At 41.4% G+C, this 69,973-nt stretch overlaps 1 long non-coding RNA gene across 5 annotated transcripts; it reads left to right on the top strand.

Moving 5' to 3' along the window:
* The first annotated feature begins 15,607 nt into the window (after window positions 1–15,607).
* LOC148776365 (uncharacterized) lies at window positions 15,608–41,592 on the top strand. Of its 5 annotated transcripts, XR_016038459.1 has the most exons (6): window positions 15,608–15,856; window positions 18,655–18,787; window positions 29,975–30,155; window positions 34,906–35,010; window positions 36,873–36,957; window positions 38,401–41,592. It is a non-coding gene; the product is annotated as an uncharacterized LOC148776365 (long non-coding RNA). The 5 variants fall into 5 exon arrangements; XR_016038461.1 differs by lacking the exon at window positions 29,975–30,155; XR_016038460.1 differs by lacking the exons at window positions 29,975–30,155; window positions 34,906–35,010; window positions 36,873–36,957; window positions 38,401–41,592 and adding exons at window positions 16,775–16,852; window positions 17,632–17,776; window positions 21,419–27,617.
* Window positions 41,593–69,973: the final 28,381 nt, after the last annotated feature.

Genomic DNA, 69,973 nt, shown 5'->3' with positions numbered 1-69,973 from the left:
TAGATAATCAAAGTAAGATAGACATATATTTTTTGATGATAAGTGCTAAATAAGTCAGAGAAGGAGACCAGAATGTGGGGATGGAGGCTGCTATCCTAAATAGGAGAGACTTATTGATATTTTTCTAATTAATTCCTTAATTTGGCCATGCTGGGTCTTAGTTGCAGCACATGGGACCTTCAATCTTCATTGCCGCATGAGGGATCTTTAGTTGTGGTACGTGAACTCTTAATTGCAACGTGTGGGGTCTAGTTCCCTGACCAGGGGTCAGAACCAGGCCCCCTACATTGGGAATGTGGAGTCTTAGCCACTGGACCACCAGGCAAGTCCCCCGATGATATTTTAGTATAGACTCTAATGAAATGAGGAAGGGAGTTCATGTTCCAGATAGAGGGAGTGGCAAGTTCAAAGGCCCTCAGGGATTGGTCTCAGCTAGGAGCTCAAACAGCTCACCCGTCGTCACAGGAAACTAGGCAGAGTGTCCTGCTGAGATGCAGTTTGATGGATAGATGCAGTGGTAGGCTGCGGGAGACAGTCTCCTGTTTTCTTAGTGAAATAGAAAGCTGTGCAGAGTGAGGATCCGGATGGCAGTGTTAAGAGGAGAAGGGAAGGACTTCACTGGTGGTCCAGTGGTTAAGAATCTGCCTTGCAATGCAGGGGACACAGGATCGATCCCTGGTCCAGGAAGATCCCACATGCTGAGGAGCAACTAATATCGTGCACCACAGCTCCTGAAGCCCTCAGCTCTAGGGTCTGCAACAAGAGAAGCCACCAAAAGAGAAGCCCCTGCACCGCAACTCGAGACAAGTAAACCTGTGGCAACGGAGACCCAGCACAGCCAAAGATAAATGAACACAAAGAGGAGAAGGGGACCGTGGGATCTTGAGCAGGTGGCACGAAGGGTCTATTCAAGACTAGTGACTGCGAATTCACAGTAAGAATGGTGCTCAGTCCTCAGCCACATTCAACCACGTCGGTGGAGGCTCGGAGGAGGCCAGAGGTGGACTTATTCAGGGTTGTGGTTTAACCAAGAAGGAATCACAGGGCAACAGAAGGACAAGAGAACGGAGGATAAAGTGTTTGGGAATATGGTAACAGTGACGGTGCAATTTCCGCCAGATAAGGCAAGAAGGACAGAAGGAGGCAAGGGGCCGTGACCTTTCTTGAGTCTTTAAAACTAGCCCATCAGAATCATTTTGTAAAATGTACTGTAAAACTAGCTTTCTAGAGATTATCCTTCAAACTATAAATCTGTCAAGAGGTCATTAATTATTTGAATGAATTAAAGAACTTAATTATTAGTACTCTTACAAACCTGAACATTTTTCTATCCCTAGAAGTTATCATATAACCAAGAATATAACAATGGTTTAAGATTCTCTTATTAAACTTCAATATTAATCATAAAAGGAACTTGACCTTTGTAATACTCAAATAATTCTTGATCATTTATGATGTTAAATACAGGTCTGGAGCGAGTAATTAAAATTGACAGAAGGTGGGGATTTCCCTAGCAGTCCAGTGGTTAAGACTCCATGCTTCCAATGTGAGGGGCATGGCTTTGATCTCTGCTTGGGGAACTAGGATCCCATATGTTGTGAGACACAGACAAAGAAAAATGAAATAATAAAAATGTTTAATTCACATAAAGTGGGAAAATTTTGGATAACAGTTAAGATAACTGCTCCATTGGAAGCCCAAGTCTTTTCGATTTTTGATATACCAGAATAGCAAATCTGATTAATCACCATTTTATATTCTTTCTTCCCTTGCAAGGGATCTGAGAAATCCTAGGCCTCTCTGAAAACAAGGCCATAATTTGTAAAGTACTGATTCATTGTCCAGATATAGTTAAGCTGTCTTTTTTTCATTTCTAACTCAATAAAGCATCAAACCTGTATTTCCTTTCCTCCTCCGCCTATATTTCCTTCCGTTCTTCATAAAATCTCAGAGTTGAAAAGAATGTAAACATACACCAGTGCTTGGCCCCTATGTGGATTTTTGACAAGGAATCATACAGTTTATTCTTTGGTCGTGCCAGTGATAGAGACGTCCAATTCATTGTCCAATTGATTTCAGCTCTGTTTGCTGTAAAGTTCTATCTCAAACTGAGCCCAAATATGCTGCCATAAAAACTTTCACCCATTTGTCTCAGGCTTGTACCCAAAGTCACACTACATAGATTTTACTCCTCTCCTGCAGTATAATCCTTCAAAAAATGTTTTAAAAAACTGCCACACTTTTTACTCAACATAAACAGTGAGGAAACAAGTTTTCCTCACTTCTTTTAGTCATTCTTCATATGATCGTCTCACCAGCCAAACCCTTGTCCTCAGATCAGCTCCAGAGGGTGGTTTTCTTCCTTGACAGTGGCTCCTAACACAGTACTACAAATAAGGATGGCCCGCCTCAGAGAAGACCAGACCTATGAAGGCCTCTATTATACTTCCATTCGGACTTAAAATCCCATTTGCTATTTATAGCATCTGTATCACATTGCTCTTAAACTGTACTCCTGTGCGGTTGGTTTCCTGGGCCAAGTTCCAGCCATTATATTTGTCTATATTTGTCTATATTAAAATTTGTGTTTGTTCTCCTGGATGAAGCCCATAATTTCAACCTACTACCTTTTTGACTGTCATGCTGTCAAATCTATTAGCCTTCTACGTTTACCTCATCTAAGGATGTAATCAGTGCATTCTCAATGTCATTGTATCAGTAATGATAGAAAAAGTCTGGTTACTAAGCAGTCTGCTCTTCAGCTTTAAAGCCCTCTCTCAGTCCTTGTTTCAGCCTTTTCTGATTACTTCACTGAATACAGATCCACCCACTTCACATCATCTTGTCTACAAAAGCATCGTGGGATGCTTGACTTTCCTTCTAAATGCTGTAGTACTCTTTTCAGAAATCATCTTTAAGTACAACTCCATGGTGGGAACCATGGCTTTAAGCCTACAGCTGAAGACCTCCCTTTTATGACTGAAATACTGCACAGTACCACAAAGTGCTTTGAAGACCTCTGCCTCAAGATAATGGACTGAGCACAAGCAATTGCCTCGTGTTCCTTCAGAGTCTCCACTGATATTTTGCTATGAAATTGTAAAAAGTCATATAAACACTGTAAGAGGGAAAATGGTAAGGGGATTTATCAGCAGATAAGAAATTGCAAACAAATCTGGAAGGCCAAAGGAGACAGAAGCGTCTTAGTGTAATGGGTGAGCTGGAGCTCAAACTGCACTTCAGTTTTGGGCTGTGAGCTAAGTTGTTTCAGTTGATTCCAACTTTGTGACCCCATGGACTGTACTTATTCTTTGTGACCCCATGGACCGTAGCCCCAGGCTCCTCTGTCCATGGGATTCTCCAGGCAAGAATACTGGAGCGGGTTGCCATGCCCTCTTCCAGGGGATCTTCCCAACCCAGGAATCGAAACTGCAGCTCCTGCATTTAAGGGGGATTCTTTACCACCGAGCCACCAAGGAAGCCCCTCCGGTGGGGTAGCTGTGTAGTTAGGAGACCAGTCAGAATCTGTGAATCAGAGAATAGGAAAGCAGGGCTGAAATATGGAAGAGCTGTGCTAATCTACTCCCAGTTTTCCTGCCTCACCCGCCGGAGGCTGCATCACGAAAAGAGAAAAAAATATCCTGATACCTCAGGAAATTAAACTGTTTGAAGGCTATGTTTTCTACTATGAGTACTGGGTTGGACTCCCCAAAGAAGAAGTCCAGCAGCCACACTAAATGTCTCTCCAACACATAACAGCTTCCCATTTAGGGAAAGAGGCTTAACAGGAGGCAGTAGAAGGAGAAACTCACACCGTGAGACGGAAGAATCCATCACCTCTTTTATCCTTAAATATAAGGGAACTAGGGCTTCCCTGAGTGACTCAGTGGTCAAGAATCTACCTGCCAATGCAGGAGACGCAGGTTTGATCCCTGGGTCAGGAAGATCCCCTGGAGGAGGAAATGGCAACCTGCTCCAGTGTTCTTGCCTAGAAAATCCCATGGACAGAGGAGCCTGGTGGGCTACAGTCCACGGGGTCGCAAAGAGTCAGACACGACTGACTGATATTGTAAACTACAACAACAGCAATAAAGGGACTAACAAGGATCAACAGATTTATCAGAAAAAAAAACACATGAATGAGCTGATCAAGATACACAAGAAAAAATTAATCCCAGAGGAAATAGATGCTTCAAGAAACAAAAAAGGGCTCGAAATGAAATTATTAGTCTCAGAAAATACTACAGAGACAGAGATAAAACAGAAGCCTTTGAAAAAGAAACACTATAAGAAAGGGCTACTATTAACTAATAATAGGAATGTGACAATAAAAATATTTCAACAGAACTAGAAGATAAAGTTGAAAATTATCTCACGTACCTCTCAAGGATTAACGTGCATAAGAATCACCCGGGGATCTTATTAGCAAAGAGTCTAATTCGGTAGTTTTGAAGGGAGACCTGGAGCTCTACATTTCTAACAAGCTCCCAGGTGAGGCCAACGCTGCTGAGCCATGAACACACTTTGAGTAGAAAGGCCATAAATACACACGTTTAAAAAAATGAGAGAGAGTCCAAAATTATGAAACAAGAAAAAGAAGAGAGGAACTTCCCTGGTGATCCAGTGGTTAAGAATCCACTTTGCAAGGGACGCAGGTTCGATCCCTGGTCAGGCAACTATGATCCTACATGCTGTGGAGCAACGGAGCCTGCGAGCCACAACTACTAAAGCCTGTGTGCTCTGGAGCCCGAGCGCCACAACTGGAGAGCCAGTGTGCTGCAACGAAAGATCCCGTGTGTGCAGCTAAGCCCGAATGCAGCCGAGTGAATGAATAGTACAATTTTTTAAAAAAAGAGGACAGAAAGACAGTCTAGGAGAGCCAACATATGCAACTAATTAAACTGGCAGGAAGAGAAAATGGATAATATGTGTCAAAGAAGTAATAGAAGAAACCTTCTAGAACTGGAAAGGGATTCAAGTCCTCGGATTCAAAGGGCTCATTACTGAGTAGCATGAATTTTATAAAGGCTCACTTCTAGAAACATTCACACACAATTTCAGAATGCTAGAAAATAAGTAAATACAAAGATCCTAAAAGCTTCCAGAGAGTAAAAAGTAAGATGACTACAAAGGAGTTTGAAAGAGACATATTAGATGGATTGGATGCTAGCAGGCAATGCCTTCGAAATTCCGAGTGTAAACACTCAGGACGTGAATTTTTAGATCCAGTTACTCTTGATCATTCAAGTTAGGGTAGGACAGAGACATAACTAAGGTGTGACAGACATTGAAGTCTGGCTGATACATTTCCATTCCCACCTGCCTTTCCAGTGTGTGTGTGTGTGTGTGCGTGCACACATGCATACTAAGTCGTGTCTGACTCTGTTACCCCATGGTCTGTAGCCCGGCAGCCTCCTCTGTCAATGAAATTTTCCCTAATAGTGGAGTGAGTTGTCATTTCCTGCTCCTGGGGATCTTCTCAACCCAGGGATCGAACCTTCGTCTCTTGCATCTCCTACACTGGCAGGTGGATTCCTTACCACTGCACCAAATAGAGGCTGGTAAATCCCAGTGCCTGCTTATAAGCTTTGTATAGCTGGGGAGTGGCCATCAGACACCTGTCTGTCAGTGAGGTGTAGCAAAGATCTGCTGAAGATACTTCTGTGGAACTTGGTCCAGGTTTCCAGTATTCTCCAAAAGAAGTTTTGATTGCTGGTTGGTTATATAAATATTTATGTGAAGTTATTAATCATTTTAAAGAATCTGTATCTTCATTTACTTTTACTATGCTTTGTCATTAAATTTCTGAGAAGATTCAAATATCAGCTACATTTATCAATTTATCAATCTTCCCCTGTAATTTTACCAGTTATTGCTACGTATCTCTTGCTGCTACTGCTGCTCCTAAGTCACTTCAGTCGTGTCCGACTCTGTGTGACCCCATTGACGGCAGCCCACCAGGCTCCCCCGTCCCTGGGATTCTCCAGGCAAGAACAGTGGAGTGGGTTGCCATTTCCTTCTCCAATGTGTGAAAGTGAAAAGGGAAAGTGAAGTCGCTCAGTCATGTCTGACTCGTAGTGACCCCATGGACTGCAGCCTACCAGGCTCCTCCGTCCATGGGATTTTCCAGGCAAGAGTACTGGAGTAGCTTGCCATTGCCTTCTCCGACGTATCTCTTAAGACATTAGAAATTGTTTCTTGGTTATACTGTTAGTCTTACTGCTCCATTTGCCTTTAGAGCTGAGTGAGTTTGCCATCATTTTTAGAACTGGGAGGTTGGCCTATACCATGAGAGGCTCTTCATGGCTTAAGATAGAACATTTTATAAATATTCCCAAGATACTTAAAATTTGCTGATGTAAGTACTTACTCTTTTAAATATATCTATAATACTTTTTTCAGGTCTCTGACCAATCAGTTCAGTTTAGTTCAGCTGCTAAGTTATGTCTGACTCTTTGCGACCCCATGGACTGCAGCAAATCAGGCTTCCCCCATCACCAACTCCAGAGCTTACTCAAACTCATGTCCATCGAGTCGGTGATGCCATCCAACTGTCTCATCCTCTGTCGTCCCCTAGTCCTCCCGCCTTCTCTGACCATTATTGACCTTTTTTTTTTTTCAAAAGCAGTCCTTAATCAATACTTCTATAATGGTCAACATCAATCATGAAACAAAAATCTTTTGAATCCCTTTTATTTTTGGCAAGCAATTTCAGTATAAGTTGTTTAGTCTTCTCCCCCTTCCCTTTCTTTCTTTTCTTCTTGTTCTGATATAATCCCAAATTAATTCAGATACACTTAATAATAAAATGATTAACAAAAGTAATTAAAAGTTACTTTTAATATTAGCTAATCTCATTTTGTGAGCAATCTTTAATATGCGTTTTGTTTTATAGTGAATTTACGGTTTCTATTTTTGCATATTTTAGCTTGTCTTAGTTCTTACCACTTATTATTGTGCCCTGAAGTCTGCTTTGTCTGGGCATGAAGCAAAAAGCAACTTTAAATCTTACTAAAATATGAGGGAAGATATGACTACAGGCTAAGATCAAAGGGATTAGGCATAGATTTGGGTGTTTCATATATATTCCACGTTGACCCCAATTAATGAAGAACAAAAATAAGAGCTTCTCCCCACCAACCCTTGGGTATTTTTATACCCGTACCACTGAAAATGGGAGTTCATGGCACAGGACTAATTTTATTTGTGATTAAGTGATTTCAACTGTATAGGCTATAATTTCTGATTCAACATAGCTGAGAATCTTGGGGCAAGAAAATTTCCTAAATCCCAACTTAGAGTCCTTGTCATGGTTTTTTTTACTATCCTAGTGCTGAGAAACCATTGATATGCCCCTTCTCCATTTAATTAAAAAAATTCCTAAACTGTAAAATAGACACAGGAAACCCCAATACAATGTTGGCATTTCTCATGCTGACTTCAGTGGTTTAACAACATAAAGATTTCAAAAACAATTCTCATGGATTGGGGTCCTGTTTTCAGAGCACCTTAAGCATGAGCATCATTGGCCTACATGGTCAAGTAACAGAGGTCACAGTTCTCCCCAAAATCCCGCTAGGCCACAGTGGCAAAAATCTAATGCCTATAAAGGTCAGGAGGTAAAACAAAATGACTGAGGTGCTGTGGGTGAGCTAATGAAGAAGGCTGGGTTTGTGGTGATTACAAAAAAATACCCCTTGTAAGAGAGATAGGGTTTTTCCACCTCTGGGCAGTTGTGGCCAAAAACTGTTTGCAAATATTGTCATATCTTCTGATTTTGTAATAGAAGCCCCAAATACAAATTTTACATGAATACTTCCTGTGTTAATTTTTGCAACTATTAATACTTAGAAACATTTTAGTATCTACAAACTCTATTTATTTATAGTATATATGCTTTGAAGGCCAACAGAAGGCACCAATGAACTAAATCCAGGCCAGTGGGTACCAATTTGCGACCTCTGCTACATACGTATACATGATTTTAATAACTTCTGACATACAAGTGTTAATACACCATCTTTGTTTTCTTTCTGACTTCAGTCTGTATGACAAATTCTAGGTCCATCTGTACAAATGACCCAATTTTGTTCCTTTTGGTGTTGGAGAAGACTCTTGAGAGTCCCTTATACTGCAAGGAGACCCAACCAGTCCATTCTAAGGGAGATCAATCCTGGATGTTCATTGGAGGGACTGATGCTAAAGCTGAAACTGCAATACTTTGGCCACCTCATGCGACGAGTTGACTCACTGGAAAAGACTCTGATGCTGGGAAAGGTTGGGGGCGGGAGGAGAAGGGGACGACAGAGAATGAGATGGCTGGATGGCATCACCGACTCTGTGGACATGAGTTTGAGTGTACTCCGGGAGTTGGTGATGGACAGGGAGGCCTGGCGTGCTGTGATTCATGGAGTCGCGGAGAGTCAGACACGACTGAGCGACTGAACTGAACTGAACTGAACTGATGGTTGAGAAATATTCCATTGCACGTATGTACCACATCTTGGGTCTCCCAGGTGGCACAGTGGTAAAGAATGTGCCTGTCAACGCAGGAGATGCAGGAGACACGGGTTCGATCCCTGGGTCAGGAAGATCCCTTGGAGGAAGAAATGGCAACCCACTCCAATATTCTTGCCCTGGATAATCCCCTGGATAGAGGAGCCTGGCGGGCTATAGTTATGGGGTGGCAAAGAGTCGGACACAACTGAGTGAGCACACGTGCACATCACATATTAATGCATATATGTGGAAATCTAGGAAACTGGTGCTGATGAACCTAGTTCCAGGGCTTGAATAGATACGCGGACATAAAGTGCGGACCTGTGGACACAGAGAAGGAAGGATAGGGTGGGATAAATTGGGAGATTAGGTTTGACATAAACTACCGCGTGTAAAACTGATACCTAGTGGGAACCTGTTCAGTAGCTGAGGGGGCTCAGTCCTGTGCTCTGTGATGACCGAAGTGGGTGGGATGCAGGGGTGAGGTGAGAGGGAGGTCCGGGGGGAGGGGATATGGGTACACACATAGCTGATTTCACTGTACAGAAGAAACTAATGCAACATCGTAAAGCAATTACACGCCAATGAAAACAAATACCTTCTGAGTCTGACCAGGCAAGATAATTCAGGTTAAATTTCCCATCACTTGGTGGGGATGGGGTTTTCAGGATGAGATTTAAGTTGATTGAAAGCAAATGGAGAAATTTGCTATTTCTTACCGGTTGGCGTGTATGATACAGTAACTCATTACACAAAGAATACTTTGGTATCTGATGGTGCCTCTTCTTACTGAGTTCAAAAGTTCTGCGTGACATACCTGATGTTTACCAAGCTCCATCCCAGAGACCAAGTCTCCAGTCAGAATGTAATTCACCAGGCTGATAAACTTCAATCTTTTTCAAGTAGTCATGATTATAAATACTGATTGATTCCTCTTTGCTCTAATAAGTGTATTAGCATTAAACCAGTTTCCTTATCTATTCTCTGTATTTCAAGATCTGGCTACCCATCAATAGGATTTAATTTTTTTTTTTCCTCAGGGTCTTTGAAGTGTATTTTGAATGGAGCAAAATTGTTTTTCATCTCACTTCCAGAGTAGTTTTCTAACAACCCCGTAAAACATTTTAATTGCAAATGCAGCCACTCCAAATAGCTAGGCAAATTAGCATAAATACAGAAGTGAAAGCCGTTAGGATGGTCCTAAATTAAGTCAGGCGACAAGAAGAAACTTTAGTGAACAAAAAAAGATTAAACATAGAGAATTCACAGAATTGGTGCTGTAGTTCTGGCCGTTGGGGTCTACAGCTGTGCATTCTTCCGACTAAGCCCAGGGCATTTCACATCATTTGGTTGTTCGATGTATACTTGCTACAGGAATGAATGGCTAGGTCTCCTGGCTTACACCAGGCACCTATCCTAAATGCCCCTGTTGCTTTAATATCGCTAAAAAGCTGATTTCATCACGTCACTCCTCTGCTCAAATACCCTTGCAGTATCTATTGACTCAAAGTAAAAATTTTCTGGGCCTGAATAAAATCCTGTTTTAATTATCGCTGCTTCTAAAATAAATGAGTCCTCTTGCCCCAGCCAACTACGTTATTGAGCACACTTCTTAAAATACACGTGCATGTGCACACATAAACAACCTGTCCCACCTCTCAAACCTAATTAAAGCTTCTCCATCCTGTTAGCTTCTGTGGGGTGCTTATTTTCTTCATGAAATACTCCTTGGGCATAGCAGCTTGCTTTGCTTTTGCTTTTATCTTAATAATCATCAATATCTGGCTCTTATAAATGCAGATGCCTTGATTCTTCCCCAGACCTAATCAATAAGCTCTCCAGAGAAGGAGTCTTGAAATTTTCTCCGGAAGATACTTTTGACTGGAAAGTTTAGGAAACTGACATATCACGCTTTCCTTTGTTGTGGAATCATTGATAGCCTTTTATTCTTACCTGTCTGTCTCCCCAGGAAGATGTACGTGTGTCCTTGGTTCCTCAGTCCTGTCCCACTTTTTGCGACCCCATGGGCTACAGCCCGCCAGGCTCCCCTGTCCATGGGATTCTCCAGGCAAGAATACTGGAGTGGGTTGCCATGCCCTCCTCCAGGGGATCTTCCCAATCCAGGGATCAAACCCAGGCCTCCCACTTTGTAGCCCGATTCTTAACCATCTGAGCCACCAGGGAAGCCCAAGAATACCCACTGGAGTGGGTAGCCTATCCCTTCTCTAGGGGAACTTCCTGACCCAGGAATCGAACCTGAGTCTCCAGCATTGCAGGCGAATTCTTTATCAGCTGAACTACCCGGGAAGCCCGCTCTTAATGCACAGGGATTATGTTTATGTTCATTCTTTTTACTCTTCCATGCTGAACATTATGCTGATAATAGATGATTTACCAGTTCCTGTTATTTGAGTGGATCATCCAGTAAAAATTTTGCCAAGGCAAATCTTTTTTTAAAATGTGATTTTCCGGACTTACTTACAATGTAGGAAGAGACTCACAGATTTAGAGAACAAACTTACATTTGGGAAGGGGGTTGGGGAGGGAAGAGGGGAAGGGATAATTAGGAAGTTTGGGATGGACATGTACACACTGCTACCTTTAAAATGGATAACCAACAAAGATCTACTGTATAGCACATGGAACTCTGCTCAGGATTACATGGCAGCCTGGATGGGAGCGGAGTTTGGGGGAGAATGAATATGTGTCTATGTATGGCTGAGTCCCTTTGCTATTCACCTGAAACTATCATAACATTGTTAATCAGCTGTACCCCAATACAAAACAAAAAAAAAATTTAATGTGATTTGCAACATTGGTCCCTAATAGAAGTATTTGTGAAGAACAAACACTTTCTAGCCTAAACCATTCTTTTTTATTAAGACAATAAAAGAATAGAAATATATACATATTCAGTGTTAAAAATGATAAAAGGCATATGGGCTTGTTTAGAAGTAAACTGTGGTGAAATGCTTATTCACCAGAGATTCTATATTTAAGCACGATGTTAGAACAAATTCAAGAATAAATTTAAAAAAATCCTCCATGAGTACTTAAGTAACCCAGAAATGTGAAATGGAAAAGTGAGGCCTTTGAAACTGGAGTCAAACATCTTAAAATATATTATCAGTTTTGATATTTAAAGAAAAAGTTTAGCAAATAGAACCTTGGTTTAATACTAAAGCGACTTCTTCAATTTGAGTTGTACTGGTACTTCATTTTATTTTGAAAGTCTTTACTATTGGGTGTCTTTTTGTGAATTTGTTGATCTTCATAGTTCATGTGTTCCCTGTATAAAATGAGAAAATAGAAGTTACCTCTGGTTTTGTAAGATGTGAAAGGTACATATAACTCCTATTCGCCAGCTTGAAATAGAATTAAGTGTTCTGTTCAACTACTCTATGTGCCTTTGATCTGATGAAAATGACACAGTAAATAGCTCTTTACAAAGTTTTATAGGTACACATCCTTGACTGTCGATAAATGATGGGTGTATAAGAAGTTAGTTTTAGCTTCAATGAATTTCTTAAGAGAAGGAGAAAACTGCATTTCTAGGAGAGAAGAAAACCTCACCAAAATGATTTGCTATTTTTAAAAATACTTTATTTATTTATATTAACTGGAGGATAATTATTTTACAATATTGTGAAGGCCTTTGCCATATGTCAACATGAATTGGCCACAGGCATACATGTGACTCCTCCCTCCTGAATCACCTCCCCCACCTCCATCCCCACCCCATCCTTCTAGATTGTAACAGAGCATCAGCTTTGGGTTCCCTGAGTCATACATCAAACTCCCACTGGCTATCTGTTTTACATATAGTAATGTCTATGTTTCAATGCTGTTCTGTCAAGTCATCCCGCCCTCTCCTTCTCCCACTGTGTCCAAAAGTCTATTCTTCATGTCACTTTTTTGCTGCCCTGCACATAGGGTCATCAGTACTATCCTTTTAGATTTTATCAGTTCAGTTCAGTTCAGTTGCTCAGTCGTGTCCGTCTCTGCAACCCCATGAATCACAGCACGCCAGGCCTCCCTGTCCATCACCAACTCCCAGAGTTCACTCAAACTCATGTCCATCGAGCCAGTGATGCCATCCAGCCATCTCATTCTCTGTGGTCCCCGTCTCCTCCCACCCCCAACCTTTCCCAGCATCAGAGTCTTTTCCAGTGAGTCAATTCGTCGCATGAGGTGGCCAAAGTATTGCAGTTTCAGCTTTAGCATCAGTCCCTCCAATGAACACCCAGGATTGATTTCCTTTAGAACGGACTGGTTGGATCTCCTTGCAGTTCAAGGGACTCTCAAGAGTCTTCTCCAGCACCACAGTTCAAAAGCATCAATTCTTCGGCGATCAGCTTTCTTCACAGTCCAACTCTCACATCCATACATGATCACCGGCAAAACCATAGCCTTGACTAGATGGACCTTTGTTGGCAAAGTAATGTCTCTGCTTTTTAATATGCTATCTAAGTTGGTCATAACTTTCCTTCCAAGGAGCAAACGTCTTTTAATTTCATGGCTGCAATCAGCATCTGCAGTGATTTTGGAGCCCAAAAAAATAAAGTCTGACACTGTTTCCACTGTTTCCCCATCTATTTCCTATGAAGTGATGGGACCAGATGCCATGATCTTTGTTTTCTGAATGTTGAGCTTCAAGCCAACCTTTTCACTCTCCTCTTTCACTTTCATCAAGAGGCCTTTGAGTTACTCTTCACTTTCTGCCATAAGGGTAGTGTCATCTGCATATCTGAGGTTATTGATATTTCTCCCGGCAATCTTGATTCCAGCTTGTGCTTCTTCCAGCCCAGCGTTCCTCATGATGTACTCTGCATATAAGTTAAATAAGCAGGGTGACAATATACAGCCTTGACGTACTCCTTTTCCTATTTGGAATCAGTCTGTTGTTCCATGTCCAGTTCTATCTGTTGCTTCCTGACCTGCATACAGGTTTCTCAAGAGGCAGGTCAGGTGGTCTGGGATTCCCGTCTCTTTCAGAATGTTCCACAGTTTATTGTGATCCACACAGTCAAAGGCTTTGGCATAGTCAATGAAGCAAAAATAGATGTTTTTCTGGAACTCTCTTGCTTTCTCCATGATCCAGCGGATGTTGGTGATTTGATCTCTGGTTCCTCTGCCTTTTCTAAAACCTGCTTGAACATCTGGAAGTTCATGGTTCACATATTGCTGAAGCCTGGCTTGGAGAATTTTGAGCATGACTTTACTAGCGTGTGAGATGAGTGCAATTGTGCGGTAGTTTGAGCATTCTTTGGCATTGCCTTTCTTTGGGATTGGAATGAAGACTGACCTTTTCCAGCCCTGCGGCCACTGCTGAGTTTTTCAAATTTGCTGGCATATTGAGTGTAGCACTTTCACAGCATCATCTTTCAGGATGATCTCTGGTTCCTCTGCCTTTTCTAAAACCTGCTTGAACATCTGGAAGTTCACGGTTCACATATGTGTTAATATACGATATTGTCTTTCTCTTTCTGATTTACTTCATTCTGTTTGATAGATTCTAGGTTCATCCACCTCATTAGAATGGACTCAAATGCATTCCTTTTTATAGCTGAGTAATATTCCATTGTGCGTATGTACCACAGCTTCTTTATCCATTCATCTGTGGGTGGGCATCTAGGTTGCTTCCATGTCCTAGCTTTCATAAATAGTGCTGCTGTGAACACTGAGGTACATGTGTCTCTTACAGTTCCAGTCTCCTCAGGGTATATGCCCAGGAGTGGGACTGCTGGGTCCGATGGTGTTTTTATTCCTAGCTTTTAAAGGAATCTGCATACTGTTCTCCATAGTGGTTGCATCCGTTTGCATTCCCACCAAGAGTGTAAGATGGAACCCTTTTCTCCGCACTTGATGTTTGTAGATTTTTTAATGATGCCCATTCTATTGGTGTGAGATGATACCTCATTGTAGTTTTTCTTTTTTTTGCATTTCTCTAGTAATGAGCGATTTTGAGCATCTTTTCATGTGTTTATTATGTCTTTTTCACAGAAATGTCTGTTTAGATCTTCTGTCCACTTTTTGATTGGGTTGTTTCCCTGGTATTGAGCTGCATGAGCTCCTTGTATATTTTGAAGATTAATTTTTTGTCATTTGCTTGATTTGCTATTATTTTCTCCCATTCTGAGGATTGTCGTTTCACCTTGTTTATGGTTTCCTTTGTTGTGTAAAAGCTTTTAAGTTTAATTAGATCCCGTTTGTTTATTTTTGTTTTTATTTCCATTACTCTAGTAGGTGGGCTGTAGAAGATCTTGCTGTGATTTATGTCAGAGAGTGTTCTGCTTATGTTTTCCTCTAAGAGTTTATAGTTTCTGGTCTTACGTTTAGGTCTTTAATCCATTTTTAGTTTACTTTTGTGTATGGTGTTAGGAAGTTTCAAATTTCATTCTTTTGCATATAGTTGACCAGTTTCCCCGCACCACTTGTTGAAGAGACGGTCTTTTCTCCATTGTATATTTTTGTCTCCTTTGTCAAAGATAAGGTGTTCATAGGTGAGTGGATGTATCTTCAGACTTTCTATCTTGTTCCATTGGTCTGTATTTCTGTTTTTGTGCCAGATGATTTGCTATTAATATAAGAAACTAAGAGATAACCTAAGGAGATTTTAAAGAAGTTGAAATATGAGTTTGACTTAGGAGGAAGTGCCAGAGTTTCTGTACTATTTGCAAAGTATTTTTATACACTTGATAACAGTCTACTTTATAAACACTTTTGTGACAGCAACGGTCCATATCACACTAATTTGCATTTGCTATACTGCTACTGCTAAGTCACTTCAGTCGTGTCCGACTCTGTGTGATCCCATAGACGGAAGCCCACCAGGCTCCCCCGTCCCTGGGATTCTCCAGGCAAGAACACTGGAGTGGGTTGCCATTTCCTTCTCCAATGTGTGAAAGTGAAAAGTGAAAGTGAAGTCGCTCAGTCGTGTCCGACCCTTAGCGACCCCATGGACTGCAGCCTACCAGGCTCCTCCATCCATGGGATTTTCTAGGCAATAGTACTGGAGTGGCTTGCCATTGCCTTCTCCGTGCATTTGCTATATGTAGTGCCAAATAGAATTCTTCTCTTGTTACACTTCATGCTCCAGAAATATCAAACCACTTGTAAGTCTGCAAGTGTAACATGCTCACCCAACACTTCGTGTTTCTCCAGTGCTGTTTGGTGTGTCCATCCCAGCTCACACACTGCGGATTCCTGCTCTTCTAAATCTAGGTTGAAATATTATTGCCTCTACAATTATTTCCTTGTGCGTGTATGTGTGTGCTCAGTCACTCAGTCGTGACCAACTCTTCGCAGCCACATGGACTCTAGCCTTCCAGGCTTCTCTGTCCATGGAATTTTCCAGGTAAGAATACTGATTGGAGCGGGTTGCCATTTCCTTCTCTAAGGGGATCTTTCCGACCCAGGGATTGAACCTGTGTCTCCTGTGGCTCCAGCATTGGCAGGTGGATTCTTTACCACTGAGCCAACTGGGGAGCCCACAATTATTTCCTTATCTCAAGACAAACTTCAGAGCTTCCTCTTCCATGGGGTCATGGTGCCTCTCGAGGTAAATGTGTCTCTTTTAATCTCTCCATTTTACCATAAGACTGTAAAACAATTATAGGTCTAGAATGTGAGGGGGGAATTTGTTTATTTTTTGGTTTTTATTGGTCTTGCTCTTTTTGGTATCTAGAGCAGTTAGTTGCACTTGTCCAACAGTAAGAAGTCATCAATAAATAGACTGTGAATGAATGGAAATTAGAAATCAATGGTGATCCATAAGTGCCCTTGTAGCTGAGAACCTCTATAATATTTTCCATATTAAAAAAAAGAAACTTCCAAAATCATATAAAAATATTTTTTATAGGAGTGGTGTCATTATAGGATTGAAAATCAGTGAGGCCAAACCTAAGGAAAGCTGTTTGACAGTTTGTCTGTCTTTCCAGCCCTGATTTTCTGAGCAGTTCCCCAATGTCTTTGTGGATTCCCCTTCTTCAGGCTCTACTTTCATTTCCTGGTATTCTTCTCTACATAAAATCAGAAAAAGTTTAGATTCTATTTGTTTTTGCTCATTACATGATGGATTATAAATTAGGAAGTTCCAACATGTTACCTTATGTCAAAGAGTCGGACACGACTGAGCGACTGAACTGAACTGAACGTAGTTTAGTTTTGGATATAAATTTCCTTTTAATATTCAAATTAATTTCAAGATTTCTGGTTTCAAGTAGATGAACTGAGCTCATGCCTTTTAACTTTTCTTTCTTACATCCCAATGAAGACTTGTAATAATGAAAAAAATGTGTAAAGTCACCACAGCAATGGAGAGGAAAGATGGACAAGGATTTTAAGCTATTAGGTAAGATGCAAAACAGGTGAAACAACAGCTGATCATAGACTAGGTGGCCCATCGCCTAGAAACAAGGTATATAAGGTTGCTGTCAAAAGAGGGCGACTGTCCATGCTGAATGTTGCAGACACTCAAAATTTGCAGATACCATGCACAGTGCGTGTACGTGTTAGTCACTCAGTCGTGTCCGACTCTTTGAGATCCCATGGACTGTAGCCCATCAGGCTCCTCTGTCCATGGGATTCTCCAGGCAAAAATACTGGAGTGGGTTGCCATTCCTTTCTCCAGGGGGTTTTCCCAACCCAGGAATCAAACCTGGATCTCCTGCATCGCAAGCAGAGTCTTTACCAACTGAGCCACCAGGGAAACCCCACCATGCACGGTAGGGGATGCTAAAAGCAGCGAAAGTAATGTGAGGAATAACGGAGGGTCTTCTTTTTTTTTTTTTTTTCTGGAGACATTAAATAAAGTGGACACAATCTGGAGGAGAAGAAATGTCTGGGCAAAATCAGGGCACCTTTGGCATTCTGGAACAGGGGACTTCCTCCCTGTCCATCTTCTTAAAGCAACACCTACCTGCAAGTTGACAGACTCAGCCATAGATTCAGGACATCTCATCAGCTTTTCCGGTTCTCCAGTCTTAAATACGCTGACCGGAGATCATGGAAATGAATGAGGAAGAACAAGAGAGCAAGCAGGAAAACTGACCTGAGATGAAACCAATGACAGGAAACATAAGAGAACATGATTTTACTTTTCTCTAATGGCTAATCTCTTTAAAATTCTAGGTTTGTAACACAAGGGAAAGATGCCCTGAAAAAGGGACAGTCAGATCAGAAGAAAGACAAAAATGCTATGGAATACCTGAGGGTGCGGAGGGGAAGCTGAAGAGAAATCTCAGGAAGTTGAGTAAAGCCAGATGGAAGGAATAAGGTGAGGGTGACAGAATCACTGCAGCGGGTCCAACAGCAGGCGAGTTGCCCGTCATCGTGCAGCTCGTGCGGTCCACAGCTTGAAGGGACATTCAAGATGGACCTGAAATGAGAGATTAGAAACAACAGGGACGAGGAAATGAGGACTTCCCAGAGTGAAAGTGTGCATCTTCAGACCTAAAGGCGTCATTGGAGGGCCAGCAAAACGAATGCAAAAGCCAACACGTAAACACAGCAATGTGAACTTTCAGAGCATCGAGGCTAAAGAGATTATTTTCATTTCTATTATTCAGCTACTGTATTTTACATCACAAATATAGAATTCTATTGGGCTCTGCCTGTTGGTCCAGGGAAGACTCTGCTTCCAATTCAGGGGGCATGGGTTCAATCCCTGGTCAAGGAGCTAAGATCCTACATACCTCATGACCAAAAAACCCAAAAATAAGTCAGAAGCAATATTGTAACAAAGTCAATAAAGGCTTTAAAAAATGATGCATGTGAAAAAAATCTTTTAAAAATTTCCTTAAAAAAGTTAAAAAAAAAGAAAAGCAGAAAGTTAATGAAGTATAATTTTTTCAATTGAAAGTGTTCTCTGTATCCTGTTTAAGAAAAAATTTTCTATCCCAAGGTAATAAGTCTTTTCCTCTGCTATCTTCTAGTAACTTTGTTGCTTTCTATTCCATAGTTAGAGCTATAACCCACCTGGAATTAATTTTTGTGAATGGTGTGAGGTATGGACAACTTTTATTGTTCTATTTAGTTGCCTAACTGACCCAGCAGCATTTATTGAAAAGACAGATTTTTTTCCCCCCACTGCTGCATGTGTGTGTGTGTGTGTATGTATATATTTAAATTTTAAAAATTTACTTATTTTTTTAGACTGAACAGTGTGGATTGTGGCATCTTAATTACCCCACTAGGATCTAACCTGTGCCTTGTGAACCAGCAGTGCAGAGTCTTAACCACTGGACTTCCAGGAAAGTCCCTGTGTATGTGTTTAAAAATTACTCTTGTAAGTAACATGCTTTTTTTTTTTTTTGCTATGTTCTGTGACTTGATTATTATATGTAGTCACAAGTAGATGCAAATGTATTTAAAGTTTCATTTGTAAATTACAGTCGAGTCATAGCTCATAAGAAAATCAGAGGAAAAAGGAGAGGCAGATACGACTTACGTTAGCGGGAGAAGGCAGAAACAAATTTGGAAGGGATTCCAACAATGAGGAGGTGGATTTGAGTCCCCCTGATGTGCTCTCAGATGATTAAAAGGAGACTATATGGTCTATATTAAAGTCTACGTTATGGCCACAGGAAGGATGGACCCGACCAAGTTTGAATACACCCACATCTCCAGATTGACGAGCTGATTAGCCATGGTTTAAGTTACAATTTAAACCTGAGGCAGAGTGAAGAACCCACAGGTCACTAGAAGATACTAGACGTGGGCTTCCTACACGTTTTAAATTACTGAAGAAAGCTAGGACAGCAACGCCCAGTGAGCGTGATTTAGATTTGAATAAAATGATTCATTGCCAAGTAATTGTATTGTTCGTTTGCTATTCCTTACTCTGAAATTCTTCCCTGTAATGACTAAATAGAAATCGTGCCATCTGAGGTCCCCAGATTCCAACCTCTTATGTTTAGAGACTTAGGAGGAAAACAAGAAGATGCCAAAGAGTGACAGCATCCAGAATTTCACTTGATATTTTTCACTTTGGGAAGTCTGGATTTCTGCCTCTGGCTGGTAATCATATAAAGATAATGAAGAGGTTTGCAAGGGGCAAGAAGGTGGTACGGCCTCGGGGTTAAGAGTGAGAGAGCCTGGATGCTTATTTCATTGCAGAGAATAATGCGATCGCTCTCCATCGGTTTATCAGGAATAACCTTTCACTCGGTTCATGGATAGTCATCTGATTTACTCACTTGGTTGGCATATCCATGGCCAGCTGTTAACAGAGCTTTCAGGTGAGGGGGAAAAAAGTGTATGGTCTTTGGTGTTCCCACTGAAATATGTTTTCAGGCTTATAATAAGTGGTACTTGGTTTGAGACACTCTGGAATTCCCTTAGCATAAAGCCAAGGAAATTGCCATGTAAGCACAAAGGGCTAAATGTATTATCACAGCCTGTTCAAGCTGTGAGTTGTTAGTTGAACCATTTTGTAGTTGAATTATTGATATTATGAAACACTTGAGAGCTTGTGTCATGTATGTAATCCAGTCTCTGAAGTATCTAGTACAGTGCTTTGAGTATATAGGTACTTAATAAATGCTTTTTGATTGATTCCAAGAAAATCTTTAGCAAAATTCTGTAATACTAAAACTGAGCTCTGTTGAATTGGGGACAGTCAGGTGAAAGATGGAGAAGGAAATGGCACCCCACTCCAGTACTCTTGTCTGGAAAATCCCATGGACGGAGGAGCCTGGTGGGCTGCAGTCCATGGGGTCGCTAAGAGTCGGACACGACTGAAGTGACTTAGCAGCAGCAGCAGCAGGTGAAAGAACACTCAAAAACAACAAAGTGATTCAAAATGCTGTCTCCTTTGTGGTTACAATAACCATTGCAAAGCAGACGCACAAGAAAGAAGAAGACCTCATAATAGCTCCTGATTTCAGCAATCTGAGCATTTATCTTTCCAGTTTGCACGATTCCCGGCATCTACCCTTTGTAAAGTAATATAAAAATTCCCCTGTGATTGCCTCAATAGTCTTCACAGCATCTAAATTCTTGAGGGAAAACTCCGGGTTATTTTGTTTTCATCTCCTAAAATCCATGTCCTTTATCTTTCCTTAATCTTTGATGGTTCAGCACTTTTCTCTTGAGCTAGTTAGCTTGATCAGCCATCCTGCATCCAGTTGTAGTACATTTTGCTTGTTTGGAGTACAGCCAATCCTGCTGGAAGAATCAGGAAATGACTAGTAAATAGTTCCGGAGACTGGACAGCAGTCTTTCCTATGCTGAAGCCCTCCAAATGAGGGTTTAACTTAGCCTTACAATTGTTAGCATTCCATCAGTGTGAATTCTGGGTTTGGTATGGAATTTTGGGTATGGAAAACTTAGCACCTGATCAATGTTTTTCCTCCCTTCCTTATTCCCTGAATGTCCTTAAATGTACTTTGGTAAACCTTCTACTCCTGGGTACATAGGTGTGGCCTTGGGAAATAGAGACATCTAAAACCATTTCTAGGTCTTGGGAGGTGCCTTGAGGATATATTTTGATTTGATGTCCTTCTGGATCTTCTCATATTAGTTCAGTTCAACAAATATTATTGATTTCTTCTATATGTGCAATATTAACCCAAGTGATGGAGATGCAAAGATAAGTAGTTTCTGTTGTCAATGGTAACAGTATAATACAATGATTCCCAAACCTAGGGCATGCTGCTTACTTGGAGAGGCCAAAGCATATCAATACCTGAGCTGCTACATTCAAAATCTTTTTTAAAAAGTATGTCTTGGGTGGAGTCTGGGCATCAGTATTTTTTTCAAAAGCTCCCCAGGTGATTCTATTAATAATATATGGGTGAAGACCAATTAACCTAATAGGTGAGCTAATACAATTTAACATTTATTGAGGACTGCTTTATGCCAGACATTATTCTTTTTTCATATTTTATATCATTTTATTCTTCCAATAACCTAATAGGATGAATATACTGTAACTTCCATTTATGAATGATCAAACAAATCAGGACAAAGTTTCATGACATATCTAAGGCTACTGAGAGTCCCTTGAACAGCAAGATCAAACCAGTCAATCCTAAAGGAATTCAATCCTGAATATTCATTGCAAGGCCTGATGCTGAAGCTGAAGCTCCAGTCTTTTGACCACCTGATGTGAAGAGCTGACTCATTGGAAAAGACCCTGATGCTGGGAAAGATTGAAGGCCGAAAGAGAAGGGGACAACAGAGGATGAGATGGTTGGATGGCATCACCAACTCGATGGACATGAGTTGGGGTAAACTCCAGGAGATGGTGATGGACAGGGAAGCCTGGCGTGCTGCAGTCCATGGGGTCGCAAAGAGTCGGACACGACCGAGCGACTGAACAAGAAGTCCACAGCGTCAGAATGTGGAAGAAGCACCACTTCCAGAGTCTGCTCTGGAGCCCGTGCTTCTCAGCACTATGCGCTCTGCCTCAGGTTACCTCGAGTGATTTAATTCGACAGGCTCTTTCCTGATGGCTGATTGTGAAATATATAGAAGGAGGTCAGAGCTGTTGATTTTGACCATGATTGAGGAGGCTGGGGAATATTTTACAATGGTAGAACGATTTGAACTTAACCTTAAATGATAAATATGATTTATAAATAGAGAGGACAGTTCAAACAAAAGAGATAGTCTCTGAAAAGTCACTCTAAAGATGGGCACGGAATATTCCAGAAATGTGTTCTGTCTTTTGGGTGAGTTCTCCAGTCTCTTTAACCCTTTACTTATGAACAATCTATTCTCAATATCCCAGCCTGCCTAAAAAGTCCACTTTTCCTCAGGGCTTTCTCCTCTCTCATCTTAATATTTCAAGATACATAGATACACGTTTTAATATACTTCACGTTTTTAAAGCTAAAATGAGTAAGCATACACATGGAAGCCTTTGTTCATTGTCTTGGTCATGTCTTTCTTAGCACTTGGTTCTTCTAAGCCACAGCACTGATAAATTGAGGTAGATATTACCTCGGGTAAAAGAGTCTTCGTAACTGGGACTAGAAGTTTTAGTTATTTCAGCTGTCATAATAATAAAAAGATGTTAATGATTATCTCCATGCCCATCCTTACTGGAGAGACTTTTGTTCTTGGAATGTCATATTTATATATTTACAAAATGAGCAATAAATAGAAAAGGGTGAGATTCACCAGACTCTGGGGGTTGTTGACAAGGGACCTTCACAAATGTCTCATATAGGCTTCATCTGCATATGACATGGTAAACTGAGGTAGATCTCCAGAGAAATCAAGTCAAGTCCAAGAGGTAGTGTGTGGGAAGGGCTGCTGTAGATATGCTGAAGGCATGGGGATAGCACTTGGTGCCACAATACGCTCCTTATAAGGTAATAGGGTTGGTCCTTCCAGGCTGACCTGGCCTCCTTCATACATGGTGTAAAAGACCATGAACTCGTGTTCTGGGTTCCTCTGACATGGTCAAGTCCTCACTTAACCTGGGCTGCACTGACCACCTCTGTTGACCACTTATCTTGGTGCTATGGACTGAATTGTGTCCCTTCTCCCCCTCCCCCCATTGACATGTTGAAGCCTTAGTCTCCAATGTGGCGGTATTTGGAGATGGGGCCTTGGCAGAATATTCATTGGAAGGACTGATGCTGAAGCTGAAGCTCCAATCACTCGGCCATCTGATGCGAAGAACCAACTCATTGGAAAAGACGCTAATTCTGGGAAAGATTAAGGACAAGAGGAGAAGGGGGCGACAGAGGATGAGATGGTTGGATGGCATCACTGACTCAATGGACATGAATTTGAGCAAGCTCCAGGAGATAGTGAGGGACAGGGAGGCCTGGCATGCTACAGACCATGGGGTCGCAAAGAGTTAGACATGACTGGGTGACTGAACAACAAAGATGAGGTTTATGAGGGCAGGACCCTCAGGACAGGATTGGTGCCCTAGTAAGAAGCGCTTTCAGAGCTTTCACTGCCACTGTCTCCTGGGTGAGAACACATCAAGAAGGCGGCTGTGTACAAGCCAGGACGAGTCCTTACCAGGAGCTGGCAACTTGATCTTGAATTTCCTGGTATCCAGAACCCTGAGAAATAAATTCTGTTGTTAAGCCTATGGTGTTTGGTTACAGCAGCCCAAGCTGACACTTGGGAGCACCTTGTTGAGAGAACAATGGAAATGTTGGAAGTGCTCATTTGTGTCTGTGATCTGAGGTGTAGGGTGGTTTTTGGTGAAAGCTATTGAGAAGACAACCTTGAACCCCTGTCATTCCTATCCATTAACCCTCTTATCTTTCTCTCCATTACCTTGTGATTGCGAACAAGATATCCTATTTTGTTTTGTGTTGCCAGAAGATAAGTGAGTTGTGTTTGAGTTTTGGGTAGACTATAGCTCAGATGGTAAAGAATCTGCCTGCAATGCAGGACACCCGGGTTCGATCCCTGGGTCAGGAAGATCCCCTGGAGAAGGAAATGGCAACCCACTCCAGTATTCTCGCCTGGATAATCAAATGTACAGAGGAGCCTGGTGGGCTACAGTCCATGGGATTTCAGAGTCGGACAGGGCTGAACAACTAACACAGTCAGACATCTTGACAATCAAGTACTGTGTTCTATTCCAAACTTTATTAAAAGAATAAACAGCATAACCTCTCTTGACAGAAGTGAGATGCTTTATTTACTATCAGTGAAGTGTAGTTGGTGAAAAAAAGCAATCTCAGGATCTGTGGGGCTCTGGTGACACCTGCTGGACACATTGAATAAGACAACCATACCCCACAGTTAGGAGAGTGACCTCTAGCGAAAAAACCTTGGAAGTGTTCTTTTTAACTGAGTGTATTAAGGTTCAGAATACCATTTGGACAATATGCAATTAGAAGGAAGAAAGGTGAGAGTGTAAGTACTGAGCATATTCAAATTCATCAGTGATGTTCAGTTCTTTTCCCTGTGAAGAGATGTACCAGAATTAAATTTTAATGATTGTAGCCTGTTTTATGGATTTACTGTTTTGAGTTCACGTGTTGTTTTATACTGAAAGCTACATAATTTAGTTGTTTGGAGCAAAGAGTCTGGAGTCAGAGCCAGGGTTAAAACACAGGATTTGTCACTTCCTAAATGTTTTCCCCTGAGCAGGTTATTTAACTTTCCTGTGACTCAGTTTCCCAGGCTTAAAATGTGAACAATTGTACCTACATCATAGAGATGAGAATATTGCCTGACAGGAAGTAAAAATCTCAACAACTGTCAGCATTTTTATTACAAGAATAAATACAATCCCTGTTCAGTTCATTTCAGTCGCTCAGTCATGTCTGACTCTTTGCGACCCCATGGACCGCAGCATGCCAGGCCTCCCTGTCCATCACCAACTCCCGGAGTCCACTCAAACTCATGTCCATTGAGTCAGTGATGCCAGCCAACCATCTCATCCTCTGTCGTCCCCTTCTCCTCCTGCCTTCAATCTTTCCCAGCATCAGGGTCTTTTCAAATGAGTCAGCATGAGGTAGCCAAAGTAATAGAGTTTCAACTTCAAAATCAGTCCTTCCAATGAACACCCAGGACTGATCTCCTTTAGGATGGACCGGTTGGATCTCCTTGCAGGCCAAGGGACTCTCAAGAGTCTTCTCCAACATGACCGTCCCTGTAGTTTCTATCATTCTGTGATAAAATAATCTCTTAGCAATCTCTTTGGCAGGAATAAGTGGAGGACAGATGACTCATCACAAGGATGGGGGAGCCATTCTACAAAAGGGGGTATTCACATCTGTGCTTGTCACCTCATACCATCTAGATGGAGACTCCATGGAGACGAAGATATCCTAGCGCTATGGATGGGGTGGTTCTGGCTATCACAGGAAGTCCAGTTGTTGTGAGTGAATGTGCAGTCACAAGGATGGCCTTGGATTAATGCGTGTGGCGATTGGGTGGGCAGTGATAAAACGCCATGAGGTGATTAGTCATTGGAGAGGGCTGGGACTGGACGCCTGGCTGTCGGTCCTCAGATATTGTCATTATCTTCCCGAGGTGTCCAGCTGGAATTACATAGGCGGGTTTATGGTGTGAGTGGTATAGAACCCACCTGACAATGCATTTTTCTTTAAATTATCACAAGTGGGACTTCCCTGGTGGTCCAGTGGCTAAGGCTTCTCCTTCCAATGCAGGGGTTGAGAGTTTAATCCCTGGTTGGGGTACTGAGATCCTATATGCTTTTTGGCCCAAAAGCCAGAACATAAACAACTGAAGCAACATTGTAACAAATTCAATAAAGACTTTTTAAAAAGGGTCCACATCAGAAAGATCTTTTAAAAAAAGTCACAAGCAAAAATAATCCTATGTGGGTGAAATTATTTTCAATTTTGAGAAGACACCTTTTGGTTCATGATGGTTTCTCTATTTTCTCCCATTGCCTCAGTATCTAAAATCCTCAGTATCTAAAATTTGAGGTTGTACATCTTAGTCTGCAATTAGAGAAAAAGCAAATGCCCGTGGGAGGGTAGTATGTTGATTTAAGTTTATTCTGAGTATAAACTGCGAGTCTGAGGTGCTCTGCGTAGAACAGGCTTGAGGGTGTGAGGAGGCAGCCACAAGGGTGGAATTCTGTAGTGAGCCAAAAGGTCATGGAGAGGACAGGATTGTACTACCGAACAGAAACTCTGCCTAGAGGAAAGTGTGCCCGGCAGCATTATCATTTATTCACTTACTTAAAAGTTATCCACATAATGAAAGCAATTCAAGTCTTCTTATAAAATGCAAATCAGTTATCAAGATCAACTGAAAATAAGAAAAGATAGGCGAATAGAAACGCGGGGAGGGAAGAGGCTTGGCCGGGAGCGACGTTGGCGGGGGCACGCGCAGTGCTGGCTCCTGCCGCACACCCGAAGGATGTGAACCGCAGACCCGGCGCGAGTGTGGGGACAGTCCCTGTGGCGAAGAAATGTGTGCCCATCATGCTCTCTGCAGTGAACCAGAACCTCGGAGAGTGAGCCCCGGACGTGCATTTTGAGCAGCGATTCATGTTATTCTGATACACCAAGACCCTAAGGCCTACCCTCCTTACGCTCACCTGGCCCCTTTCATCAATGTCTTGCCTTCCAGTCACTCCTATGTGTGTGCTGAGGCGACATCAAGATATCTATTCCAGATAAAGTACTGGAAAACCATCTGAGAGTAAAATAAAATGTTTTAGGAAATTGCTTTCTTTGATAGCAATCAGTTGACTAAAGTAATACAAAGGAAGAAAAAAAGCTTTGAGAGTGCAGACTGGAATGAGATTATCTCCCCTTTATTCCTAAAAGTTAAATAATTTAAACTTAAGATGTTTTACACGTAAAAAAAGAGTCGGACATGACTTAGCAGCTGAACCAAAAAAAGTTTTACAGACAAACACGTTTATAAATGAGACGTCCGAGAATCTTGAAAGTCAACTAATGAAATGATTCTTTAATACTGCAAAGTTCTTGGCTCTTAAGGAAAAAGTGTTGGATTTGTTAATTATTTGGGAAAACCTCAGTGAAGTCATTCCCAGAAGATTTAGGAATGCTGATTTGTCAACTTGCATTTCTTAATTGCTTAATGAAATCTTCAGTTTGCTGAGCACCAGTCTGCTGGTGCTCCTTGAGTGTAACATTTTAAAAGAAAACGAGATCAGGGCATTGGTATTCTTCTCCCCCTGTGTGTGTGCCTGTGCATAGCATTTCTGAGTGTGTCTCAACATGAAGTATGCATTGATTTTCATATACTGATTCCCATTACTAGGGCATCATTTGACTCTATGGTAAATTTAAATTTAGAGTAAATGGTTTGGCCTCTGTCTCTGATGTTACTGTAACTGAAGTAACTCAGAAGCACGGAAGGTCATGTCCCGCATTTATGTAAAACTTATTAGAGCTGTTTGTAAAGACTCCTTGTGTATTATTGCTTTGTGCATGCACTTTACAGAAAATCCTGTCATTCTATCATTTCCTTCCATATTTCAACTCTTTCTCATTATAAATAAAAACCTTTATTGCTCATGGCCACATGAGGTGGGGCCTGGACCTCCATGAAGTCTCACTCACTCTTCACTGAGGTTTGAGGATGGAAGGTGGGGGCTGAATTTCGCATTCACTGCATTGCCAGGTCGAAACTGCCGTCTAGTGTCCTCCCTAGACGACCTTCCCGTGAAGACTTCACACACTGAATCACAAATACATTCAGTCACCCGTTGTTCATCTGCCTTCTCCCTAGTTAGCAAACCTAACTCCACTGCTGAGACCATGGTCATTTTCATAGGGTTTTTGTTTTTTTTACATAGACTTTTAATAAAGGTCACTTATAAAAATTACCCAGAGATATCTGGCTTCCATTCTCTTCTTCCTCCCTATTGGCCCCTTCCCCTTCTGGAAAATGCAGGATTGTTTGTAAAAGCATCAATAGGAGACAGCTTGAAACCACTAATTTGTATAGAATATACATGTTCTTTTTAAAATGTTTATTTATTTTTGGCTGCTCTGGGTGTTTGTTGCCCAGGCTTTCTCTAGTTGCAGCAAGCAGGAGCTAGGATCACAAGCTGTAGGCACCTGGTGCTGGACTTAGTTGCTCCTCGGCATGTGGAATCTTCCCTGACCAGGGACTGAACCCGTGGCCCCTGATTTGGCAGATGGATTCTTAACCACTGGACCACCAGGGGAAGTCCCATAGAATATATATGTTCTTGATTCACCCCTTGAGAGAAAGCCATGCAACCGGCATCAGAGTATGTCGTGAGTAAGAAATAAACTTCTGGGGCTTTCAAGTCCCCGGATTTTAGGGGTACTGATTCCATCGCATAGTCTATTCCATCCTGCCTCCCAGCACTTGAGTTTTAAAGTGAAGTGGTGGTCAGAGAGGGAAGTCAGAGTTCCACTTCCTGCATGCAGGGTATGGCCACGTTTAAAATACGACCACATTGATCTGTGACTCAGGTGGAGATAAAGATCATTCTGATGACGGGTGGGAAGCTTTGTTTTAAATTTTGTTTTGGGATGTAATATCTGACTGTGGCAGTTACCATCAGAAATAAAACGAGGCTTTGGCACTCAACATAGGGCACAGGTCAGCCTACACTGAAGCATTGGTACCTTTGGGTACCCTAGGGGGAGTGGGAAAGCTCATGAAACCTGAGAGATATGCTGCACGCCCCTTCAGGCATTCATCCCATCCCCAGGGAGCCTGGATTTGTATTGTAATAAGTCCTACCTGTTCTGTACTTAGTGTAGTCAAGATATTGAAAGCAGGTGTGGCTTCGAAACCAGCTGTGGCTTAAAAGCCTTCATAAAATCAGCAGCAAAATTGTTGCAAAAATTGCCAAAGTCACCTTAAGAAAAGGTGGTTTCCTAGTCCAGTTCCACAGTATTATCATCACCCTTAGCAGCACCTGTGACCCTGCAGGGGGTTGTTGGGGGGCAGGGGAGTTGGAGGAGTGATGTAGCTACTCTCTAAAGCAGCAACAGCAATTTTTAAACATTTTAAATTGGAGGATAACTACTTTACAATATTGTGATGGTTTTGCCATACATCAACATGAATCTGACATAGGCGTACATGTGTCCCTCCATCCTGAACCCCCCTCTCCCTCCCCCCACCCCTCCAGGTTGTCACAGAGCACTGGCTTTGGGTGCCCTGTGTCATACATCGAACTCGCACTGGCCATCTATTTTACATATGGTAGACTCTTGAGAGTCCCTTGGACTGCAAGGAGATCCAACCAGTCCATTCTAGAGAAGATCAATCCTGGGTGTTCATTGGAAGGACTTACGCTAAAGCTGAAACTCCAATACTTTGGCCACCTCATGCGACGAGTTGACTCACTGGAAAAGACTCTGATGCTGGGAGCGATTGGGGGTAGGAGGAGACGGGGATGACAGAGAATGAGGTGGCTGGATGGCATCACCGACTCGATGGACATGAGTTTGAGTGAACTCCGGGAGTTGGTGATAGACAGGGAGGCCTGGCGTGCTGTGATTCATGGGGTCGCTAAGAGTCGGACACCACTGAGCGACTGAACTGAACTGAATGTATATGTTTCAATGCTATTCTCTTAAATCATCCCACCCTTTCCTTCTCCCACTGAGTTCAAAAGTCTGTTCTTTATGCCTGTGTCTCCTTTGCTGCCCTGCATGTAGGATCGTCAGTACCATCTTTCTAAATTCCATATATATATGTGTTAATATACAGTATTTGTCTTTCTCTTTCCGACCTACTTTGCTCTGTATAACAGGCTCTAGGTTCTTCCACCTCATTAGAACAGACTCAAACGCCTTCCTTTTCATAGCTGAGTAATATTCCCTTGTGTGTATGTACCACAGCTTCCTTATCACTCATCTGGCGATGGACATCTAGGTTGCTTCCCTGTCCTAGCTGCTGTACATAGTGAGCAGCAGCAATTCTTATTCTGGATAAAAGTTTAGGCAAAAAAAAAAAAAGGTTTTGTTTGGGGACTTTCTCACCTTCCTCTTCTTAGTCCTGGGCTCCTTTCTCCTTTAGCTAACATTGCCTCCCTTTGACTCTTTTTTCCTAGAAATCCTTTTCATACGTGTATTCATTCATCCGGCAGACACGTATTGAGCACCTTCTATGCCATGTGTCGGGAATACAAAAATGAGTAAGAGATAGTCTTCGGTCTCCAGGATGGTCTAATGAAGTGAGAAGATGATGACAATAAGGGGGAAAAAACCACAAGAGAGAAATCTTTGCCAAAGGTATTACGTCCTTGAGTGGTTAGAGCGCCAGTGTGTGGATAACAGCCGAAGGCAGTAATTAATTTCCCTCCAATTTGCCATAACATAAGCCCTTAGGATGTCACTCGGCTCTGGTGTGTTTACCCTTCTAGACTCAGAAGAGATAGGAAGGGAGATGGTATATTCTAAGTTCCTCTTGTCTCACCATTCTCACATACATTATCCTCAGGTAACAGATGTGGAAACAAGGGTTCACAGAAGAAGTGGCCTGCTGAAGGTCCATAGTGTGCAGAAGCGCTGAGGCTTGAGCTCAAGTCTGCTTGAAATCGGAGCCCAAGCTCTTTCTGTTTCATCACACTACCCACCGGAAGAACTCTAGCATCTCAGATGCTATCATAGGTGAGGGGCCGGTATTTTGGGCAGGGAGCCCTCCCAGCTTCCGCTTTGTCATCCAGGCAGGCAAATGCTTGTGAGACTGGCCCTTTGTAGTGACAGCTGAACTATCCTGCCCTTGTCTGCTGAGAAAGCAGACCAGAAGACCAGCAGGCAGAGTGGATGCGCTCAGCGGGTCTGGCTCCGGAGAGACTGATGGTTCAATGGGGGCTATTGAAACCGCATCAGGTCCAGTGCCTTTCGCTGTGGTTCTTGGCTTCATCCTCCCAGAAGGCCTCCAACAGCTCTTTCCAGGCAGGGGATGTGCCTTGAATTATTAATAACTTTGTAACCCCTTCTGTGCCAGACATAAGATTCAAGACTTCTTCAAAAACCTTTTTGGCAAGCTCTGGACACAATATTCTTGCAGGGATGTTGCCTGGCTGAATTAAAAGAGTTGAAAATTGATATTTCATGACTAAGACAGATTTTCTTGTGAACTCTACCCTGAATGCACTGTTGACTCGGACAGGAAGCGCTGTTGTGATCACAAAGAAATACATGATTCACGGGAAAGGCTGCCTTGATTCCTCAGCTGCCGCTGTGTCTGCGGTCACGTGCTTTGAGATGCTTGAACATGCAGGGAGTTTCCAATCTTGTTTTGATTTCTTTTCCACGAACCTCCCTCTTATCCAGACCCTCCTCCCTGAAAATGGCACGTTTTCCACGTCGTTAAAACAAATGACAACAGGATACCGCATCACAAAACCAGGAATTCTTAACCAGCCCGCGGTGATCATTTAAAAATCAAACAAGCACATCCCCTTCACTCCTTTGACATTTTGCTGCTCAAGGCCAGCAGTGTAAACTCCAGAAGTTTCCTTTGGCAGGCAGACACTGAGGATACATTTTCCATCCCTTACAGAAAGAAACAAGAAACACTATTTTCCTTTGCTTTCTCGGAGTTGCTGGGGTTATTCTTTCTGTTTCCAGCAGTGACTGGTACAGAGCTTGACGCCTGCCTGTTTCCTGGGTCTGGCCCAGGCTTCCAGCTCATGTCTCAAACTGATTTAGCCAATGTCCCCTGTTTATGGGCTGTGAACACAGTGATTTGAAGAATGTGATTCAAGTCTCTCCTTTCTCCAAATACTGTTCTGCCCTTCCATCTTCTCCCAAACCTGAACCACAGAATTGCTTTTCTTGTTAGTGAGGCAGATAGGGGCAGAATGCCACCCTGCAGGCAGGAGAGGCTTCGTTAACACACATGATTCTGTCAGGTCAACTGACTGGCAAGTAGGTGAATACAGAAAGTCACATCCCAAGGTGTAAGGACAATGGACAGATAGGAAAACTTCAGGTGACTGTATGCACCTGAAACTGAACCAAACCAAAAGAAGGCTTTCCTAGCATCTCAGCTGGTAAAGAATCTGCCTGCAATACATGAGACCCTGGTTTGATTCCTGAGCCAGGAAGATCCCCTGGAGAAGGGGTAGGCTAGCCACTCCAGTATTCTTTGGCTTCCCCAGTGGCTCAGACAATAAAGAATCCACCTGCAGTGTGGGAGACCTGGGTTCGATCCCTGGGTTGGGAAGATCCCCTGGAGGAGGGCATGGCAACCCACTCCAGTGTTCTTCCCTGGAGAATTCCATGGACAGAGGAGCCTGGTGGGCTTCAGTCCATGGAGTCTCAAAGAGTCAGACACGACTGAAGCAACTAAGCACAGCAGAGCACAAAGGAAGGCACCCAGAAGAAGAGGGAGATGGTGGGAGCTGAGAGCCTGAAGCTTTCCATCTTGCCTTGACCGGACCTCTCCTGCTCAGGGGATAAACCAGAGAGTCTGGCTCTGTAGATGGAGATGAGAAGAGTTAGGAGAAATACAACATTAGCAACCATAGAGCAGTGTCAGAAACAATTTCACTTAAAATGTTAAGAGAAGATGGTAAATCTGTGTTAATACATAGTGAATATCCACAAACAGATGATCCTTCCATTAATGTAGCTCAATTGTTTGTTTTCAGATATAAAGTCTCTTTAGAAACTGACAAGTCTCAAAGCCAGGCAAAGATATTTTTAAGAGTGGCTTTTTCACGAGACGAGATGGTCTGATAGAGGTTGAGAAACTTCAGCAGTCATATAGCTGTTTGGGCTTCCCAGGTGTTGCTTGTAGTAAAAAATATGCCTGCCAATACAGGAGGCGTAAGAGATGTGGGTTCGATCCCTGGGTTGGGAAGATCTCCTGGAGAAGGAAATGGCAACCCACTCCAGTATTCTTGCCTGGAGAATCCCATGGACAGAAGGGCCTGGCGGGATGTAGTCCATGGGGTCGCAAAGAGTCGGGCACAAGTGAGCGTCTGAGCCCACACAGCTGGTTAGTGACAGAGCTATGACCCAAACACGTAGATTCTGAGTTCAGTCCTCACCCACCGTGCCGTTCTGCCTCCTGTGTCTAAGTGAGATTCTGGGGAAAAGTCTAGCACAGATCTCTTCTTTCTTCTTCTCCTGGGGTGAGAAAACATAGTGACCTAGGATGAAAATAAAACACTATGAGAATATTCATTGTTGTTTAGTCTCTAAGCCATGTCTGGCTCTTTGCAACCCTGTGGCTTTGCAACCCACCAGGCTCCTCTGTCCATGGGATTCTCCAGGCAAGAGTACTAGAGTGGGTTGCCATTTCCTTCTCCAGGAGAACTTCCTGACCCAGACACCAAATTCATGTCTCCTGCATTGGCAGGTGGATTCTTTACTGCTGAGCCACCAGAAAAGTCCATATCTGTTGTTCATTTGCTCAGTCGTGTCCAACTCTTTGCAACCCCATGGACTGCAGCACAACAGACTTCCCTGTCCTTCACCATCTCCCGGAATTTGCTCAAACTCATGCCCATTGAGTCAGTGATGCCATCCAACTGTCTCATCCTCTGTTGACCCCTTCTTCTCCTGCCTTCAATCTTTCCCAGCATCAGGGTCTTTTCCAGTGAGTCAGCTCTTTGCATCAGTTGGCCAAAGGATTGGAGCTTCAGCTTCAGCATCAATCCTTTCAATGAAAATTCAGGACTGATTTCCTTCAGGATTGACTGATTTGATCTCCTTACAGTCCAAGGGATTTTCAAGAGTATATTTGGACACTAATCCCCTGTGAAATAGAGATGGACTTTGGGGAGAGGAATTGATTACATCAGATTAATTCTCTTTTCACTTAAAGTGACATCAAGGAAAAATGAGGAAGAAGAACCGGTTCTGCAAATTCTGCAAACCTTATCTGCTCTCACCGTGAGACAGGAGGTATCAAGGTTGAAAATTCCAAGTTGGAGTCAAACAGGACAGTTTCCTGCTTTTCTGCTCTCTGAGCAGATCAACCTGGCACCTGCTATCAAAGACTCCCCTTTGCAATTTGAAAGGGAGAAATTCCCTTCAAACCACAGGAAGAGACAGGACCCACTTGTCTCTTTGGGGATTTATTGATAGAGAACCTCCTGTAGTTTTTATATTAAGACTAGCTCTCTTGTAATATACAATAGCTTATTAACCAAAACTTTGAGTTATGGCTTGTTGGGTTTTGAGTGGAATTTCAGGTATCTCTGAAGCTGTCATGGGGGCAGACCAGATCATGCTCTGGTAACAATTGACCCCTGAATCTCAGTGGCTGAAAACAGTGAAGGTTTCTTTCTTACCCGTGCTTTATGTTCCAATAGGTTGGCAGAGGGACTTTGCTTCCAGTGGTCCTTCAGTTATTCACGCTGATGGAGAAAGTCACTGTGACAGCGGGGGCGGGGCGGGGGGAGGGTAAAGAGAAAACCCAGGAAATCTCACACTGAAAATCAAGTGCTCTAGAACAGTGACATTGCTCATAGTCCACTGGCCAGATCAGTGGTGTGGCTCCACCCTTACTGAGAACAGAAAGTCCAGTCCTGCCTTGTGCCCAGAAGGCAGAGAACTGGAAATACTGGTAAATAGCGCCAATGGCTGTTACACTCCATAGATAAATAGATGCGACCCTGGTAAATCAAATCTTTTTTCCTAGTGATGTTGAGCATACAATTATCTGAAAAATGAACTATTCCAAGATGCTTGTTCATGGCTATAGTAACTAAATGAGAAGTATGGTTCCAGGTTGGGAGAGAAATGGAATTTTAACATAGTTGTTACGTGTTGGTCATGAGCTTAGGGGACAGGAAGCTCTTTTTTGATCAGGAAGTACAGTAGGAAGTCAAATTTTTTGTTTGTTTTTTTTTGTGTGGAAGATGCGGTAGTATATTAGGGAGATTCTAGAGTAGTGATGGCGACTAGATTTTTCTTCTATAAAAATTTCAATTTATTGGTTATGGCACCTTAAAATAACAGACTCCAAACTTCTTTGAGTTCTTACTTCTATTGGTAAAACATATAACTTATTTACTTGCAGATCCCTATAGGCTTCCCAGGTGGTGCAGTTGGAAAGAATCTGCCTGTCAATGCAGAAGACTCCAGAGACATGGGTTCAATCCCTGAGTCAGGAAGATCCCTTGGAGTAAGAAATGGAAATATATATTTAATTATTCCATGGTAACTCAGATGGTAAAGAATCTGCCTGCAATGCAGAGACCCAGGTTTGCTCCCTGGGTTGGGAAGAGCTCTCTGGGAGAGGGGAATGGTAACCCACTCCAGTATTCTTGCCTGGAGAATTCCATGGACAGAGGAACCTGGCGGGCAAAGAATCAGACACAACTGAGCAACTAAACATATGCACTACCTATTGCATATACTGAAAATCATTGACAAAATAGAAATTAAAACTAGAAATAAGCAATCTGATATTTTCTTCCTACCCCATTAAAAACCACCTTATCTGTCCACTTTGGACACAACAGTTCTTTAGCACTTGTTGAACTGGATTCTCAGGTCAGATTAAGGCTCAGTTCTTAGAGAAGCAATATCTGTCAAGCAAAGGGAGAACGCTACATGCTCCAGATGGTTAACATCTCTGATTAGAGTTAGGATTTTCTTGCAAGAGTTGGCTACTCTACATTCATTTTTGTGTCTTTCCTATTATCACAAGACATCCCACCCCAGGTCTCCAGTTTTAGATCATGCTAAATTACACCCCTTGACAACTCTTCTTTGACTCTTTCAAGCTGGTTTTTCCTAAGCTGGATTAAGTGGATAACTGCACAGAAGAATCTAGAAGCATCTGAAAGTTCACAACTGCAAGCCGTTAGAGAATGGTTAGCAAGTCGGGTCCAGAAACTATAAATACTATCTGTAAGATTTCTTTCAGTGTTTCTACAATATGAGAGATGCCTGAACTTTTTGTAGTAAATGTACTTTGACTCATATACAACATTTCCTATCAAAACTAATTATAAGCTTTAGTTCAGTTCATTTCAGTTCAGTTCAGTCACTCAGTCGTGTCCGACTTTTTGGGACCCCATGAATCACACCACGCCAGGCCTCCCTGTCCATCACCAGCTCCCGGAGTTCACTCAAACTCTTGTCCACTGAGGACTCATAAATTTGAAGGACAGAAGCTACTAGGTTTTTTGCATAATAGTTAGTATCATTTAAAAAATGACTGGAGAACTTGCTGTGTTCATGGTTGGAACTACCCAAGTTTTATCTAATATTTACCATAGAAAGTGATTTTAGAAGCACTGAATTTTAAGGGACCTTGAAAGGTTGAGGAGAGAATTTGGATCTAAAAGATGACTTCTAGATCATTGTGACTAGTGATAATGCATTTTCTTTCCTTCTTTTACTTACTGAACTCAAGTTGGAAGATCAGGTACTGTGGCGTTTAGATGTTGATGCATTGTAATAGGCCAGGAATTTTGTTCAAAACACAAACATATCATCTTTCCTAAGAACTGGTATTGCAATGGAAGTGTCTATTTAAGTTTTAATTTGTTTTGGAAAGAGGGTTTTAATATACTGTGCAAAATAATACTGAGTCCCTTCAAATCTGGTTGTGGTTTATAGGAATTATCTAAATCAGAAATTTCCAAGAAGTCAGGGGAACAGATTCTGTGTGACAAGTGGAATTGTTTGAGTTTAAAGAAGTGGGAGGAAGTAAAGGTGGTAACTTTCAAAGAGATCTACAGGCTACAGCGATTAATTAAGACTTTGTATATTGTATATAAACAATACATGAATTACATATAATTATTTATTAGGTATAAAATAATTTATATTTTGTGTATGTTTAACAGCCCAGCGTACACAAATAGACTGTTTCCATGGGGGATGTGATATATAAATGCAATTTATTACTTGTTCCACTGAACTTGTGGCTTCTAATCCTAACATGGTTCTTTATCAAGCACTTTGGAAAGACAAACATTTTTTTCGTGTATCAGAAATGCTTAACTGATGATTGACATTGCATCTTTCCAACAGATGGTGCTATCTTACTGCCAACTATTCCAGGGCAAACCCTTCAGATAAATAAATCCCTTTCTCCACTTATCAACCACTGGTTCAGGTACGTTTGCCCCATGAGCCAATCCAGTATCATAATAGCTTCAGAAAAAAGTCTCTTAAAAACTCTCTAATAATACATGTGTTTAATTTCTCAGTAATTTTCCCACATGAGCCTCTTCTCTTTATTGAAAACCAGACATATAACGGGTGCACAACTTAGTTCTATTGACTTGGCTGTCACTAGATTAAAACAAGGTATTTATTAACACAGCCGGATTGTGTTGACCTATTAATAAAATGCTTCCTTGGTGGCTCAGTGGTAAATCCACCTGCCAATGGAGGAGGTGTAGGTTTGATCCCTGGGTCGGGAAGATCCCCTGGAGAAGGAAATGGCAACCCACTCCAGTATTCTTGCCTGGAGGATTCCATGGACGGAGGAGCCTGGTGGGCTAGTCTGTAGGGTCACAAAGAGTCTGATGTGACTTAGTGACTAAACAACAATAACAACAATTAATAAAATACCAAAGGGATTTTGAGTAACTCTTCTATGTGCGTCTCTGAATATTTAAAAAGATAACATTATTGTGTGAAACTTTTTAAGAAGCAGAGGCCATATCGTAACTTCTCTAAGTCTCTTTAAGCTTCATGGTTTCTTGACATGATTTTTGAGTTGTATGAAGTCAGTTAAGGATGCAACATATAAATACAGATCTGGCTAACACATCGGCCAAGTTTCTCTTGAATATTTCTACATTTAATGGAATGGCTTGAAAAGTAAATATAGGTATAACAATGGAGTTATATTAAGTATTTAATAAAGTATCTTTATAAAGAAGTTTTAGTTTAATCTCTCATTACCTTTATTAATGCTTTAACTTAGAAAAATTTCAAACATACATAAAAGTAGAAGGAATGGCATAATGAAACACCATTACCCATCATCTATCTTATTTTAACTGTATGTCCCTACCTCTAATCCTCTGTTGGTTATTTTTCTTACAGTATTATTGAGGTATTAGTTTACATACATGAAAGTCACCCATTGTAAACAAATGTGCACTTACATTGAATAGTAGGTAATACAGTGTTTTTTTAGTTGAGGTATTAGCTGATATACAATATTATATAAGGGTTTCAGGTATATAATAATACTGAGTCATAGTTTTTAAAGTTATATTTCATTTACAGTTATCATAAAATATTGGCTATGATCCCTGTGCTGTATATAATATATCTTTGTAGCTTGTTTATTTTATGGATAGTAGTTTGTACCTCTTAATCCCCATCCCTGTATTGTCCCTCACCCTTCTCTTGCCCTGCTGGTAACCACTGGTTTGTCCTCTATATCTCTGAGTCTGTTTCTTTTTTGTTATGTTCATTAGAATTTTTTTAAGATTCCACATATAACTGATATCACATAGTGTTTGTATTTCTCCGTCTAATTACACATAACACCCCCCAAGTTCATCCATGTTGCAAATGACAAAATTTCATTCTTTTTTAGGGCTGAATAGTATTCCAGTGGAGAAGGCAATGGCACCCCACTCCAGTACTCTTGCCTGGAAAATCCCATGGATGGAGGAGCCTAGTAGGGTGCAGTCCATGGGGTTGCTAAGAGTTGGCCACGACTGAGCGACTTCACTTTCACTTTTCACTTTCATGCATTGGAGAAGGAAATGGTAACCCACTCCAGTGTTCTTGCCTGGAGAATCCCAGGGATGGGGGAGCCTGGTGGGCTGCCGTCTATGGGGTCGCACAGAGTCGGACACGACTAAAGCGACTTAGCAGCTTAGCAGTATTCCAGTACACCTATATCTATATATCAAATCTTTATCCATTCACCTGCTGGTGGACACTTAGGTGGCTTCCATTTCTTGGCTATTGTAAATAGTACTGCTATGCACACTGGGGGCATATATCTTTTAGAATTAATGTTTCCGTCTTCTCTGGATATATAACCTGGAGTGGAATTGCTGGATCGTATGGTAATTCTACTTTTAGTTTTTTGAGGAATCACCATACTGTTCTCCACAGTGACTACACCAATTTACATTCTTACCAACAGTATATAAGGGTTCCTTTTTTCCACATCCTCTCTAACATTTGTTATCTGTGGTCTTTTTGACAATAGTCATTCTGACAAATGTTTAGTGATAACTCATTTGATTTTCATTTCTCTGATGATTAGTGATGTGAAGCATCTTTCCATGTGCCTGTTGGAAATGTAATATATCCATACAATGAAAAGCAATTCAGTAATAAAAAGGAATAAACTACTGTTACTTGGTATGGGGGACTTCCTTGATGACTCAATGGTAGAAAATCCAACTGCCAATGCAGGAAACTCGGGTTTGATCCCTGGCTCAGGAAGATCCCCTGGAGAAAGAAATGGCAACCCACTCCAGTATTCTCATCTGGGAAATCCCATGGACAGAGGAACCTGTCAGGCTACAGTCCATGGGGTAACAAAGAGTCAGACATTACTTAGTGACTAGAAAACAACACATGTTATAGCACTGAGGAACATTATATCAAAAAACGTTATGCTAAGTTAAAAAGGTAAGATGCAAAAGGCTCTTTATTGTATGATTCCACTTATATAAAATGTTTAGAAAAGGAAAATCTATAGGTTTGACAATTAGCGGTTACTTGAGACTGAGTGTGGGAGTGGGGTTTGACTGTAAACAGGCACCAGGAAACTTGTTAGGGTGATGGAAATATTCTAAAACTAGATTGTGGTGATGATTTCACAACCCAGTACATTCACTTAAAACTATCATATTAGAGCACAGGGTAAGTGCACATTTGCCTTCCAGCGGTGGCTTTTATGGAGGTTAGAAGTCGAAGATCAAGGTGTTGGCAGGGTTGGCTTGTAGACATCCATCTTCTCTCTGTGTCGTCACATGATTTTTCCTCTCTACATGTGTTCTAAGCTCTTCTAATAAGTAGTCATTCTGAATAAGGGTCCACCCTTTTGTTGTTCAGTAGCTAACTCGTGTCCAGCTCTTTGTCACCCTATGGACTGTAACATGCCAGGCTTCTGTGTCCTTCATTGTCTCCCTGAGTTTGTTCAAACTCATGTCCATTGAATCAGTGATGCCATTCAACCATCTCATCCTCTGTCACCCCTTCTCCTCTTGCCCTCAATCTTTCCCAGCATCAGGGTCTTTTCCAGTGAGTCAGCTCTTCGCATTAGGTGGCCAAAGTATTGGAGCTTCAGCTTCTAGCATCAGTCCTTCCAGTGAATATTCAGCGTTGATTTCATTTGGATTGGCTGGTTTGATCTCCTTGCTGTCCAAGGGACTATCAAGAGTCTTCTCCAGCACTACTCATTTTAACTTAATTATCTTTTGAAAGGCCCTGTCTCCAAATATGGTCACATTCTGAGGTATTTGTGGTTAGGATTTCCGCTTATAAAAAATTTTTTTTTCCAGTCCAAAATAAGACAAACTCAATTTACTGCAGTTTGCAATAATCACAAGGTTATAGTAGTCTCACCAGTGATGGTTGGGTTGCAGCAAAAAGTAGGTTAAGAAAAACAAAAGCCCTATTTTTCTTAGTTGGTACATTTATTAAAAATATAGACTAATGATTTTGTGCTTAAATGACATGGTTGTGCACTAGCTGCCATAAAACATAACTAATGGAAAGGAACTCTTCAACAAATATACTCCAGACAGAAGTAAAAAAGCACACAGAAATGACTCATAAGACAGCGCCATTGCAGATATCATTCTGGTATAATTAATACTTGCTAGAAAATGGCGTTTGACATCATGTACAATTGCACCAACTGTCATGGAGGCTGAATCTCACAGCCGTGATGGAGTACCATGGCCATAAAATGACTCTTGATACTTTCCAGATTGTTTTATCTTTTAGTTATAGAGTTCAGTTACCAGAGCCAAAATTGTTCTTAACAAGTAGAATTTTTATATCCGTTCAAAGAGTCTCTTACGTCCTTCCGGGCCCATTCATTCATACATAGAAGCAGAAACTGTAACCAGGCTCTTCACATCATGCATTTACCCACGATGCCCACTCTTCATGTGCTGCTAATAACAGGAGTGACTTGCAACAGGGCCACACAGAGGAAGAATTTGCATCTGGAGGAGATCACATCCTTGCACATCTTTCATTTCATCTCCTCGGGGTCCAACTTGGGTGAAAGGCCCTCATCTGGAACATCCCAGTTCTGCTGCGTGGCTTCCGGCAGACCCCCTCTGTTCTCAGTGGCCTCTTCAGCATGTGAATTTTGGAAGGACATAGTTCAGTTCATAACAATGATTAAAAAGGAAGAAACACAACTCCTGTTATCCATGGGCGACGTGATTGTTTACACGGCAGATAAAGGCTCTATGGTTAAAATATTAGAATTAATGCATGAATTTATTTAAACTGCTGGATATAAAGTCGATGTATAAAAATCATTGTATTTCAATAAAATAGCAAAAAAGAATATAGACATTTAAAATGATTCATTAGCATCAAGACCACCAAATTCATAATAACAAATCTGATAAATGATGCACAAAACTGTTTTACCTAAAAAAAAAACGCATAACTACAAAATGCTGTTTAGAAAATTGGAGGAAATGAAAGATGTAACTGTATCACATAAATGACTCAATATAGCAGAAATATATTAATTCTTCCTAGTAGATTTGTAGGTCAAATAAAATCCCAATAAAAAAATCACTGCACATTTAATTTTGTGGACTTTGAGTTGATCTTTAAATTTCTATAAAAATTCAAAAGGTGAAAAATAGCCAAGACCATAGTGAAGAACAAATTTGACAAACGTATGTTACTAGATATCATGACTGAAAAGCTGTAGTAGTTACATTGCATCAAGGGTCCCCAAGACCGTCCTGAGGTTTGAAGATTTTTAGGGGAAGGACTGATGCTAAAGCTGAAACTGCAATACTTTGGCCACCTCATGCGATGAGTTGACCCACTGGAAAAGACTCTGATGCTGGGAAAGGTTGGGGGCGGGAGGAGAAGGGGACGACAGAGAATGAGATGGCTGGATGGCATCACTGACTCTGTGGACATGAGTTTGAGTGAACTCCGGGAGTTGGTGATGGACAGGGAGGCCTGGCGTGCTGTGATTCATGGGGTCGCGGAGAGTCGGACACGACTGAGCAACTGAACTGAACTGAACTGAACACGTGACTCAGCATAGCGTCGGACCCATGGGTATGGTTTATTACAGTGAAGGATATAAACAAAATCAGATGTGGGAAAAGGCACATGAGATGACGTCCAGAGGAAGGCGGGGCAAGCTTCGGGAAGTCTTCCCCCAGTGGAGTCACGTTTAAGTCCCCCAGCAAAGGAGGACAACACGTGTGAGATGTCGTCTTGCACAGAAGCCTTCAAAGATCCACTGCCCAGGGTTTTACCGGGGGCTTGTCATGTATGCACGTTCTGCCAAGTATACACCCGAGTTCCAAACACCTAAAGGGTTCAGCATAAGCCATATTGTTTGAGGACTTCCCTGGTGGTCCAGTGGCTTAGAATCCACCTTCCAATGCAGGGCATGGGGGTTTGATTCCTGGTCGGGGAACTGAGATCCCACATACAGTGGGGCAACTAAGCCTGTGCGCTGCAGCTACTGAGCCCATGCTCCACAGCTAGAGAGAGGCCCGTGAACCACAGCAAAAGATTCTGTGAGCCACATGCAGGATCAGATGCAGCCAAACAAACAAACAAAGATAACAAAAATTCATATTGCTCATACAAATATTTTTGACACAGTGAGGCACTCCTTAGTTCTGGGAGTGATAGGAACTCTCCCCAAATCTAAGTTCCCACACTCCAGCCAACGACCAACCTTACATGCTGGCCTCTCAAAGAATAGCATCCTCAGGCCTGCTTTGTTAAATCTTTTCTGAACAGGTACAAAGATGAATAAATAGAACAATAGAATGGGGAAAGAAGTCCAGAAATAGATCTACACATACACCTGATATACGACAAAGGTGTCATTGTGATACAGTGAGGAAAAGAAGGAATTTTTAGTAAATGATGCTGGATCATTTGGTTATCTAATTGGAAAAAAGTAGATTTGGACACCTTCTTTATGTGATATCCATATATCAGTTCCAGACAGGTCAAAATGATAAAGCTTATGGAAAACAACTTGAAAAATGTCATCAGGAGCGAATAGGCAAAGTGTTCTTGAAAATTCCCCCAAAGCAGTAACCATAAAGAAAAGGATAGATACGTTGGACATGATTAAAATTGGAAACTTTGTTTCACCAAAATCTAGCAATGAATAAAAGAACTAAGCAATGAAGTGAGAGAAAGCATGATAAATATTGTAATTTACAAAGGTCCTGAATGCAGAATATATAAGGAATTCCCACAAATCGAAACAAACAATTTTAAAAAATGGACAAAAGACTTAACCAGATAGCCATTTCATAAAAAGTGTATCCACGTGGCCAAAAAAGGTATATATATGGGGCTTCCCTAGTGGCACAAAAGAATCTGCCTGTAATACAGGAGACCCAGTTTCGATCCCTGGGTTGGGAAAATCCCCAAGAGAAGGAAATGGCTACCCACTCCAGTATTCTTGCCTGGAGAATTCCAAGGACTGAGGAGCCTGGTGGCCTACAGTCTGCAAAGAGTTGGCCACAACTGTGAGACTTTCACTCACTCACTCATAAGGACAATGAACACATGAAAACGTTATTACATGAGCTTAAGCTTAGTGAGCATTCTAAAACATGCAACAAACTTTCAAGACTTGTGAACTTTCCTACATGTATGCTATACTTCAGTGAAATAAAGTGAACTTATTAAATAAGTACAGAAACAGGTATGGAGTCTTTCTGAGAAATCTATGCTTGACTCCTTGAAATAAATCCAACAAAAATGTGTACCAATACTTATCAAGAGACAGAATCCACAGAGTAGCACTATTCAGAATAGCTACAAACTGGATCCATCCAAATGTCCAGCAGCAGTAGAATGAATAAATAAACTGTAATAATAAAGGAAATATTATTTATTTATAACTACAGCAATGAGAATGAAGGAACTACTATTATTACTCCATGTAACTACATGACTGAATTTCTCAAATGTAACACACAGCAGTGCAGAGTACATACAGTCTGATTCCACTACACAAAGCTCAGAATTAGGCAAAATTACTGTATGGCGTTAGAAGCCAGAATAGTGGTCCTTTTGGGGATGGTAATGGACCAGAGAGGGCATGGGAAGTTTTGGCAGTGTTGATGATGCTCTAGATCTTGATCTGGGGCTGGTTACACACAAGTATTCATTCTAAAACATGCAACAAACTCTCATGGCTTATGAACTTTCTTATAGGCATGCTATACTTCAGTGAAATGAAGTGAACTTACAAAATAAGTAAATGCATGGAGTGTTTTTGGGGAGGCTTCCCTGGTGGCTCAGGTGGTAAAGAATCAGTCTGCAATGCAAGAGACCTGGGTTCGATCCCTGGCTGGGGAAGATGCCGTGAAAAGGAAATGGCAACCCACTCCAGTATTCTTGCCTGGGAAATCTCATGGACAGAGGAGCCTGGCGGTCTACTGTTCATGGGGTCGAAAAGAGTCAGACACAACTGAGCAACTAACACTTTGACTTTGGAGTCTTTTTGAGAAATCTTTGAAGGGGAAGCAAGTCATTATCTTGTGACCTTTTCCCTTTCCCACTCCACCCTGTAGTTTTTTACCTGAAGAAAAGAATTGTTTCCTTTTCAGGGTCCTCACACTCTCCAGCTGAAGGCTCGTTCCAATCTTAAGTTTGCAGAGTAGCTGGAAAGTTGAGAAAATCCTTTCCGGAAATGGGTCCTAAATTGCTGGAATGTGTTCCACCGGTGGGATTTTCAGCCTCAGCATTTAGTCTACTGCCAACTGCACTTGACAGAGGCACTCCAGTGACTCATCATTTCAGGCTGTGACAATGAGATTAAGATGAGTTTGGAAGTTCAGACACAGAGGGGATCAGTTAATGGTAAACCACTTTTCAATCATTAAGATATTCTCAGATGCAGATGGCTTTCAACCGTTTGCATGACTGAAGATGTGCTCCGAATATAAGACTCCACAAGTTATTGAATGTTTCTTTCTAACTCCCTGAAATTGCTTGTCTACTTGTTTATACACTTGCTTAAGGAACTTCCCTGTGGTCCAGGAGTTAAGAATCCACCTTGCAATGCAGGGGATGTGGGTTTGATCCCTGGTCAGGAAACAATGATGCCACGTACCATGGAACAAATAAGCCCACACACCCCAGCTACTGAACCCACGCGCTCTGGAGCCTCCACATCACAACTAGAGTCCACGTACTGCAGGAAAAGACACTGCATGACACAACGAAAATCCCACATGCTGCAGCTAAGACCCGACACAGCCAAGTAAATAGAGAAAAACTTGCTCTAAAAAGCCTGTAGTGAAAGATGGCTTCCCCAGTGGCTTGCCGGTAAAGAATCTGCCTGGCAATGCAGGAGATGCTGGTTAGATCCCTGGACTGGGAAGTTCCCCTGGAGAGGGAAATGGCAACCGACACTGGCATTCTTGTCTGGAGAATCCCATGGACATAGGAGACTGGGGTTTGCAGTCCACGGGGTCACAAACAGTCAGACACAACTGAGTGGCTGAGTTTGCTCAAAGTGACAGACCGAAAAGGAAGACTACATTTCTTTCCTTGGGAATCACAGAATTTCAATTGATGGAGTCCTTAAGGATCATTCAGCCAACCACGTATCTGGAGAGTTGTGGGGACTATATGGCCGCATCTTTGTTTCCATAAAAGAGAACTTCCCCTCTAGTTTCTTAGAGGGAACCTGCTCTTCCGTCATCCACCTCCACTTGGTGACTTATCTGCTTGATAAGAGTTCTTTCCAGTTCTCTGGAAGAGAACTCTGAGTCCTCAGTGCCTTGGTTCCCTGTCTCTCTCAGAGCTGTGGGTCCTGAAGCTGTTGGCATTCTCTCTCATCTGATGGAGCCCTTCCTTAAGACAGTGCTGGCTCTGCAGAGGGTGGGCTTGTGGGAGTATAAGCTGAACTCATGGCCATAGGCACCAGGAAGTTGATTGTGGTTATGGGTCCAGGCTGCCTCCTTCAATATGCTTTCGTCAGTAATAAATCTGGCTTCCCTGGTGACTCAGATGGTAAAGAATCTGCCTGCAATGTAGGAGACCAGAATTTGATCCCTGGGTTGGGAAGATCCCCTGGAAGGGCATGGCTACACAATTCAGTATTCTTGCCTGGAGAAACCCATGAACCCTGGAACCTGGCGGGTTATAATTCATGGGGTCACAAAGAGTCGGACATGATTGAGCTATTAACATACATACAGTAATTAATCTGATAATTTGATCGCTTTTCTCTCTGACTCTGTCTCTTTCTAGATTGTACTCATTCTACTTTGACTTCAAATGGTCACATTTCTTGGTGTGTGCAGGCTGCTATAATGAAATAGCAAACTGGGTAGCTTATAAAGAACAGGAATTTATTTTTTACAGTTTTGGAGGCTGGGAAGTCCAAGGCCAAGTATCCAGTAGATTTGATGTCTGGTAAGGGCTGTCCTGACTGTGGCTCAGATCATGAACTCCTTATTGCCAAATTCAGACTGAAATTGAAGAAAGTAGGGAAAACCACTAGACCATTCAGATATGACCTAAATCAAATCCCTTATGATTATACAGTGGAAGTGAGAAATAGATTTAAGGGACTAGATCTGATAGATAGAGTGCCTGATGAACTCTGGACGGAGGTTCGTGACATTGTACAGGAGACAGGGACCAAGACCATCCCCATGGAAAAGAAATGTAAAAAAACAAAATGGCTGTCTGAGGAGGCCTTACAAATGGCTGTGAAAAGAAGAGAAGCGAAAAGCAAAGGAGAAAAGGAAAGATAAAATCATCTGAATGCAGAGTTCCAAAGAATAGCAAGGAGAGATAAGAAAGCCTTCCTCAGTGATCAGTGCAAAGAAATAGAGGAAAACAACAGAATGGGAAAGACAAGAGATCTCTTCAGGAAAATTAGAGATACCAAGGGAACATTTCATGCAAAGATGGGCTCGATAAAGGATAGAAATGGCATGGACCTAACAGAAGCAGAAGATATTAAGAAGAGGTGGCAAGAATACACAGAAGAACTGTACAAAAAAAGATCTTCACGACCAAGATAGTCACGATAACATGATTACTGACCTAGAGCCAGACATCTTGGAATGTGAAGTCAAGTGGGCCTTAGAAAGCATCACTACGAACAAAGCTAGTGGAGGTGATGGAATTCCAGTTGAGTTATTTCAAATCTTGAAAGATGATGCTATGAAAGTGCTTCACTCAATATGCCAGCAAACTTGGAAAACTCAGCAGTGGCCACAGGACTGGAAAAGGTCAGTCTTCATTCCAGTCCCAAAGAAAGGCAATGCCAAAGAATGCTCAAACTACCGCACAATTGCACTCATCTCACACGCTAGTAAAGTCATGCTCAAAATTCTCCAAGCCAGGCTTCAGCAATATGTGAACCGTGAACTCCCAGATGTTCAAGCACGTTTTAGAAAAGGCAGAGGCACCAGAGATCAAATTGCCAACATCTGCTGGATCATGGAGAAAGCAAGAGAGTTCCAGAAAAACATCTATTTCTGCTTCATTGACTATGCCAAAGCCTTTGACTGTGTGGATCACAATAAACTGTGGGAAATTCTGAAAGAGATGGGAATCCCAGACCACCTGACCTGCCTCTTGAGAAACCTGTATGCAGGTCAGGAAGCAACAGTTAGAACTGGACATGGAACAACAGACTGGTTCCAAATAGGAAAAGGAGTACGTCAAGGCTGTATATTGTCACCTTGCTTATTTAACTTATATGCAGAGTACATCATGAGGAACGCTGGGCTGGAAGAAGCACAAGCTGGAATCAAGACTGCTGGGAGAAATATCAATAACCTCAGATATGCAGATGACACCACCCTTATGGCAGAAAGGGAAGAGGAACTCAAAAGCCTCTTGATGAAAGTGAAAGAGGAGAGTGAAAAGGTTGGCTTGAAGCTCAACATTCAGAAAACAAAGATCATGGCATCTGGTCCCATCACTTCATGGGAAATAGATGGAAAAACAGTGGAAACAGTGTCAGACTTTATTTTTTGGGGCTCCAAAATCACTGCAGATGCTGATTGCAGCCATGAAATTAAAAGACGCTTACTCCTTGGAAGGAAAGTTATGACCAACCTTGATAGTATATTAAAAAGCAGAGACATTACTTTGTCAACCAACAAAGGTCCGTCTAGTCAAGGCTATGGTTTTTCCCGTGGTCATGTATGGATGTGAGAGTTGGACTGTGAAGAAAGCTGAGTGCCGAAGAATTGATGCTTTTGAACTGTGGTGTTGGAGAAGACTCTTGAGAGTCCCTTGGACTGCAAGGAGATCCAACCAGTCCATTCTAAAGGAGATCAATCCTGGGTGTTCATTGGAAGGACTGATGCTAAAGCTGAAACTGCAATACTTTGGCCACCTCATGCGACGAGTTGACTCACTGGAAAAGACTCTGATGCTGGGAAAGTTTGGGGGCGGGAGGAGAAGGGGACGACAGAGAATGAGATGGCTGGATGGCATCACCGACTCTGTGGACATGTGTTTGAGTGAACTCCGGGAGTTGGTGATGGACAGGGAGGCCTGGCGTGCTGTGATTCATGGGGTCGCGGAGAGTCGGACACGACTGAGAGACTGAACTGAACTGAACTGAACTGAAGGGCTGTCCTGTCACATGGTGCAAAGGGCAAGGCAACTTTCTGGGGTTCTCTGTAAAAGGGTACTAATCCCCCTCATTGGGGCTCTGCCCACAGGACCTAAATCAACTTCCCAAACTCCTCCTTCCAAATACCTAATCCTAACCATCACATTGGGAGCTAGAATTTAACACATGAATTTTGGAAAACATAAACATTCAGTCTGTAGCATCACACAGCGTCCAGGAGGGTGCTGTTCTTCCTGCGAGGCTCAGAAACCAGGGCCCTATGGTTCTGAACAGTTGAACAGATTAGATAGAATAAAAAGAAAGCTTTGCTAAGTTTTAAGGAGAGATCAGAAAAGGAATGCAAGAAATATGCAAAGAAATACTGTATGATATCACTCATTTTTGTGATCTTGTGCTCTGTCGCTTGGTCATATCTGATTCTTTGCGACCCTGTGGGCTGTAGCCCACCAGGCTCCTCTGTCCATGGGATTTTCCAAGCAAGAATTCTGGAGTGGGGTGCCATTTCCTACTCCAGGGAGTCTTCCTGACCCAGGGATTGAACCCGCAAATCTTGGGTCTCCTGGACTGGCAGGTGGACTCTTTACCATTACTGCCACCCGGGAAACTGATGTCACTTATATGTGTCATCTAAAAATAAGACAAATTAGTGAATACTGGAAGAAGAAGCAGACTCACAGATATAGAAAACAAACTACAGGGAAGGGCAGTAAAGGAGTTGAGGGGTGGAAGGTACAAACTACTGTGTATAAGGTTGTGAGGATGTATCATACAATGTAGGGAATAAAGCCAATGATTTGTTATAACTGTAAATGAAGTGTAACCTTTCAGATTGCAAAAAATTAAAAAAAGAAACATATAAAAAAAGCACAAAAGTAATAGTTAAATAATGAAAGCTAGGTAAATGCTGGTATCAGGAACTGGGATGCCTCAAGTCTCTTTCCTTGAGATTGGTTCCTTAGTAGCTCTGCTGCTCCAAAAGTCAACAAGGAATTTTATGTGGTTGGTGAAGTCACATGGGTGTATACAAATTAAAAGTTCATCAACCTGTATGAGATTTGTGCACTTAGCTGTATATATATTTTACATAACAAATTTTAAACTTTTCCACATATTTTTCTCTGTAAATTTTGTAGAAGCAGAATTATATTATCTATGCTGCTTTGACAAGTCATTACTGAAAGAATCATAAAAATTCTTTCCATAGCAATATATTTTCTTACACATCTTTGTCTCAGACAAGGAATGTTTGGTGCCATAGTTTAGAAACGTATGAAAGCTGGTTTAAGAAAATAGAGGCTTTAGGGAAAGAAAATAATAGGCCTCCTCACAGCATCCCAGATAAATTATGAATCTTATTTTAAAATTTTTTGATTATCTTTAAGCCAATTTTCTGAGCCTTTTCTTATTTTCTTACTTGCTATTAGTTTGGGAATCTTAGAATTTTATTGCAACCTCAGAGGAGTGTCATGATTTCCATCAGATTTCTTGATGGAAGGTCATTTAAGGAGGTCTAGCTGAATCCATGGAATACACTGTGTTTGATTTTGTGCCACCCAATGTAGCTATGTTCACAAAGCAGAACAATAAATGTCAGGGACAGTAACCTGAATCTGGCCAACAAATTAGAATCATAGGCTTAACTCTGTGGGCAAATGGCAGAAAGAGCTTTTGTTGTTATGTTCAAAATTCATTCAGTGGATAATTTTTTGGTTGAGGATCTAAGAGGTGCAACATTGTGTAGGATGCTGGAGATACAATGATGAACATGATGGTTATACTGGATCTCAGTGAACACAGACTTCACTGTGAAGGTGGGTATAGACTTCTTCTTTCAAAACAAGTTCCTGAGATGGGGATTTCCTGATTGCCCGAGGATGAGAGCTGCCCGAGGGAAATCTCACAGGAGGTAACGATGGATGCCAAAAATGAAGGAAATGTGTAGAGTTCAAAAGATCAAAGGAAAGTACAGGTCTATAAACCCAGAGAGGAATTTGGAGGTTGGTTAAAAAGGTGAAGCAAGCCAGCAGAAGATAAGGAGGTCAGATTTTGAAATCAGGAATGTGAGACCTGGGCGACAGAGATGAATCCAGGGTAGAAGGGGATGGGAAATAAATGTCCTAAAAGGGAATGAAGAAGGATAAAATGAAGCACGGGTAACTGCTGGCATCAGAGGTTTGATATTAAGGTTGAGTACTTGCGGTTATATGGCCAGGGGAACAATAATGAACAGACACTCAAGATGAAAAAATATAAATGCAGGAAATGCGATATAATTCTGAAACTCACAGAACCCACAAGAACAGCAAACCCAGATAAACTGCACTTGGTTCTGTTTGAAGTACCGTCTTCATGGAAAAGAAGATAAAAGCTTTAATTACCTGGTACAGGATGCATAAACAAAGTTAGTTATCTAACCTTCTCCTCTCCCCCCATCCCCAAGAACAGATTACATCTTCTGGTATTTTCTTAGATTCCTATTCCAGCCCACTTAGATTACATGTTGAATAGAAAAAACAGCAAGAAACTTCAGTCTTTTCATTAACAGAATATAAATTCTCCTTAAGATGGATTAAAGCACACAGCATAAAATACAACAAAATATTACCAGTTGGCTGTTGGTGGGTGGTCTGGTTTGTTGATTGTCCTAGATTAAGCCTCTTACTGTCAAACTGGAGAAATGAAAGAACTAAACAAAAAATATGGTCCAAGATAAGATAATACTGATCATTAAGAATGAGAAAGGGCATTTGAAGAAATAAAACAGAAGTTAATTGAATGTGAATTGTGCTTAGTCGCTCAGTCACGCCTGACTCTTTGTGGCCCCGTGGACTGCATGTAGCCTGTGAGGCTCCTCTGTCCATGGGGATTCTCCAGGCAAGAATACTGGAGTGGCTTGCCATGCCCTCCTCCAGGGGATCTTCCCAACCCAGAATTGAACCTGAGTTTCCCGCATTTCAGGTGGATTCTTTACCATCCGAGCCACCAGGGAAGCTGAATGTGAATGTTCTTATTTGATATAATGGCTAATGGACTCACCTCTACTAACCCCTGACCTGACATCTAAGCCAAATACTTTGCATGAAAGAAATGCTAATCAGCTCTGTGGAGTTTGATCCCAGTGGAAATTCTATTGTTTCTCAGAATAAGTAGATTTATCTTGGCTTCCACTGTTCAAGGAAATGCTTTGATTGCTGCCTTCTTTCCAGCCAAGGGCACAGAAAGACTTCCAGAGTAGGAAGCAAGCTGTGTGTGTGTGTGTATCTGTTGCAGACTTGGATAGTTATTAGGAATTTTCAATTCAGATTTGATGTGGGAAGATGGAAGAAATATTATGATGAGAAAAGTGACTACAACCCAGAAGTTTGATTCCTCTAACCTGCTGAATCAGAGCCAGTGTGAAGTTTTAACTGTGTTGCTTTCTCTTCCATATACAAAATACACGTATTTTAATTAAATTTCTCATTCACAATAGCTTATCAGAGGGAGAGAGAGATAGAACAAGAGTGGGAGAGAGGGAAGCTTCTCTTGTACTTTTGTTTGCTGTGAATATAATTTTGATGTTATTAAATATGGACACTTACTAATACTTGCTTTTTAATTAATTTGTTTTCACTATGTATTTGTATGTGTGTGTGCTCAGCCACTCAGTTGTGTGATTCCATAGACTGTAGCCTGCCAAACTCCTCTGTCCATGGGATTTTCCAGGCAAAGATACTGCAGTGGATTGACATTTCCTCCTCAGGAGACCTTCCCAGCTCAGGGATCAAACTGGTATCCCCTGCATTGGCAGTTGGATTCTTTACCCCTGAGCCACCTGGGAAGACCACATATATATATATATATGTATGTATGTGTGTGGTGTGTGTGTGTGTGTGTGTGTGTATGTATAGCAGTTGGCCATATCCAATGTTTTAGGTACATAAGAATGATCTCATGACCATTGGATAAGTATGTACTCAAAACGTAGGAAAAATAAAGACCTCATTCTATTCCCTGGAAAGTGCTGGCAAGATCACTGGAGGCTGGCATGTACTTGTCTCTCATAAAGTGCTTGAAAAGTCCATGGTCATGAAATATGAATGGGAAAAGCCCCATTTGTGGGAAGGAAAAAGAAAAAGGAGATGGAAGATAAGAAGGGAGAATAAGAGCAGGAGGAGAAAGCAGCAGAAACAGGCCAGGAAAAGAAGGAAGGAAGGAAAGAAGAAAAGGAAAGAAAGAAGAAAAGAAATAAATCACCAATTTCCACTATTTTAAGTATTAGTTCAGTTCAGTTGCTCAGTCGTGTCTGACTCTTGCGACCCCGTGAATCACAGGACGCCAGGCCTCCCTGTCCATCACCAACTCCCGGAGTTCACTCAAACTTATGTCCATTGAGTCAGTGATGTTGCCAAATTCCTGGCACAGGCAGGCTGACTCCAATTTTTCAGCTAGTACCTTGAAATATTGACTTTTTTTTATGACAGCAGAGATGTTTTCCTTGAGTCTTTCTGTCTGTAGCTTCTCTGCATATCAGTTGCATTTACAAGTAGTTTAATACATGAGAAACACTGGGCTGGAGGAAGCACAAGCTGGAATCAAGATTGCCGGGAGAAATATCAATAACCTCAGATATGCAGATGACACCACCCTTATGGCAGAAAGTGAAGAAGAACTAAAGAGCCTCTTGATGAAAGTGAAAGAGGAGAGTGAAAAAGTTGGCTTAAAGCTCAACATTCAGAAAACTAAGATGATGGCATCCGGTCCCATCATTGCATGGCAAATAGATGGGGAAACAGTGGGAATAGTGGCTGACTTTATTTTTTTGGGCTCCAAAATCACTGCAGATGCTGATTGCAGCCGTGAAATTAAAAGACGCTTACTCCTTGGAAGGAAAGTTATGACCAACCTAGACAGCATATTAAAAAGCAGAGACATTACTTTGTCAACAAAAGTCTGTCTAGTCAAGGCTATGGTTTTTCCAGTGGTCATGTATGGATGTGAGAGTTGGACTGTGAAGAAAGCTGAGCGCCGAAGAATTGATGCTTTTGAACTGTGGTGCTGGAGAAGACTCTTGAGAGTCTCTTGGACTGCAAGGAGATCCAACCAGTCCATTCTAAAGGAGATCAGTCCTGGGTGTTCATTGGAAGGTCTGATGTTGAAGCTGAAACTCCAATACTTTGGCCACCTGATGCGAAGAGCTGACTCATTTGAAAAGACCCTGATGATGGGAAAGATTGAGGGCAGGAGGAGAAGGGGACAACAGAGGATGAGATGGTTGGATGGCATCACCAACTTAATGGACATGGGTTTGGGTGGACTCTGGGAGTTGGTGATGGACAGGGAGGCCTGGAGTGCTGGGGCTCATGGGGTGGCATAGAGTCTGACACAACTGAGAGACTGAACTGAACTGAAAACATAGTATTTTTTTAATATATTTGCTAGCCTTCTCTTTTTAATACACTGTATCTTCATAAGATACAGTGTAAAAAGCACAGACATTACTTTGCTGACAAAGGTCCATATAATCAAAGCTATGGTTTTTCCAGTAGTAATGTATAGATGTGAAAGTTGGACCATAAAGAAGGTTGAGTGCCAAAGAACTGATGCTTTTGAACTGTGGTGTTGGAGAAGACTCTTGAGAGTCCCTTGAACACTTAGTAGATTGAACCAATCAATCCTAAAGGAAATCAATCCTGAATATTCATTGGAGGAACTGATGCTGAAGCTCAAGCTCCAGTACTTTGGCCACCTGATGTGATGAGCTAACTCATGGGAAAAGACCCTGATGCTCGGAAAGACTGAAGGAAGGAGGAAAAGGGGATGACAGAGGATGAGATGGTTGGATGGCATTACCGACTCAATGGACGTGAATTTGAGCACACTCCAGGAGATGGTGAAGGACAGGGAAGACTGGTGTGCTGGAGTTCATGGGGTCGCAAAGAATTGGACACAACTGAGCATTTAAACAGCAACAACAACAATCTTCATCAGGGCAGAAATTCTCCCCGTGTGTCACAGTGCCTGGTGATACTGAAACAAGAGGGAAGCAGAGACTGCATAACCTTTAAAAGAATGACATAACCCTGAGGGTATGACATAAACTGGCTTGAACAAACCTAGGTCCAAGGTGGTGAATGATTCAACTTCCAGGGGACCTTGAGCCTCATTACATTATCATTGAAATACACTAACATGAGCCAACTGACACACCTACCAGTGCCATGACAGTCCTGAGACATGACATAGCATAACATGGCATGCCATGACAAAAGGCTAAAGTGTTGACAGTGGCCCAGTTCATGGAAATCTTCACCCCTTTCTACAAACTAGTTGGAATAACCCACATAGATTCATACATGGCTTCCCTTATAGCTCACTTGGTAAAGAATCTGCCTGTAATGCGGGAGACCCTAGTTTGATTCCTGGGTCAGGAAGATCCACTGGAGAAGGGATAGGCTACCCACTACAGTATTCTTGGGTTTCCTTTGTGGCTCAGCTGGTAAAGAATCTGCCTGCAATGCGGGAGACCTGAGTTCAATCCCTGGGTTGGGAAGACCTCCTAGAGAAGGGAAAGGCTATCCACTCCAGTATTCTGGCCTGGAGAAGTCCAGGGACTGTATAGTCCACGGGGTTGCAAAGATTTGGACATGACTGAGCGACTTTCATTTGCACTTTGATATGTGGAAGTTTCATTTCATTAGCCTATGAAATCACCCAGCCCATAAAAACTAACAATGCCATATTTTGGGGGTTCTTACCTTCTGAGATGGCGCACAGTCAGATTGTGGAGAGTGTTTCTCTCTAAACAAATCCACTTTTTATCTATCGCTTTTTATCTATCTATTCTAGTCTCTGACTGAATTCTTTCTATGATGATGCATAAAGAACCCAAGCTTCATTATGTCCTGACACTAGGTTCAGTTCAGTTCAGTTCAGTTCAGTCGCTCAGTCATGTCCGACTCTCTGCGACCCCATGAATCACAGCACGCCAGGCCTCCCTATCCATCACCAACTCCCGGAGTTCACTCAAACTCATGTCCACAGAGTCGGTGATGCCATCCAGCCATCTCATTCTCTGTCGTCCCCTTCTCCTCCCGCCCCTACCTTTCCCAGCATCAGAGTCTTTTCCAGTGAGTCAACTCGTCGCATGAGGTGGCCAAAGTATTGCAGTTTCAGCTTTAGCATCAGTCCTTCCAATGAATACCCAGGACTGATCTCCTTTAGAATGGACTGGTTGGATCTCCTTGCAGTCCAAGGGACTCTCAAGAGTCTTCTCCAACACCACAGTTCAAAAGCATGGATTCTTCGGCGCTCAGCTTTCTTCACAGTCCAACTCTCACATCCATACATGACCACGGGAAAAACCATAGCCTTGACTAGACGGACCTTTGTTGGCAAAGTAATGTCTCTGTTTTTTAATATACTATCAAGGTTGGTCATAACTTTCCTTCCAAGGAGTAAGCGTCTTTTAATTTCATGGCTGCAATCAGCATCTGCAGTGATTTTGGAGCCCCAAAAAATAAAGTCTGACACTAGGTATGTGATCTCAATTAGAAGACAGTTCAAGTCCCAACCTGGGTTCTGGCAGGGTTGGAGTCCTGGGCCCTGGATTCAAGTCCCATCTGAGTTGTGTGGTTTCAGTACTATACAAGCAATACGTACTCAGCTGGTCCCCAACTTTTGGGAAGTTTCACTTTACATTGTTCCCCATCCACGCAGTTCCCCTCTTCAGAGGAGTATATTAGCATTTTCTTGGATGTCCTTCCAATGATAAACTCTGCATATTCAAATAATTACATGTACGGTTCCCCCCCACCTTTATTTTCACCCCAAAGATATTCTGCACTTTGCTTTTTTTAATCTGAAAATATATCTTGATTTTTTTTGTTTCACATCAGAATATAAGGAGCTTCCTCACCCTTTCTCTAAAAAGCTCTTTAAGCATTCCATTCCAACACAGGGAGTGTCAAATTTTTTAAATCAGCCAACTCTCAGGACTTTCCTGGTGGTCTAGTGGATAAGACTCCACAATTCCACTGCAGGGGGCGTGAGTTCAATCCCTGGTCAGGAACTAAGATCGCACAGCTTGCGGTACTTCTGTCCCCTGGGATTGAATCCAAGCCCTCAGCAGTGAGGGTGCAGAGTGCTAACCACTGGACAGCCAAGAAATTCCCTAAAATCAACCAACCCTTGATTGACTTTTATGGCATGCCTGCCATTTGTCACTTAATATCTTTCTGTAATTAATAAATAGCCTAAAATATATCATCTTACAGAGGTGTGAATATATATGTAGAGTGTGTGTGTCTAACTGGCTAGGTTAAAGGGTATGCATATTTTAAATATTAGTAGTCACTACTAAATTCCTTCCATGGAAACATCAAGTACAACCAAGTCACTATTGTCCAAGTATGCACTAACACACCGAATCATTAAAATTTTCATCCTGACAAATCTGACCATTGGAAAAAATATCTCAGTAAAATTAGAATTGTCCTTCATGGATCACAGCCTTGTTGTGGTGAAGAAGCTTGCATAACTCATTCTGAGTTATGCAATGAAGCTATGAGCCATTGTGGGCAGGGTCACCCAAGATGGGCAGGTCATAGTGAAAAGTTTTGACACAACTTGGCCCATTGGAGCAGGAATTGGCAACCCACTCCAGTGTTCTTGCTGGGAAAACCCTGTGAAGAGTATGAGAAGGCAAAAAGACTTGATACCAGAAGATGAACTCCCCCATGTCAGAAAGTTTCCAATAGGCTACTGGGGAAGAGTGGAACGCAATAACTAATAACTTCAGACAGCAAGAATCTGCCTGCAATGCGGGAGACATGATCCCTGTGTTGGGAAGATCCCCTGGAGAAGGGAATGGTACCCCACTCCAGTATTCTTGACTGGAGAATTACATGGCAGAGGAGCCTGGTGGGCTATAGTCCATAGGGTTACAAAGAGTCAGACTCAACTGAGCAATTAACACTTTCACTTTCCAGAAAGAATGAAGCAGCTTGGCCAAAACAGAAATGACGTTCAGTTATGAATGTGTCTGGTGTGAAAGTGAAGTCCAGTGCTATAAAGGACAATGTTGCAAAGGAACCTGGAATGTTAGGTCCATGAATTAAGGTAAACTGGATATGGTTAAAGAGGAGACAGAAAGAATGAACATCCATATCTTAGGAATCAATGAACTAAAATGGATGGGAACGGGAGAATTTAATTCAGATGACCATTTTGTCTACTACTGTGGGCAAAAACCCCCTCCAAGAAATGGAATAGAAGGCAAAGTGGTTGTCTGAGGAGGCTTTACAAATTACTGAGTGAAGAAGAGAAGTGAAATACAAAGGAGAAAGAGAACAATATACCCAACTGAATGCAGAGTTCCAGAAAATAGCAAGGAGAGATAAGAAAGCCTTCTTAAATGAACAATGCAAAGAAATAGAGGAAAACAATAGAGTGGGAAAACTAGAGATCTTTTCAGAAAAACTGAGATATCAAGGGAACATTTCAAGCAAGCATGGACCCAATAAAGGACAGAAAGGGAAAGACCTAACTGAAGCAGAAGATATTAACAAGAGGTCACAAGAATACACAGAGCTATGTAAGAAAGGTCTTAATGATTGAGATTACCGCAATGGTATAATCACTCACTTAGAGCCAGACATCCTGGGATGTGAAGTCAAGTGGGCCTTAGGAAGCATTCAGTTCAGTTCAGTTCAGTTCAGTCGCTCAGTTGTGTCTGACTCTCCGCGACCCCATGAATCACAGCACGCCAGGACTCCCTGTCCATCACCAACTCCCGGAGTTCACTCAAACTCATGTCCACAGAGTCGGTGATGCCATCCAGCCATCTCATTCTCTGTCGTCCCCTTCTCCTCCCGCCCCCAACCTTTCCCAGCATCAGAGTCTTTTCCAGTGAGCTAACTCATCGCATGAGGTGGCCAAAGTATTGCAGCTTCAGCTTTAGCATCAGTCCTTCCAATGAACACCCAGGACTGATCTCCTTTAGAATGGACTGGTTGGCTCTCCTGGCAGTCCAAGGGACTCTCAAGAGTCTTCTCCAACACCACAGTTCAAAAGCATCAATTCTTCGGCGCTCAGCTTTCTTCACAGTCCAACTCTCACATCCATACATGACCACGGGAAAAACGATAGCCTTGACTAGACGGACCTTTGTTGGCAAAGTAATGTCTCTGCTTTTTAATATACTATCAAGGTTGGTCATAACTTTCCTTCCAAGGAGTAAGCATCTTTTAATTTCATGGCTGCAATCAGCATCTGCAGTGATTTAGGAAGCATTACTATAAACAAAACTAGTAGAGGTGATGGAATTCCAGCTGAGCTACTTAAAACCCTAAAAATGATGCTTAAATTGCTACACTCAATATGTCAGCAAATTTGGAAAACTCAGCAGTGACCACAGGACTGTAAAAAAGTCAGCTTTTTTCAAGTTCAGTCCCAAAGAAGGGCAATCCTAAACAATGTTCAAACTACTGTACAATTGCACTCATTTCACATGCTAGCAAGATAATGCTCAAAATCCTTCAAGCTAGACTTCAGCAGTACATGAACTGAGAACTTTCAGATGTACAAACTGAGTTTTGAAGAGGCAAAGGAACCAGAATCAAGTTGCCAACATTCACTGGCTCATGGAGAGAGCAAGGGAATTCCAGAAAAACATCTACTTCTGCTTCATTGACTACACTAAAGCCTTTGAATGTGTGGATCACAACAAACTGTGGAAAATTCTTAAACATATGGGAGTACCAGGCCACCTTACCTGCCTCCTGAGAAACCTGTATTTGGATCAAGAGGCAATAGGTAGAATAGGACACGGAACAATGGACAGGTAAAAATTAGGAAAGGAGTACAACAGGGTTGTATATTGTCACTCTGCTTATTTAACTTATATGCAGAGTACATCATGAGAAATGCTGTGCTGCATGGATCACAGGCTGGGATCAAGTTGGCTGGGAGAAATATTGACACCCTTATTTATGCAGATGACACTACTCTTTTTTTAAATTAATTTATTTATTTTAATTGGAGGCTAATTTCTTTGCAACATTGTAGTGATTTTTGCCATACATTGACATGAATCAGCCATGGGTGTACATATGTCCCCCATCCTGAACCCTCCTTCCACCTCCCTCCCCATCCCATCCCTTGGGGTTGTCCCAGTGCACTGGTTTTGAGTGCCTTGTTTCATGCATAGAACTTGGACTGGTGATCTATTTCACATATGGTAATACACATGTTTCAGTGCTATTCTCTCAAATCATCCCACAGAGTCCAAAAGTCTGTTCTTTGTATTTGAGGCTCTTTTGCTGTCTCGCAAATAGGGTCATCGTTACCATCTTTCTAAATTCAATATATATGCGTTAATATACTGTACTGGTGTTTTTCTTTCTGACTTACTTCACTCTGTATAATAGGCTCCAGTTTCATCCACCTCATTAGAACTGATTCTTTTTAATAGCTGAGTATAATTTCATTGTGTATATGTACCACAGCTTTCTTATCTATTCGTTTGCTGATGGACATCTAGGTTGCTTCCATGTCCTGGCTATTGTAAACAGTGCTGCAATGAACATTGGGGTACATGTGTCTCTTTCAATTCTGGTTTCCTCGGTGTCTGCCCAGCAGTGGGGTTGCTGGGTCGTATGGCAGTTCTATTTCCAGTTTTTTAAGGAATCTCCACACTGTTCTCCATAGTGGCTGTACTAGTTTGCATGCCCACCAACAGTATAAGAGGGTTCCCTTTTCTCTGCACCCTCTCCAGGATTTATTGTTTGTAGAGTTTTTGATGGCAGTCATTCTGACCAGTGTGAGATGGTACCTCATTGTGGTTTTGATTGCATTTCTTTGATAATGTTGAGCATCTTTTCACATGTTTGTTAGCCATCTGTATGTCTTCTTCAGAGAAATGTCTGTTTAGTTCTTTGGCCCATTTTTTGATTGGGTCTTCTATTTTTCTGGTATTGAGCTGCATGAGCTGCTTATATATTTTTGAGATTAATTCTTTGTCAGTTGCTTCATTTACTATTATTTCCTCCCATTCTGAAGGCTGTCTTTTCACTTTGCTTACAGTTTCCTGTGTTGTGCAAAAGCTTTTAAGTTTAATTAGGTCCCATTTACTTATTTTTGCTTTTATTTCCATTACTCTGGAAAGGTGGGTCATAGAGGATCCTGCTGTTATTTATGTCAGAGAGTGTTTTGCCTATGTTTTCCTCTAGGAGTTTTAGAGTTTCTGGTCTTATGTTTAGATATTTAATCAATTTGGAGTTTATGTTTGTGTATGGTGTTATGGAGTGTTCTAGTTTCATTCTTTTACAAGTGGTTGACCAGTTTCCCCAGCACCACTTGTTAAAGAGATTGTCTTTTCTCCGTTGTATATTTTTGCCTCCTTTGTCAAAGATAAGGTGTCCATAGGTGCGTGGATTTATCTCTGGATTTTCTATTTTGTTCCATTGATCTATATTTTTGTCTTTGTGCCAGTACCATACTGTCTTGATGACTGTGGCTTTGTAGTAGAGTCTGAAGTCAGGCAGGTTGATTCCTCCAGTTCCATTCTTCTTTCTCAAGATTGCTTTGGCTATTCAAGGTTTTTTGTATTTCCATACAAACTGTGAATTGATTTGTTCTAGTTCTGTGAAAAATACCATTGGTAGCTTGATAGGGATTATATTGAATCTATAGATTACTTTGAGTAGTATACTCATTTTCACTATATTGATTCTTCTGATCCATGAACATGGTATATTTCTCCATCTATTTGTGTCATCTTTGATTTCTTTCACCAGTATTTTATAGTTTTTTGTATATAGGTCTTTTGTTTCTTTAGGTAGATTTATTCCTAAGTATTTTATTCTTTTCATTGTAATGGTGAATGGAATTGCTTCCTTAATTTCGCTTTCTATTTTCTCATTATTAGTGTAAAGGAATGCAAGAGATTTCGATTTCTGTGTATTAATTTTATATCCAACAACTTTACTGTATTCATTGATTAGCTCTAGTAATTTTCTGGTGGTGTCTTTAGGGTTTTCTATGTAGAGGATTATGAGATGACACCACTCTTATAGCAGAAAGTGAAGAGGAACTAAACAGCCTCTTGATGAAGGTGAAAGAGGAGAGTGAAAAAGCTGCCTTGAAACTCAACATTAAAAACACTAATATCATAGCATCTGGTCCCACTACTTCATGGCAAATAGAAGGGGAGAAAGTGGAGAAATAGTGACAGATTTTGTTTTTCTTGGGGTCCAAAATCACTGCAGATGATTACTGCAGCCATGAAATTGGAAGACGCTTGTTCTTTGGAAGGAAAACTATAACAAACCTAGGCAGTGTATTAAAAAGCAGAGACATCACTTTCACAAGAAAGGTTTGTATAGTCAAAGCTATGGTTTTTCCAGTAGTCATGTATGGATGTGAGAGTTGTACCATAAAGAAAGCTGAGTGCCAAAGAATTGATGCTTTTGAACTGTGGTGCTGGAGAAGACCTTGAGGGTCCCTTGGACAGATAGGAGATAAAAAAATCAATCCAAAAGGGAATCAATCCTGAATATTCATGGGAAGAACTGATGCTGAAGCTGAAGCTCCAATACTTTGGCCACCTCATGCAAAGAGCTGACTCCTTGGAAAGACCTTGATGCTGGGGAAGATTGAGGGCTGTAGGAGAAGGGAGCGACAGAAGATGGGATGGTTGGATAGCATCACCAACTCAATGGACATGAGTTTGAGCAGACTCTGGGAGATAGTGAAGGACAGGGAACCCTGGAATGCTGCAGACTATGGGGTTGAAAGGAATTGGACATGACTTAGCGACTGAACAACAGCAAAAGCTGAATTAGCATTTCCTTTATTTCAATGAGATAGCCTACATTTCCCTATGCTAAAAAGCCATTTGTATTTCCCTTTCTGTGATCTAACTGGTAATGTTTTTAACCTATTTTTCTATTGTTTTGTTTTTTTCTTATTGATTCTGGGATATCTTTATATATTAGGAAAATGAGCTTTTTGTCAGTGACAAGAATTGCAAGTATTTTCCAGATTAGTATTACTTTCATGTAGCCAAAATTAGCAACGTTTCACTGGTTTCTATATTTGAGTCATATTTAAAAAGACCTTCCCTGTGTTTTAAGACTGTTTCTCTCTTCAATTGCATTTAATTCTTTGATCCACATGAAATTTATTTTGGTATAATTTGTGAGATCTTTTAACTTAAATTTGTTGCAGTATCAGATGATTACTTTGCTGTTGATATGCCCACTGTCATGAATTTAGTTACCATATAAGTGATGTTTATAGAACCAACAATGTCTTTTAGAAGGAAAAATCTTGAATCTAGTAAGAACTAAATCAGTGTGCTCTTGAAGGTTATGAAATATTGAAAGCACTACCTAGTAGATTGCAAACCGTATAAACATTGTTTTCCATTTTATCCTTAAAAATACCTTAATATTATGGTGGGGAAAATGTAATTTGCATAATTTGAGGTTGAACTTAACTACACTTCTCAAAATAAATATTTCTTGCAAAAGACTTAGTGTTTAACATATTGGATAAAGTAATTCTAATTGATGTATTTAGGATGTTTTCCATGTGAAAGAGGTCATTTTATAAGCCAGATTACACAGAAAGTTTCAGCAACTTTCAACTTTGCCTAAATGGGGGCATTGAAAGGATACCACCATGGAAAGACAGTAAATTTCAATATACAGATTTCAGGGCCAAAGACAGAAGAAAAATTGTTCACGTTCTCTATAAGTTTCACTGAACAAAATTAAGGAATTTGAAGTAAAAATGGATAATTCAATTAAGCAAAACATTTTGGATTTGTGTTTACCCGAGTGCCCTTGGTTGGGGTTTGCTGTTTGTGTTCCAGTGTGCTAGCTAAAGAAGGTCACTGCTGCCACCCAGTTCTACAAGAATTAAGTCATTAGCCGCAGCAGTCGTTGACCTTCAGCACACCCTGAAAGGAATTCAGGACAGAGATCAGGAATGCGGCACTCTGTACTCTGGGAAAACCGGCAGAACAGGCCTTCAAAAAGTTACATATTTTCATGAGAAATGGTTCATGACCCTGGTTTCTTGCGTCTTCCCATACTTAGGAAAGACAGGGAGGCCTGGTGTGCTGCAGTCCGTGGGGTTGCAAAGAGTCAACTACGACTGAGGGACTGAAAGTGACTACAAAGGTATCTGTTGCTTGTGACTAGCAGGAACCTGTTAGATGTGTGCTTGGTTGCATGTACCCGCTTCTCCAAAATCACACATATGCTGACTCTTACACTTACCTCTTTGGAACAGTTTCTCCAGGCTCTCTGAGAGGCTGTCTCCTAGGCTGCAGTCCTCTGTAAGACACTGAATAGACTCAACTTATAGCTCTTAACATTGTGCATTTTTTTCTCTGTTTGTTTTTCAAGTCAACGTAGGACTGAAGTAGAACTCATATTGTGAATAAGTTTAAGCTTTCATTAAAACTTTATTTTAACCATTGTAAGTTACTTTAGAGATCATCTCTAGTCCATCTTTTCATTTTGCTGATTAAAAAATCAAGGATGGGGACTTCCCTGAACTCTGTGCTTCAAATACAGATCCCTGGTCAGGGAAATAAGATTCCAAGTGGAACAGTCAGATTAAAAAAAAAAGAAAGAAATCAAGGATCAATAAGATCAGATAACACGTCTACAGACTTCATATTACTAGCTATTAGGCTTAAAACAAAGTATGTATGGATTTATTTGCTGTTGTTTTAGTTGCTAAATCATGTCTGACTCTTTTGCGATCCTATGGACTGTAGCCCACCAGGTTCCTCTTTGCATGGAATTCTCCAGGTAAGAATACTGGAGTAGGTTGCCATTTCCTCCTCCAGGGGATCTTCTCAACCAGAGGACTGAACCCATGTCATCCTCATTGGCACACAGATTCTTTACCACTGAGACACCAGTGCAGCCCATTGGTTTATAGGAATGTATAAAAATACAGAAAATAGGGAGAGAAAATAAAAATCATTTAATTCGTCAATCTTCCTAAGAGAAGGTAAAATGTATTGCCTTGTAAATAAATTACTTGAAATAAGTTTTCAAATATTAGAAAGATTTAGGGGCTGCTTGTGACCAACCTTGATAGTATATTAAAAAGCAGAGACATTACTTTGCCAACAAAGGTCCGTCTAGTCAAGGCTATGGTTTTTCCCGTGGTCATGTATGAATGTGAGAGTTGGACTGTGAAGAAAGCTGATCGCCGAAGAATCCATGCTTTTGAACTGTGGTGTTGGAGAAGACTCTTGAGAGTCCCTTGGACTGCAAGGAGATCCAACCAGTCCATTCTAAAGGAGATCAATCCTGGGTGTTCATTGGAAGGACTGATGCTAAAGCTGAAACTGCAATACTTTGGCCACCTCATGCGATGAGTTGACTCACTGGAAAAGACTCTGATGCTGGGAAAGGTTGGGGGTGGGAGGAGAAGGGGACGACAGAGAATGAGATGGCTGGATGGCATCACCGACTCTGTGGACATGAGTTTGAGTGTACTCCAGGAGTTGGTGATGGACAGGGAGGCCTGGCATGCTGTGATTCATAGGGTCGTGGAGATTCGGACACGACTGAGCAACTGAACTGAACTGAAAAGCTCAACTGTGTCATTTTAGGGCAAACAAAAATGATTTTTCTATGTGAAGAATAAATTCATGGAACATATTTCCTCAGAAAGTGCTCCCTGTTAAACTACAAAGAGATTAAGTTTATGAATGATTATAATTATTAAAAAAAACTAGAGTTTTTCTGAGTACATTTTCGACCTTTTGAGTTTAACTTCGTGGAAGGTAACCATGGCTTTTCAGAATACATCCTTGTCAGGAAAAGGATAATAGGTTGGTTTAACTCAGTAGGAAGTTTTCTTAGCGAAAATCAGTTTAAATAGAAATAACATTATGTCTCTCCCAGTCACCAAAAACTTCCTTCCAGAATATCTATCCTTCTAAATGAAAAACAAATATTAGGAACAGTCAGATATGAATGAGATTCCTTTGTCCTAACTGTCCATGTGATTAGAAAAACAATAAAGTCAATTGCCCATTTTGGCTATTGGAAATCTCTCAAGAAGCAGATTCAGGGAAATTCATATTTGTGGAATTACAAAAAGAATTGAAGTTTTGAAGGCCAAGAGTCCTGTGGTGAGAACTAAAATCTGTGAAAATATTTAAATGCAAAAGGTTTTATGTTTAGAATTTGCCACAAATTCTCATCATTCATGCTGGCTCTTTTTCTTCTAAAAAGAAAACAGGAAACTTCTCAAAAAGTCACTGGCTGTAGGCTTAAAATCAAAATGACCTTTAAAGGTAACTATGGGGTTTTTAAAAAATCAAATGAAGACTATTTGTCACTGATTTCAAGATTTGCTCTTTATCTGTTATTAATGAAGTGGAGAGTAATGACATTTCAGGAAATTGAGGATAGATTGTCTGCAAAATGTGGAAAAGGAAAATATGAAGCAGAATTCTTTCTGAGTTGTGTTCCTAACTTAGCTAAGCCAGCTCCTGTGGCACATGTCCTTGTAAGTTTACATTTGGGATTTTTACCAAGCAGACTTGCTTCTGTGAGCAGAATACTGAGTACTTATATACTTAGGATGGGGCTTCCCTTATGGCTCAGAGGTAAAGAATCCAGCAGCTGTGCAGAAGCCACAGGAGACTTGGGTTTGATCCCTCGGTCAGGAAAATCAGCTGGAGGAGGACATAACAACCCACTCCAGTATTCTTACCTAGAGAATCCTTTGGACAGAGGAGCCTGGCTGGCTACAGTCAGTGGAGTAGCAAAGAGCTGAACGCGACTAAAGTGACTTAGCACACATATACTTTGGATCAGTTCAGTTCAGTTCAGTTCAGTCGCTCAGTCGTGTCCGACTCTCTGCGACCCCATGAATCACAGCACGCCAGGCCTCCCTGTCCACCACCAACTCCCAGAGTTCACTCAAACTCATGTCCACAGAGTCGGTGATGCCATCCAGCCATCTCATTCTCTGTCGTCCCCTTCTCCTCCAGCCCCCAACCTTTCCCAATATCAGAGTCTTTTCCAGTGAGTCAACTCGTCGCATGAGGTGGCCAAAGTATTGCAGTTTCAGCTTTAGCATCAGTCCTTCTTTGGATACCTATGTATATAATTTTATCAAAGAAGACAGCATTTTCTTTGAAATTTTGTCCTTATGATTTATTCCTGTGATTTGGAATAGGGCTCCATTTCTAAAGAGTTTAAAATTTCCTTTGATATCTCTTGCATTCCCTATCTCTTCTATCAAAACACTTCAATATCCTATAGGTTGTATGTTGGTTACAGAAATTTAACCAGTAATTTGGGAATAACACAATTTCTTTTTCTCTATATTTGGGAACAAATAGGGTTGATTTGTATGAACACTGGCAGTTTGGGTCTTTTCTGTGCTAGTATTAGAATATAAACTGAAACAGTCCATAGATTCAGGGCAAAATGCTAAGCGGAAGACAAAAACAAGTTCTGGTCACAGCTGTTTAACTTTGTCTCTTAGAAAGAAAAAATGACCTCAACTTGGCTGGCTTAACTTTGCCTCCATAAAATGGTCATTCTTTCCTTCCACTCCAGAGCCAAGGATATAGTTGAGAATAAACATATAAATTTCTTTGGTTTTGCCTAATGTTCCTTCTTTTGTGTTTAATAAGATCATCTCTGAGTTCATGCTTGCATATATGATTTCTTGAAAATCATTTAGATATTTGAGAAATGGGATGGAATAAGGACATTTTTATCTCCATTGATTTGAATAGTCAAACTAGATATTTTTACCAGAATTATCTTGGCATAATTTAAAGAAAGCCAAAAGGAAGAGTGTCATACATGACTTCAATTTATCTTTCCATAAACATAACAAAACATTGAGGTATTCCTAGGCAGAAAGAAGCATGCAGAATATAGCTAAACATAGACAATTTCAATCTGAGAATAATTAGGATATTTCTTCCCAAGCTTGGATGTTTCACTTATTTTGCTTTTTATGTTTCTCATGACTGAGTGACTGAACTGAACTGAACTGAACTGTAGTCTTTGGAGTGATATTTGTAAAACTTTCCCTGCCAGCATTTGACCTCCCTTCACATGTTGGAAAATCAGCAATCAGCCATGTGTAAGTTTTGGAAGCCAGAAAGTTCATGTATGTGCTTCTCCTGACTTCTGGCAGTTAGGATAGAGGCCACTGGCTCAGGAATTCAGAGGCTGCTATTTAGACTTGGGGAGACAGATGAAGTGGTGGAGCTGGCTTGCCTGGGTTTGAGGATCTTAGGCAAGGTGCTCAGTGTCAGTAGCTTCACCTGGCAGTCAGTCAGTTCAGTCACTCAGTCGTGTCAGACTCTTTGTGACCCCATGGACTGCAGCAGACCAAGTTTCCCAGTCCATCACCAACTCCAGGAGCTTGCTCAAACTCATGTCCATTGAGTCGGTGATGCCATCCAACCATCTCATCCTCTGTCATCCCCTTCTCCTCCTGCCTTCAATCTTTCCCAGCATCAAGGTCTTTTCCAATGAATCAGCTCTTTGCATCAGGTGGCCAAAGTATTGGAGTTGCAGCTTCAACATCAGTCCTTCCAATGAATATTCAGGACTGATTTCCTTGGATTGACTGGTTTGATCTCCTCGCAGTCCGAGGGACTCTCAAGAGTTTTCTCCAACACCACAGTTCAAAAGCATCAATTCTTCGGCACTCTTTATGGTCCTACTCTCACATCCATAGGTGACTACTAAAAAAACCATAGCTTTGACCAGACAGATGTTTGTTGGTAAAGTAGTGCTGTTTATGTTGGTCATAGCTTTTCTTCCAAGGAGCAAGCATCTTTTAATTTTATGGCTACAGTCAGCATCTGCAGTAATTTTGGAGCCCAAGAAAATCAAGTTTCTCACTGTTTCCATTGCCATGATGTGATGGGACTGGATGCCATGATTTTAGTTTTCCCTGTAAAATGGGACACTTATTTTCTTCCAGGTGTTATCAGGACAATTAAATGAGATAGTGTTAACTTGCTCAGAACAGACGCCACAGAATGTAAACTCACAGTAGATGTGAACTCTTCCTACGAAGGGGCCAGCAAGGCAACCAAACAAAGACAACTTAGAATTCATCTGACAGTGTTTGTGTCTTGTACCTGGAGTCTGGTGGTGGCTTAGCAACCAAGCAGTTCTTTTCACTTGACCCCAGGTGTGGATTCCTTTGGTTTTGTCCTGTTTTCCAAATGTAGTCCTCCAAACCTCCAGTCAGCTTTGTGAGCCACTGAATAACCTGGAAAATCCTCTACCTTAAGTTTGTTAGAACCCATACCTAGATGTATATTGTCTGTGACAATCAGATGAATGTCTGAGTACTGTGTCAAACTGTTTTACTTTGGTTTCATTTATATCAGCCTTTTCCTGAAGAAGAGGGAGTTAACTTTGAAACTGTGAAGAACCTACATTGCTTTTTGTTTGTATCAGCCCCGGAGTCCTGCAAGGTACTGGTTCAGGGCACCAGGTGCCACCTTCTCCTGGCCCGTGATCTGGTGCCTAGGAGGCCAAGAGAATACTGAAAGGCATGTTGGATGAACGAATAAATGAACTCTACAGATGTTGTCGACTCAGGGCTCTGATGTGGTTAAGCAGTGCTGTCAATCCTTTAACAGACTTCTGGTTAAATGAAACAGAAATTCTTATATTGTTTGTCATCTTTGATTGAGTATTCTGTTATTATAGCCAAATAGATTATATGTACTTTTTATCCCCCAGACTCCTTTTTTTCTTGCTGTCTACCTACTGCCAAAGAAGCACTTCTTGCCATTTTTTTTGAGAAGTGATTTACAAGTGTGCTCCACAAAGTTCTGTTGGAAACAAATACTGCTTTGGACAGGTTTTGTATGGTTCATTGAAACCGGTTCTGTTTCACTCTTTCATTCAGGAGACTCTTCAAACATAAGATTGAGGCAAATGGTTTTACTTCAGAATGGAGATTTTTGGAAAGTTTTTGCATGAAGTTTTGCATATTTTGCATTAATTTGTCATTAAGAGATAATAAACTTATTTGATTATGCATGTTCCAAAAATTTGTAAAAGAATGAAAAAAAATTCTATTTAATTCTGAACTGCTACTGTGACCTGTTTTTATAGAGGTATTTTGTAAAAAAGGTTGAGTCAACACAGAACAAGAAATCTGAGTGTGCACAACAAATCCTTGAAAAGAACTCTAACAGAGCTTTCATCTGACCACCAACCTGAAACGCTGATCACAAGCCAGAAAAATCTCTCCACGTCGTCCCTCTTCAAAGGGTGTTAAAGTGCAGTGCAGTCAGGATGAAAAAACAAAGCAGATTTTAATAATA

Source organism: Moschus berezovskii, chromosome 10 (assembly GCF_049115385.1).
Source record: "Moschus berezovskii isolate FMDL1 chromosome 10, NW_MosBer_1.0, whole genome shotgun sequence".
NCBI classification, from domain to species: Eukaryota; Metazoa; Chordata; class Mammalia; order Artiodactyla; family Moschidae; genus Moschus; species Moschus berezovskii.
This window is presented reverse-complemented; position numbering and strand designations above follow the sequence as displayed.